Source organism: Canis lupus, chromosome 6, assembly GCF_048164855.1.
Source record: "Canis lupus baileyi chromosome 6, mCanLup2.hap1, whole genome shotgun sequence".
Classification (NCBI taxonomy): Eukaryota; Metazoa; Chordata; class Mammalia; order Carnivora; family Canidae; genus Canis; species Canis lupus.
Genome location: NC_132843.1, coordinates 40,709,075 through 40,766,780, shown reverse-complemented (window position 1 = coordinate 40,766,780; position 57,706 = coordinate 40,709,075). Strand labels below are relative to the sequence as shown.

Genomic DNA, 57,706 nt, shown 5'->3' with positions numbered 1-57,706 from the left:
CACAGCATCGGAGCGTCTGCGGCACACTGGAGTTGGCATGCTAGCGGTGCCTTGGGCTCGTGCTGCCAACCCTGAAAGACTGCCTGTGAGCCCGGATGACGTAATCTGGGGAGGGTAACGGGGTGCACAGGGGCTCTCGGCTTGGGCGCCACGTCACCTGGAGTGGCCTCTGACACGATCACCCTTCTGATCACTGCCTGGGAGTGCTCCAGGGGGTTGCGTAGAGGGCGAATACTGGTCTGGGGGAGCACCCTGCAGTGTGGGATCAGCAGGGATGTTCTTTCCGCTGACCACACCCCTGACCAGTGGCAGGCTTAGTGGCTGAGGGCATGTGGGCCCCACACAAGGTTACGGGAACATTAGAGTTTTCAATAAACATTCCCTGACTCTTCCCTAGTTGAGGTGATGGCCATCAATGCACCATCTTCACGGGGGAAGATTTGCTACGGGGATTTGATCCCCCTCTCTTCCCCTCTCCCTGGTCCCATGCAGGCCTGTATTCAGACATGTGTGTCTTCTCTGAAGACGGAAGCTTTCCCTGGGGTGGGCCATGGCAAGTTCCAGCCTGGACAACTCCCAGCTGGTTGGCCCACCTGGCTTTCACACCTCTACCCTATTAATCGTGCACTAGGGTTTTCCAGAGAAATAGAACCAAGGGGAGACAAGTAAAGACATGTATGGAGAGAGTGACAGAAGAGAAGCTGATCTATTCCAAAGAATCGGCTCGTGTGATTATGGGGACTGAAAAGCCCCAAGATTTGCATTTGGCAAACTAAGGACCGAGAAGAGCCAATGTAGTTTCAGCCCAAATGCCAGCAGGTTCGAGCCTCAGGAAGAGCCAACATTTCAGTCTGAGTCCAAGGCAGGAAGGAGACAGATGTCCCAGCTTGAAGCTGGTCAGGCAGGACAAATTCTTTCTTACTTGGAGGAGGATCAGCCTTTTCTGTTCTATTGAAGCCTTCAACTGATTGTATGAGGCCCACCCACACTGGGGAGAGCAATCTGCTTCACTCCATCCAATTCCAATGTTAATCTCTTTCCCTATCCCGATTCTCTGGGATCACTCCTGGAACCACCCTCACAGACACACCCAGAACAATGTCCACATGTCTGGGCACCCTGTGGCCCAGTAAAACTGACACATAAAACCCACCATCACAGTCATAAAGGTGGTCTCCTGGCTCCATTAAATTTTGGGGATTTTCCCTGTTCTGTTCAGAACTCTGACAGGGAATAGGGGTGTTATTCTGGGGCTCCCCTCCAACAAGAGAGGTACCTGTCTGGCCTCCCTCACGTTTGTGGTTAAGAGCATGTCAACCGTTCCAAGGTCACACTTGCTTTCTTTCTCCACTATATGCCTTTGGTCCCTTCACTGTCCATCTTTCTCTTTGGCAGAGGGCTGACCTGCACCATGTCTCCTGATTTAACTCCTATTTCAACTAGCCAGCCTTGGTGTCGTCCCTGCTCCTCTCCCCTCTGGCTAACACTGCCCACTCAACAGAGACCTGACTCCTGACAGCAGCTACTATGTACTGAAGAAGTGATGAGTGTCAGGTGTCATGGGAGGCATTGTACATAAATCATTCCATTCTCCCAGTAAGCCTGTGCACTGTGTGTCCGTGGGAGTGTCCCTCTTACAGATGGGGAAACTGAGGCCGAGAGAGATGGCATCATTTAGCCAAGGCCATACATCAGGGAGTGGAAGCTACAAGTGCCCAGCCCCAGAGGCCATGCTCTGGGCTACCTGACCGAGTGTCCCTGGTGGGCGTCACGGGTCACTAGTCCTGTGTGGACAGAGGCGTTAGTAGTGAAGCACAAGACACCTGCAGTGGGAAGGCCTGGCTCCTGATGGGCTTCTACTATTCCCCATCTGGCCTCTCCAAGCTCTGGTCGGTGTGGCTGTAGGACAGGGTAGTAACAGCTGCTTGACCGAATCACATGTCAAGATGGTGTTTGTGTAAACACTGGGGAGGTGTTCTCAGAAGCAGGTAGTGAGATGCCCACGTTCTCTACGATGCTTGTGTAGGCTTCTGTTTGTCTTTCTTGTCCCGATCCCATCACTACAGTGAAGCAGCTGTGGGATTGCCAAAAAAGAGATTCCAGAAGGGAATGATGGACAATAATTTGGTATCCTTCTTAAGGTGAGGAGAGCCGGGTAACTAGGTAGGAGGTGTGGAAATACCTATGCTCACCATTTCAGGGACCTACTTTGGTGACTTGGGTGCTATTTAGTCATTTCCCAGAGAAATAAAAGCAAAGGGGTGCTTTCCCCAGATGCATTCTCCTGAGTCTTTTGTAGACAAAAGGGCATGCTTTCCATGCATAGAAGGGCCTCGAGTACGTGCCCAGTCCTTGGCCAGGGGCCTGGCACACCTGCCAGCTGGGGGTTCACGGCACCAGGCAGCAGAAAAGAGAGGAGGTGCCAGGGCTGGGGCTGGTGGGTCTAGTGCACCCCTGCCCCCTGTCCCGCCACTGTCCCCGTTCTCTGGGATCACTCCTGCACTTGGTCACCTCTGAACCCACATGTCCACGCGTGCCTCCCAGGGGAGGCCACAGCGCCAGCCCAATGGCTGGGTCAGTGAGAACAGAGAGGACGATGGGAAAAATGGAAGAAGAGCTGAAAGAGTATGGGGGACAGGCACCCCTCACTCGCCTCCCTTCCTCCTGCCCAGGTCGTCCTCTCTTGGTCTAGGACATACGGGGCACCTGGCCAGGGAGACAAGTTCTGTTGGGGTTAGAAAGGCTCTGTGGCTGTAACTGTGCAGTACTGGAGGTGTGGGGAGGTTCAGGGAATGTCTTGGCTGTGCCCCACCAGGCCCTGGATTCTGGGGCTGGGATGCAGGCTCTGAGGGGAGGGAGAGAGCAGATGAGTTCCAGTCATCTAATCATCAAATCTTATCAAAGGACAACTGTATCACAGTTGAGACTTTTCTCATGCTTGAGGCTCTCCACATGATCCTTGCTCAGACATCCTCCAGCCAGTGCTGGAATACCTCCTAGGCCGGGGAGCTCAGTGCATGGTTTCGAATCACAGAAGGTGGCAGCTGGAGAGATCCTTGGGACCAGCTGGCCCAGTGAAGGCCGGGGATGGCAAATCCTCATGCTTCCTGTTACCCCGCCTGCACTCTGGGAGCCACCTCCCTGTAACTCTCCCATGCCAAGACCTTGCTCACTAGACTTCCTAGCCCAGTTGACTCTTCTGGGCATTACCTTCAGAGAGCTGGACAAGGGGAGCAAGATTGGATGGGAGACCACGGCTCTCCTCATTGCCGTTCTCTCTTCATTCACCAGATATTTACTCAATGCCAATGATCAAGCCAGGCATTGCACAAGGCACTTAGAATGCTTTGGTGGACAAAACTGATGAAAATTCTGTCCTCAGGGAGTGGGCATTATAGCCGGGGAAGCAGCCACTTAGCAGCGAATGTGATAGGTCATTCGGGTAATAATCGAGAGGGTAATACCAGTCATGGAAGAAGTAGAGCAGCATGAGGGGGGCAGGCTACAGTTATCAATAGGCAGTCATGGAGGTCCTCCCTGGGGAGGCGGCATCTGAGCAAAGGCATGAAGCACTCTCTGGTCCTCTGACCAGCCGAGGGCACTGAGGGGAGAGTCCCAGGAAGAGGGCACACCAAAAACTTTGAACAGGAGCAGCAGTGGAGGCAGGGACACCAGTTGTGAGGCCACGGTCGGTCCAGCGGAGGACATGACAGGCTCAGACCAGTGAGGAGACAGGGACAAGGTCAGAAGTGGTGGGATGCTGGGTATATTTGGGACCTAGGGCACACAGGTTCTGATGTTTCCTGATGGATTAGGTGTGGAGAAGGAGAGAAAAAACAATTAATAAGACTCTGAAATAGGGCAGCCCAGTGGCTCAGCGGTTTAGTGCCTGCCTTCGGCCCAGGGCGTGATCCTGGAGACCTGGGATCGAGTCCCGCGTTGGGGTCCCTGCATGGAGCCTGCTTCTCCCTCTGCCTGTGTCTTTGCCTCTCTCTCTCTCTCTCTCTCTCTCTCTCTCTCTGTGTGTGTGTGTCATTAATAAATAAATAAAATCTTTAAAAAAAAAAAAAGACTCTGAAATATCTTCCCTGAGCAGCTAGAAGGACAGCAAGCCCATCCTGAGTAGGAGAGAGCAGTGTGAGGTGGTGGGAGGCAAGCACAGGGAGTGAGGAGTGTCATCTTGAACACGTTACATCTGACATGTGGATGGACACACAGGGTGGATGTCAATGGGACTGTCTGGAATGGAAGTCTGAGCTGGGGAGGGAGTTCCAGAGACCCACATGAGGGAGTATTGGCATCCAAGAGCGCAGGAGATCCCAAGGGACTACAAAATGGCAGAGTGGTCCTTGTGACTCCTTCAGAAATGCACTTTGGCTGCCACACCCGGGATGGCCAGGTGGTCGTAGGAGCACACCAACTGCCTCCTCTTCCTCTCAAATCCACCAAAATAGTAATTGTTATGGCTTCTTGGTCACTCTCCTAACAGTTGTGCATGTATTACTGCAACCCTGTAGTTACCCATAACCAATGTCATCCCCCCTTCACAGAGGAAGAAGCCAATGCCCTGTACACAGACTTGTTCAAGACCAGAGGATTACAAAATGGTGATGCCAGCTTTCCAACTCAGTGGGCCAAGTCTTCCTGCTAGGCTATGCAGGTGGAGGATATGCTCCAGCAAGTCTAAACTTTAGCAATAAAAACAAATCCAGGAAAGAAAATGACCCAAGATCCAAGAAAGTGTAAGGGTTGGGTACACACCAGGAAAAGCCCATGCTGCCAGCCAGGAAGCTGATCAGAAGGCCTTCTGAAGACAGGAGGGGTCTCTGCGAAGATTGTGTGCAGAGAACAAATTACTTGGACAATACACAAATTAGAACTCAAAGGCTCTAAGCTGGTCCTTGTCTATCCCAGATGATGCGGTAGAGACATCTGATCCCCTGGTAGCAGTGGCAATAAATACAACAGCAGCGAGGAAGCCAGGGAGAAACGAGAGAGACAGGGGAGTGGTGGTTCCATCGTGCCGCAGGCTCAGTGGGGGTCACCATGGGCAGATGACAGAGTGGAAGGGAGAGACCGTCACCCATGGACCCTTGCCCTTTGAGTGCCCAAGGTTTACCTACACAGCCTTTCATTTCCTTTCCCTGAGGCCTCATCCCAGCGCTGGCTTCTGCACGAGCAACATTCACAGCATCGTCATGCCTTACTCACTGTGCAAATGCATTTTCAGAATCAACCCAGAGCACGAGACACTTCACGATGGTTGCTTCCGTCTTTATATATGATAAACGCTAGCGTGACAGTGACATCGCTGCTGGCAGCAATCGGAGGCCCGTCTACGTGCACTCTCTCCTCATTTCCTGCAGTTGAGAACCAGCAGATTTTGTTTTGAGGTGATACACTGAGAAATAGATTAAAGTCAGTCTTTTTGAGCATAAATCGAACCAGTGGAAAAACCTGGTAATATTACAAGTCAAAAACAGAAAGTGGAGGGGCAGAAGAAAGGAAGGTCACAAAGCATTTCTTTGAGTTCCCTACAGTGGAGCTAATAGACACTCTCTCAAGTCAATAAATCAAGAATTTACATGTGTTATCATGACACATGTATTTGTGTGCTGATAACCAGATGACTAAAAACAGAAATTGTTAACTGCAGGGGCGAACCTGGAGCAACAAGGATGGAGAAACACCCCTTCCTTTCGTTGTCTACTTTGATCTCCTGTTTGAATTTTTAAACATGAGCATGTGTCCTTTGCTCAGGAATGTGTCTCTGTCGCATGGAGGGGCATCTGAGGGGTTGTTACTACTCATTGAAAACTCAAAGTAGAGCTGACCGCTAGTGACCACTGGGTGCCACTGGACCCCCAGGCTGGTGCCAGGCCTGGAAGAAGAGCACCTGGGAACAACGTTGGGGAGCTGCCTCTGGTCCCCTGGGGGTCTGGGCCAGGCAGGGAGCAGAGGCAGGCAGTGGCTGGAGATTGCCCACTGCCAGCAGCTGCAGAGGCATCCTGCATCCAGACAACAGAGCCCGGACACAACAGCCTCAGGTCGTCCAGTAGTGACCATACTGCCTGGGCAGCCCACAGGACATCACTTTGGGAGAAAATGTGCTGATGGATAAGGTTCCGCAGGAAGGCAGGGCTGAGCCTGAGGGGCAGAGACAGAAAAAGCAGCAGAGGCCACCATGGGATTGGAGAGAGGCCAGCAGGCACAGAAGCAATCGCATCCGGCAAGAGCCCAGACCCCTGAGATGTGCCCTGCCCTGGCTTTGTGCCCTCTGACCTGCTGCCCAACCACAGGCAGCTAGTGCCCTTACCTGGAGAGCGGGGTACAGACAGCACCTACCCCAAGCAGTCGTTTTGGAGACTAAGATTTAAACACTTAGAAAATGTTTTCCCAGTCTGGCACTGTCCCATAAAGCTACACCCACACGTAACTGTACCAGCCCGCAAACCCTCCGCCTGTCTCTGACCCCAAGGAAGTGAAAACCCCCATTTACACCCAAACCTGAGCATGAATGCTTTTAGCAGTTTGAGGACAGCCTCCAAAAACTGGAAACAACGCAAATATTCCCAAACTGGTAAACTGATCAATCAAATGGACAAATCCCCCCGCCCCCTCCGGCGCTAAACAGAAAGACTGAGCTACTGGTCTCTGCGGCCGCGGGGCTGAAGCTCGTGTGTGTGCCACTGCGTGAACGAAGCATCTTCTAAAACTATAGATGGCACATTTCCATTTCTAGGATACTCTTACAAGGAGGAGCCCGGGGACGTCAGTGGTCATGAGCGTCTGGGGCAGAGGTGCAGGCGTCGCCACAGAGGGGCACAGGGGAGCTCTCGGCAGTGATGGGATGTCCTGTCTCGACTGTGCTGCTGGTGGTCATATGAACGCGCACGTTTGCCAAGACTCAGACTACGCGCTATGAAGAATGTCCATGTGTAAGCGGGAGGAGGTTTAAGGCTGGGGAGCCTTTTCTCCTGCTCTGCCCCTGCCAGGTCCTCCCTCCCCCAGAGCTTTGCAAGGCTCTTGCCTGCACCGCGTTCTGTCCAGAAGGCACTTCTGCAGAGAGTTAGCTCCGGCCAGGCTCCCAAACTCCGTGCCCCCAGCCCCGCGCCCTGGCTCGCTGGTCCTTACGCCACCGCACACTGCCCCTTTGCCGGCTTCCAGCTCGCCATGCTCTGATCACAGTGCCACCTCCTGGCACGTCAGCTTCTTTCCTTATCCTCTCTGCCTGGCTAGGCGCTGGCCATGGGGCCCCCAGCCCCCTTGGGTAATGTGTAGACAGGCCTCAGGGGAGTCTCGTTAAGTCTCATTAAGTGTTTTGAGAATAATGAAGGAGTAATGCCTAGAGCAGTCCCTGGGCACATGGACAGAACTCCTGAAGCGGTAGCTCTACCACCACTGCGTGTAATTATATCTGTCACTAGGGCTGCTAGTCATGATGCCAGTCCATGCGTCACCTTTGTTAAAATGACACACGGCCCCGGCAGTAGCATATGTAGGCCACACATGGTCCCAAAGGCTCAGCCCAAGCCAGGCCGTGTTGTCCTGATGTCCAGGCACAGAATGTTGCTACAAAACCTAGAGAGGGCCGAGGGGGGTGGGGGTGGACAGTGTAGGGTGCAGGGCAGACCAGCATGCTTCTGAGGCCAAACCCTCCCACCCCTGGCCACCAGGAGCTCAGCCCGGCCAAGGGGGGTCCTGGGGGCCTCCTCGCACATCTCGCCCCACCCCCGCGTGGGTCGGGACTACCTTTGATGACAAATAAGAGCTCTAGTCCAAGACAGACTGCACTGTAGGCAGCTTTGGTCCCAAGCTGGTGGAGTCTGTGATGGAAGACAGACAATGGGACCCCAGCACTCGAACTCACCACTGGGACGCTCTGTTCTATGTGGGCACACCAAAACTTTGGGCCAAAAACAAATTACACTAGTTAAATAAAGTGTATGTTGAGAAATGATGAGAAAAGCAGAGGGGCCAAATGGTTGTGACTCCGGACATCCAGGGGAAGGCCCGCCACCTTGGCCAGGCTTTTCGGGATGAAGTCAGAGCCCCTGTCCCCACAGTGTGTGTGTAGTGCGTGCCTCCGGCCTGCTGGGAGCCATGATGGTTACCTTCACATGTCAATGTGACCAAGCTAAGAGAAGCCTGGGTGGCTGGAAGAAACATTATTCCCAGGTGTGACCATGAGGGCGTTTCCAGAAGAAATTAGCGCTTGGATCGGGAAACTGTAAAAATCACCCTCACAACCACGGGGCAGCAGCCAACCTGTAGAGGCCCCAATAGAACAAAATGGTAGAGGGAGGGCAAATCCACCTCCTGCCAGAGTGGGGCATCCACCTTCTCCCAGGCAGACAGCAGCAGCCAGCTTCTTGGGTCCTCAGACTGCGACCTGGACTCACCTACTGGCTTCCCTGGCCTGGGATCCGCCCCAGGGGCTCCTTGGCCGCCATGACCCAGCAAGCCAGGCCTCACAACACATCTCTTCCTCTCTGTCAATGTATCTCTCTCACTCATTGGTTCTGCTCCTCTCAAGAACTCCAGCTGACACAGTAGCCCCAGGTGACCAAGAACACTTGTCACCAGGGAAGTTCTTGCCATTAAGATTTAAAGTCTCAGGGCCAAAATCTGTTGTTGCTGTTTGGGTTTGGGTTTAGTCTTGCTCCCACCAAACTCACTGTCCTCAACCTCCTTACCCTCTGAGGGAAGAGAAGACCCTCCCCATCCCCTGAGGCTGGCTAGTTGGTTTTCATGGAAGACACATTAAAACCTTGATGTTTCAATAGTTTAAAGGTTGAAATGTGTAATATCTTCATTTCATAGGAAGACAACTAGTAAGTGTTAGAGCTGATTTGGAAACTTACTCTGGTCGACACAAACAATTGAGAAGCATGCTCCTCCTTTCCAGGGTGTGGTGCTCCAGGACTTCTTTTCAATGCTGGAAAGATCATTGTGTCAAGGGAATGACACCACTGTTCTCTCCCAACAAGACAGACATTTTAAGAAATTTCTGAATTTTTTTTTTATTAAAACCTAAGCCCAACATAGTGCTTTTGTTGTGGTAATTCCTATCTCCAGCATCTGAACAAGCGCTGCCCCCTCCACAGCTCTCATCTGCACTGGAAAGTACACCTGAGGCTTCTGGCCACAACCTCCCCACCCCGTCGTCCCGCTGTCACGTAGGCAGCTCCTCCACAGCCAGCTGCCTGTGAGGTTTTCACAAAGAAACTCAGCGCTTATAACCTCAGATTACACCTACAAGGTTCTTAAATTTTGTAACTTGCTTATTTTGTGCCTCCAGTCTGTATCCCCAGATAGAAAACCAGTAAAATCCTCAAAGAATACCAAGAACAGGCAAACACAGGGAAGCCAGATCTAAAGTCAGTGTCAAAAAAATAAAATAAAATAAAATAAAAAAAAATAAAGTCAGTGTCAAGGGAGGAGGAACCTCACATTTAAGTGGCTAGTGAAAGCTTCTGTGAGGGAAAGGAAAGTAAGCTGGACCCTGTAGGAGGAAGCGGGAGTGCGGAGGCCAGGGTTGCTCATGAGCAAGGCTGGTGGAACCAGCAGACACTCTGCAGACTCTCTGTCCACACTAGGACTGGCGGCCACACTCACAAGGTCACCAGCTTCAAAAGGAAAGAGCTCTCTGGCCTCTGTCCTTCACATAAGGCCCTTGAGAGTCAATAACCCCATGTAGTGAGGACCAATTGCACCGGCCACCAACACCCGGACACAGAAATACAACAGGTGCAAGGCTCAAGTGACCAAGAGCAGGACACATGGCGACTGGGTGTCCCATGAGTGAAGCAGGGCATCAGGACCCCAGAGGCAGCGGGCTTCATTGACAACAAGCTTTTCTAGAAGGGTCAGCAATAATAAGCATATGATGGAGCACCAGAGCAAGAATTTCTGCACAACAAGTGCTAAGTTAAAGAGGGAAAGCTCAAGAAAAATGCACACCAAGTGAATACGTAGGCGTTGAAGCTGCCCATTTCAAAGCCTGGCTCCAGATAACTGAGCCCCTCACGCCAGATAGTGCCCCTCCCAGAGACACCTGTGGCCCGGGGCCCTCGTCACCCCACCCGCCTCTGCCCATTCTGGCAACAGGCTACTTGCAAAAAACAAACCAAAAACCAAAACCAAAGCAGTAAGACCTGACCATCAAATCCCACCATGCAGACTTGGAGACGGCCAGCGCCACAGCCCTTGGCCCCTGGGGGATCTGAGCTGGACGCCACTCAGATCCCCCAGGGCCTGTCCCGGGTAAGCCTGTTTCTCTCATGTGGAGGCAACAACCACTTTCCTGGAGAGACTGTCAACCTTTGGATAGTTTATGACATAGTGTCTGAAGCCTCACAAACTCCCCACTTGGAGGCAGAAGACTTTCACAACGTACTTCTAGAGGAACGCTCCATTCTATTCTTCGTGAAAAGCTGTTTTCACAGGACTGCCAATCTAAGTAATGAATGAGTTCTTTCAAACAAACAAACAAACAAACAAACAAAAATCCTCCAGACAAATGATAGGAAGTGCCCTCGGCCTGACAAATGAATTCAGGGGAGTCTCCGTCCATGGAGAATGGACACCTTCTGTGCCCCACAACCAGACTGCTGCTCCAGTCTGGCCAGCTACCTGTGATCACAGAAGAGCCCTTGGGAACACTAGGAAAAAGTGAGAAGATGCTGGACTGGGACATATTACCATGTATCAGCACCTGCAGGAATGTCAGCTCACCTCAGCACACAGGGAGGAAGCTGTAGCCCCGTCAGGTGGACACTCTACCCATGGGGCTCTTTCCCATCCTTCTGTGAGCACTCAACAAGGGAACACACCCATGTTAGCAGGAAAGGAGGGGTGTAATGGGACTGAGCAGCAAGGACTCACTGTCAAAGCCCAGAAGCATCCAGAAAGAGAGCTACTGGGAAGGATAGAGGCAGGATGGCTCTGCATTCCTCTGCATTCTTGGTCTTCGGGACAACAGTCATGCACATAATGACAAGCTTGCCCTTGTGCCTTGCATGAAGAAGCTAGGTCCAGGACATGTGTGGTTTTCTTCCAGCTAGGTGCAAGAGATGAGCAGAAGGAAAGAGAAGGAAATGATGTCCCTTCATGAAGACACCTGTTTCGTCAGCCATGATGGTGGAAAGGGAACGTGGTTGTAACAGGTTAGAGTTCCCTTAAAGCAGAGGCACACCTCAATTTCTTTACCTCATTTTGGTCAACGTGCTGGTGCTCAGGCTGAAGATCTCATTATAGGCAAGGTCACCAGAGTGTGAGTACAAGTTCCAGACATGTTACCACAGCGCTCTCACATTCTGACATCAATGGGAATCGCCACTCCGTGGTAGACCTCAAGCCCTGTAGTTCACCATAGGGCCAGCTTCTGATGGTGGCTGGGAGCCTGGGCCCATCCCGACCCCCCAGGTCATGGGCACCCTGAGAGTCTGCTTGGATGCTGCTTAAACACTTCCGGGGGCAGGACATGTATTACCCAAAGCATCAGACAACAGAGTGTCTGGCCAGGCTGTATACACGGCAGGACCACTATAATCCTTAGAAATGCCTTCCTGGAAACTTCCCCGAAGAGGCACATGATGCCTACTTGTTTCCTTATAGTTGCTGACAGTAGCAACAGAGCCACAGCGCGATGCATTCTGAACAGGGAATAGGGGAGAAGAAGGGCTGCTGACTCCATCCCAAAAAGGCTGGCTGCTTCCAGGAAGAGGCGAAGGTTTAAAGGGGCCGCTCCGTGAGGCTGCAGTTCAACCTGTCGCCACTGGGTGTCGCTGACGGTACAAGCACAGACACCAGCCAGGCTCTTGGATCCTCTCAAAACTCCCCGTGCCCACCGTGAACTCAGTTTTGATTTATAATAACTTAATTATCACATTACTCAAAGGTGTGCAAATACAAAATCTGTACACCTTATACTCGAATAACAACAAAAATCTAAAGAATAAAATTGGAAACAGCAATACAATTCAAGTTAATGTTCATTTAACGTGGTGAGTGATGTTATCCTGCTGGAAGTAAATTGGTGACTCGGAATTTAATGGGACTAACGTGCATCCACGTTTTTTGGTTCACTGGTTATGATCTTGGGTCCATTTACTATAAACATGTTCAAATATAAATTAAGTCATTTTTTAATTTAAAAGTTGACTCATTTTATGGTGTAACTGGGTGATGGACATTGAGGAGGGCACGAGATGAGATGAACACTGGATGTTATAATACATGTTGGCAAATTGAATTTAAATTTTAAAAAGTTGACTTATTTTAAACCATCAACCCGTTCTTTGATGACCCAATAAATTGAAGAATGTAAACTCGCTAATCCCATTCATTCCTATCCCATTTTTACATACCCTTGCAGTACAGATTCATTATAATGCTGATTAGCTTTGAGATGGTCTCCAAAAAGAGTTATATAAATTCTATTAATACCTTCCTCATACTGCAGCCAATGAGATCTGGTCAGATCTTGTGAGCAGGAACTACCAGGTCCTCTCCATTCTTCCTACACTCTCTTGAGGTAGGCCTGGGCTCAGATGTGCAGCTGCTTTGTGGCCTCAGAGCCCCACCACAGCCACCTCCACCAGCTTTGCACCAGAGACCACTGAACCCAGAGCCATGAGCCACTGCAGCTGGTGTCACCTGTGAGGGAAGTTTCTGGGTTCCCCTCCCAGCTGGGCTCAGCTCAGCTCAGCAAAGCAGCCTCAGCTCTGGACTTCATGATGCAGGGTCTGAAAGGGTCCTTAGCAGGAGACTATCAAATGCTGGATGACAACTGGGAAGCTGGAAATTCATGCCAGTGCCACACCCCCCACCCCAGCCTCTGAAATTAAAAATAGAAAGAAAGGAACCCCTTTGGCTCACTTGACCAATCAATTCCTTCCCACAGTTCTACTGTATATGACAAGACATGTGAGGGTGTGGCTAAGCATCTGCTGAAAGCAATTCTCAAATATCCCATTGTGTTTTCAACATTCCTGCCACTATTCTGCAGTGGTTGTTGCTCAACCCAGACACCAATGAGAGTCTCAAGTGCGGGGGAATTGTTGATTCTAAATGAATAGAACTCAGCCCAATGGCAGCTTAGATGCCCTGCTATGATTTTGTCTCAGTAAAAAATAAATAAGTAAACTCTGTAACTTCTGCAAAGTTCTTCATCCTCACCCAACAATTTCTCCGAGAAGCGTTTTCAAAAAGCTATGTTTGCCAACATGCTGTTTTCTCCAGAACCTGGAGAAACCATATTGATGGTGCTGGTACCCAAGTGCCAGGACAAAATGAAAACACACATACAAGTCAAAGGGGCACTGCTGTCACCATGGGACAGAACCAGCTCATAAGCTCAGGCCACTGACCTGAGGTTCAGGTGTTCCTAGCAAATTTGGAGCAAATAAGTAGAGACTAAGCTCGCATTGTTTCCCATCTAAACCCACCTGTTGCAACGACTGAGTGGCCACATATACCACATCTGGCCCTACCGCATGATTCTAAAAGGAAGATCCAAACAGAAAGGGGAAGCATAGTTTCACTTATAATATCCTGAGGCAAACTGCAGACCATACTGCCCCTACTCCAACTCAAGAAGTAGAAGACCTAAATGATTCTGATGGAGAGTTGTAGGAAAGTTAGATTTTTTTCTTCTGAGAAACACGAGAAAATCTTATTCTACACTTGAAATTGGTGACTTCTACTGCATATATTTTATATCTCAATAAAAAAATCACTGAGGAAAAATGAGCCCTGCTCTCCCCTGCCTCAGTGACCTTTCCATGCCATTCCCTCCGCCGGCTCTTCACAGTTCAATTAGCCTCTGGAGTCCTCTGCTTTGTTTCAGGAGCATTTGCTCTTTGTAATGGAGGATGGGTGCATCTGTTTCTTTAATGTGTGGCTCTTTCTTTAGACACATGCTCCATGAGGGGCTGTCAGCGCATCACTGGGTGAGGCCTCGTGCTACCACGTACCCCATCTCCAGAGGGTGAGAAGCAGGGGACTGAACAAATCCTTGGCTGGCATCTGGATGGGTCCCCACTGTGGTCTGGATGGTCTTTGAGCCTTGGGGCCTCGAAGCCTGTCTCAGGGACACACAAGTTCTGTTTGCCCTGAAGGACAGGTACATTCACACATTTATCCAAATGTACACAGTGAGGCGGCCACCATCACAATCAAGATAGAGAACATTTCCATCACTTCAGAAAGAGTGTCTTTTTCAACCAGTCCCCTTCCCTTTGGATTCCTTTGGATTCAAGCAACACTGATCTGCTTTTTGACACTATAATTGTGTCTTTTCTAGATATTTATGTAGATGAAGTCATTTGGTCTATAGTCCTTTGTATCTGACTCCTTTCACTGAGCACAGTGCCTCAGAGAGCTCTTCATACTCCTGGGTGTGATTGCAGCTCCCTTGTTGTTGCTGGGTAGCATCGCACCATGTGGAGGCACCGCAACGTGATCATCCATTCACCAATGGATAGACATTTTGGTTGTTTCCAGATCTGGGCTATTACAAGTACAGACACTAGGAATACACATGTCTTTGTGTGGGCTTGTTTGCTCAGGGCTGGGACTAGGGTGAGGCAAGGAGAGCACCAGCTACAAAATTTAAGGAGGCTGCAAGAGCAGTCCAGGGAGTGAATTTCCTTCCCTGGGCACCTGTCTCATCTCACATAGTCTCACCCTGGTCTTCACTTCTTTGGGAATGGGACTGTGATGTCAACAACCAAAAGTGGGATGCTGGGTCATACAGTCAATGTACATGACAATGTCCATTTAAAATTATAAGAAACTTCCAGACCAGTCCCCAAAGTCGACGTGCCACTTCCAGGACCTTCCACAATGGAAGTTGCGTTGCTGCCAAGCTCTCCCACACCTGGGGCTTCCTATCTTCCCCATTCTGGACCTTATAGGTTTGTGCAGTGGTATCTCACTGTGACTTTAATTCACATTTCCTTAACGATTAATGATGTTAAACACTCTTCCATATTTCATGTAATTTGTCTACCTCCTCTGATGAAGTGTTTATTCACATCATTTGCTCATTTTTGAGAGGCTATTCATCCTATGACATCTTATTCTAAAAGTTCTATGTAGGTTCTCAGTAGAAATCATGCATCAGATATATGTTTTGCAAATATTTTACCTGGCTCTGTGTCTTCCCTTATTATAATGTCCTTTATCGGTTTGAGTAAGTTATGTTTTATTCATAGCTTCCTGGGAGTTTATATCATAGTGTCGAATTTTGTCAAATGCTTTTTCTGGGTTTACTGAGATGGTCAAGGGTAACATGGTGAGCTACACTGTACAGTTCAGAGTGTTCAGCCAACTCTGAATTCCTGGCATGAACCCCACTTGGTCAGGTTGCAGTATCCTTTTTATATCTTGAAGGACCCAATTTGCTAATATTTTAATAAGGAAGTTTGTGTCTTTGTTCACGGGGAATACTAGTCAGTTACTTTATTTTCTTGTATTGTCGTTGTTTGGTATCTGATTAATGCAAGCCTTATAAAATTAGTTAGAAAATGTTTCCTCTTCTATTTTCTGAAGGCACTTTTGCAGAATTGGTGGTTACTTCTGCTGTTCATGTTGGGTGGACTTCCCCCAAGGACCATAAGAGCCTAGAATTTTCTTTGTTGAAGATTTTTAACCATATATTTAGTTTCTTTAACAGATATAGGGCTACTCAAATTATCGATTTTTTTCCTCAGTGAGCTTTACTAATTCGTGTCTTTCAAGGAACTTGTCTATATCATCAACATCATCAAATTTATTGATAAAATTGATTGTGATATTTTCTTATTGTTACTTTGATGTGTGTTGTATCTGTAGTATGCTCTCTCTTTCGATGTAAGTATTTGTGTCCTCTCTCCATTTTTGCTTTATTATTTAGCTGGATGTTGAACAGTTTTTAGTACATTTTTAAAGAATCAGTGTTTGATTTCATGGATTTTTACTCCGCATTCTATTTCATTGACTTCTGGTCTTTTATGTATGGATTTCTGTATTTTGCTTACTTTGGATGGATCCAGTTTGGTCTTGTTTTTCTAACTTATTAAGATGATAGCTTAGATCATTGAGCACTTTCTTACTTTCTTAAATCAGCATGTAATGTCCTATTGTTTTAGCTACATTCCAAAATTTTTAATTTTAAAATTTAATATATTGTGTTTTTATTGTTACTTACTTCAAAAATATTTTCTAACTCTCTTGGTGATTTCTTCTTTTACCCATATGTCATTTTAAAGTGTGTTGTTTAATTTCCAGATATTTAAAAGATGTTTTGTATTCTTTCACTTCTAACTTAATTTTGTTGTAGTCAAAAAACATTTCTGTAATATTTCAATACTTCAAAAACTATTGCAGTTTGTTTTATGGCTGAGAATATAGTCTATCTTGGTGAGCATTTTATATGTGCCCTTGGAAGGCTATGTGCTCTGTTGCAGTTGGATGTCATGTTCCATAAATGTCAGTTAGGTTAAAGAAGTTGGCTTTAAAAAAAAAAAAAGAAAGAAATTGGCTTTGCCAATTAGATCACCTATATTCTTACTGATTTTTTAGTGTCTAATTGTTCTATTTATTTCTGGGAACGATGTATCAGAGTCTCCAAGATAGTGTTATGATTTTTGCTTTAAATAATCATGTCTTTTTTAAAAAATCTAAGAGAAGAAAACCAAAATTATCTATAGTCTTTTGTATTTATTTATATTTTTATCATTTCCAATGTCTTTGGTTCTTCCTGCTGATCTGAGTCATCCTCTTGAGTCATTTCCCCTCAGACTGAAGGAGTCTCTGTAATTACTTGTGAAGATATGCTAGCATAAAATTTCTCTGTTCTTGCTTATCTGAAAATGTCTTTAGCTCTTTGTTTTTGAAGGAGTTCTTTATTAGATAGCAAATTTATCAGATTTCAATTGACTTTTTTTTCCCTACAGTACCTCAAATAATCATTCCAATGTCTTAATGTGTGTATAATTTCTGATGAAAAGTTAGCCATCATCATTGATTCCCTTGTAGGTAAATGCTATTTTCTCATGGCTGCTAGCCACATCTTCTCTTTACCCTAGTTTTCAGCAGTTCAACTCTAATATAACTAGGGGCTATCTTCTTGGAGCTTCCTGGGTTTGAAAATTAATGTTTTCCATCAAATTTCAGACAAGCTTGAGTCTTTCTTTTTATTTTTTCAAATATATTTACTGCCTTTTTGTCCTTCTTTTTCTGGTATTCCAATTACACATATGTTAAATTTATTCATTTGTGCCATAGGTCTTTGAGGCTCTATTCAGCTATTCAATGTTCATTCTCACTTTCATTCAACATGAGCAATCTTTATTGATATATCTTAGAGTTAATGAATTCTCTCTCTTGTGGTACCTAATATAGTTATGAACAAATCAAACAAATAATTTTAATTTCAGTTATTGTACTTCTGAATTCCAGAATGCCACCTTAATTCTTTTATTTTTACAATTTCTCAATTTATCTATTGAGATACTATGTGTGTTCATTCATTGATAGCATATTTGCCTTCTATTCTTCAAATATATTTATATTACCTCATTTAAATTTTTTCTCTGCCTAATCCAACATCTGAGCCCCTTTGAGAGCAGTTTTTATAGATTGCCTTTTTTCCCTGAATATGTATCACACTTTACTGTTTCTTTACATATGTTGTATTTTGGGGGGAAAAAAACCTAATCATTGTAAATAATATGTCATAGCATTTCTGGATGTTGTCATATTCTTCTGAAGATGATTGCTCTTCTAGTAGGCAATAGATATGCTTAAATTGAAACTGGAAATATGATCTCTGCAGTATGTAGCAGTATGTAGCTGCAGTATGTAGCTGCCCAATATCTGCTCTTATGACTTATCATTGCTACTTTTCTAGCCTATAGGACTTACCTGAGTCTGCAAAATTGGCAGCTAGTCAGGATTTGAACAGAGGTGGCCTCATCCTCTCAACTGTTTCCTTGTTTCTAGGTATTCCCCTATCTTTGCCAGTGGCTCTGCCAGATTTGGACTCTTCTTTAACATTTCAAGCCTGTCTGGCTTCAGCATTTTACCATCAAGCTGCACACCATTAGGGAATTAAATTCAGAAAGGAATAAAAGACACCCAGCTCTGGTTCTGCATGGCCCTATCTGTCCATAATAGGTCTCTCTCTATCATGTACCTGTCTTTTCATCAGGTTGCTAGGGTCTCCCTCTCATGTATATACTTTAGCTGCCAGCCAGAGAGGTTAGAGACTTTACTTTCTGAATTCAGATCTCAATCTCTCCAGATTCTTATGGTTCCAGATTTTCCCTTTAAACTTGGAAGCCCTGAACGCTGGTCTCTGGTATCATTAGGGGGCAAGACCATGGTTTCTCCCAATGCTGTGCTCCACAGCCACAGCTAGGGAAGAGGTGGCAAGGGGGAGAGCCTGGTAGTGCCATTGGTGACAGTCTTCCCTTCCAATCATTCACAACTTCTCCACCCACCAACCCAAACCAAGATCCTGGTCTGGGGCTCTGAAGAGGAGGCAGAAACACGGAGAATCCAAGGTAAATCTGCCAACACACAAGAGGAAACTCCAGTGTTCTTCCTGCTGCTGTGCCTGATGCCCCTATCCTCTGGTGAGTGACCTTGTGAAGTGGTGACTTCCTCTTCTTACCCCAGTTTGGAGCCCTTTGTGTGCCCTGTTCTCAAAGCTGAGCTGAGATGGGGACAGGAAAGGAGCTTCTGGTACCTGTGAAATCTGTCTTTTCTCCCAAACTTGAGCCTTCTATAAACTTAAGCAATGGGCTAGGTGGGATCCTTTTTGGATAGACTCAGGTTTAAGTTTAGATCTGTAGAAAACTAGCTGTAGGATCTTGGCATTACTTAACCTTCTGGCTTCCAATTTTCTCATAATATCTTAGAATAGAATCTTCCTACTTAGAACAGTGTTAAAGATTAAATGGAAGAAAAGCAATCAGCATAGAGTCTGGCACACAGAAATGCTCAAAAAATATCATCTATTACTACAATTATTTTGAAGATAAAGTTGAATGGATTAGATTATGAAGCACTGTCTTACATCAAAGCCAGGATCCATCCTGGTTGGTGAGACTAGCTTGGGCAATCTTCATAACTGCCACAACCTCAGTTTTTCCATTTGAAAATAAGAATGTCATGTACCTCATAGAAGGTGCAAGGATAAAATTACATAATACATATAAAACACTTAAAATGGAGCTTGGTACTTAAAGAGACCTAATAAATGTTACCTATTGTTACCTATTGTTATGGGTGGCCCTCCCAAAACTCTGCAAGACTCTTGTCATTCCCACACTGTCATGGATGGAAGGAAGTCTCAGAGGTTGAGTGACCAGTCCCTGGCCCCCCGGGCAGTCACCACCTTGAGTCAGAGCTTCATCTCTTCCATGAAGAGAAAATACAATCAGTCCAGTCTGCCTTCCTGGGGCCCCAGGTGGACACGCAGCAGTCTGATGCACAGCTCTGTGCTTCCAGGATCTTACCTGGTGCGGTGGGACCTGCCCTGCGGTGACTCCCTCCAGGGCAACTGCCTGTGTCTTACTTACCCATGGGGGAAGCAGTGCCCGACTTCAACCAGCTTCCAGAAGGTGCTGTCACCTGAAATGAAGGTGCCTGGGGTTGCAGCCCCGGAGCAGGACAGGGCTTCGTGTGAACCTGTATCCCAGTGTCAGAGGAGAGTCAGAGACGACTCCACTCCTGGGACCTGGGTCTGGGCGGGGAGGAGGAGGGCAGGGCTGTTGGCACAGAACAGTAAGGTGGGAGAAGCTGACCGGTTGGGTGGAGAGGAAAGTGGGGGGCGGGGAGACACAAAGGTCAGGTTGAGCCAGGTGGTGATGGAGAGACAAGGGCCATTCACTTAGGATTCTGGGCTGTGAAAACCCGCTGATGGCTCCCTACCCTGAGCCTGAGGACTGGCTGGTGACTTGGCCTCAAGGACCCTGCCCTGGAACTGCCCCTACAGGAGAGGCCTGAGACACACCCAGGAAACCACAGTGCTTAGAACACGTGTACAGTCACCTGTCAACGCCCAGAAAAGGAAAGGGAGTCTGGTCACTGTGAGGATGAGGAGCTCTGGCCGGGAAGTGGGGAGGGTCAGTCTAGGAGTCCTTCCTGGAGAAAGAGGCGCAGGAGGAGGAGGAGGAAGGGGAGGAGGATGCTCAGCTTTGGCCAGGAGGGGACAGTGGGCTGCAAAGGAGGAGGAGGGAATCAGGGGGTGATCATCTTTGAGGAAAGATGAGGCTTCCTGCCTGTGGCTGGGGTGCTGGGCATGATCCCCTAGTCCAACTGCAGGAGTTGGGGGGAAGGGACCATCACAGCTGTCCTGAGGGGGCCCAGAACAAGATCTCCAGGGAAACAGGACGAGAATAACCATTGTAATGCACCCTTCCAGCTCAGCTGCCTTCTCTCCCTGCGGGGGCTTTGCTTTCTGCCTGGAGGACACCCCGCGCTCCCACTGCCTCCATCCTCCCTTCCCCGACTCTCCACCTGGCAGACTGTTGGGGAGGAGGGTTGGTCACCTCCCAGTGGGGGGGGGGGGGGGCGGGGGGACGCCAGCTTGCCAGCTGTCTGCGCCTTCCCCTTAGCCCATCCCTTCCTCCCATCTCTTCCTCTGGGGCAAGCAGCACCATCTCTGGGCTCCCACCCGCCCCAGCTCTGACCCTCTCCCCTGAGCCGACCGAGAGCCATGTCCACCTGGTGTCCGAGAAGTGAAGGCCTGGAGGAGGCCACCTCTCTCCCTCCTGGGCTGCTGGCCCTCGCCTGTCCCCGGGTGTCTCCCAGGGTCCTCTCCAGCCTTGCACCTCCACCTCCCTGGTGCACCTCAGCCCCAACCTCTGCCCCAAACCCCTCTGCTCTGCCCTCAGGGGCAGACAGCAGCTCCCTGCCCTGACCAGGTGGCCTGTGAGTCCTGGGGGGCCGGGGCAGTTCTGCTTCTGGGATTTCCCCAGCCCACACCAGCAGGAAGTCTGCATGGACAGGGAAACCTGATTCTTGGCCTCAGGCCGGGGACTCAGCCAGACCAAAGTTCAGGCCAGGACCTGTTTCCCTGGTCAGCAGGGGACTCCCACGGACCTCTACTCTCAGGTCTGGGGGTGAGGCCTCAGAGGCCAGGGAGCAAGGTCGGGTGTAGGGCAGCAGCTAACATGAGGTGCAGGGGCTCTGGCGGGAGAGACCTCATGCTGACCCCACCCCCCTGACCCTGCCCTCGGCTGACCAGTAGGGGGTGGGGGCTCTGTGGGCTGCCTCTGCCCTCCTATCAGGCTCCGGGTGCCAGGCGGGTGTGGCCAGGGCCCAGGGAGCTGATAAGGGGTGTGTGGCAGCCCCACCCTCCACCCTCCTGAGAACCCCCATGTGTCCCTAGAGCAGAGCGGGTAGGAGGGCATTCTGCATCGGGTCCCATCCTGAGACACCCCGGGATGAGGGGCAGAAAAGGAGGGTGACTGACTGGTAGCCGGCCTGAGCTCTGCTGCCTCAGTTTCCCCTCCCTGGGCCGTTGCTGTTGGAGAGGGACAAACCCTGGGGGGGGTGGGGCATGGTCTCCTTTCCCAGTGGCTCTGGTGGGGGGAGGGCGGCCAGTCACCCCCTCTCCTCCCTGCTTGTGCTCTGCCCTCACCCCACCTCCCTGCCCAGTTCGCGCTTCCAAATGAGCCCCCGGGGACCCGGAGCAGCAAACACAGAGGGACAGGCAGGGGCCAGCCCCAGGGAGGGAGGCAGACACGGTGACTGCGCACTGCACCTGCCCAGGCCGCCCTCGGGGCCTTCCTCCCGCCTCCCTGCAGACCCTGCAACCCAGGCTGGCCGCCCTCGGGGCTCTTCCCGGGGCCCAGGCCACAGAGACACCCCGGGACCCGGCAGCGAGGCTGGGAGGGGCCGCGCCCACGGGCGGGGCTGCAGGCAGGGCGCGGGGTCCGGGGCTCCCCGGAGCCACAGCCCCGGGCAGGGGCCGGGCCTGCGGGGGAGGCTGTGCCGGCAACGCCCCCTGGTGGACGGAGCAGCAGCGGCAGCCGCCCGCAGCCAGGGGTCCCAGCCCCGCCTTCCTGCACCTCAGGGAGCAGGTGTTTCCTGGACACTTGGAGGGAGGACAGCACGGCCCGGCCCCGCCCCGGGCCCGCCCGGGACAGCTCTGCTGCGGCCACAGTCAGGCCTGAGAGAGGCTGTTCAGGATCCTGCTTACGTTCCGAGGTCTCAGGGCATATCACACACACCTGTCCCCTGGTTTTTCTCACCTGTCCAGCAAGTTATGGGACAGAGGCTGAGGCCCTTCTGGCTCTGGCAACCTGGGATCTAGGTCAGGATGGACCTGAACTGGCTCCCTGTTACCTCTCTGACCTCAGTCTCCTACCTGTCTTTCCTGGGCTCACATTTGCACCAGCCACAGGACCCCTTGCTCCTGGAACAAGCCAGGCAGGGTACCACCTGAAGGCCATGACAGGGGTTGTCACCTGTGCCTGGAAAGTGAATACTCCAGATGCCCAGGGCTACTCCTGATCTCTTTCCAGTCCATTCTAGAAGTCTACTTCCTGATGAAGCCTGTCCTGACCTCCAGGTGTAACCTGGAAACACACTCCCAGGTCCTGACCCCCCACCCTCTCATCCAGAGCCCTGCTCACCTCACTTACTGTGGTTACCGTGCACCGCCTTTCCCCTCCTAATACAGGGAGAGTTTGCTGGGTGCATTGGTGCATGTATGTAAGCGCCGGGAGCAGGGGCTGGTACAAAGTAGGAGCTCATAGTAGGCCTGCACACAGTAGGGCTGGCACATAGGAGGAGCTCGTGGCCTGTTTGTGGGAGGAATGCATCTACCATCAGGGAGGATCTGGGTTAGAGGCTGAAGGGTCCACCTAAACAGCTCACACTTACTGCATGGATATAGTTGTGCAGCTGTGACCACATAGGGATTCAGGAAAGGAGCCTGTGGCCCATGAACTGCCCTGTGGGGAGAGGGAGAAGGGATCAAGGGCTCCTGGGGAGAACCCAGCCCAGGTCGGCTGCTGTCACTCACCGAGTCCACACTGGCACCTGATTTCCCTGCATCAGTGATTCTCAGTGGGATCCATGGAGCATCTGCTGTGAGAGAAGCTCCTCAATATAGGGGGTGGGGGCAAAGATCAGATAAACATGGAAATGCTACAGAAAAGATCCCTTCTGAGATATTCACAGTCCATACTCTAGGGGGACCATCACTTTAATGCTATACTCTGCTTTTCACAGCTTGTATGACCAGGGGATTCATTTTCCTTCTTTTGTTTTTCAGCGAAAGGCCCTATGGAGCTCCTGCTAACTTAGCATCTGAATCACCCCCCAATCTGGGAAATGCCTACTTAGAAGATGAAGCTGAACTCTGAGCCCGGTTCCCAGGACTGAAGGTCCCTTCCAGCCTGCAGTGGGTCCCAGAACTGGGCATGTTGGGCAGGAGGGAAGCTGGTGCTCACTGGGTTAGGGCAGGGGTGGCAGGAGCAGGAGGCCTTCTCTGGCAGGACATCTGAGAGCTGGACACGGGGAGGCCGAGGAGCAGAGCCCAGCAGGCAGGACCCCTGAGCCAGGCCTGGAGTCTAGAACGCCTGACAGAGAAACGACTGGGCAAAGGCCCTTCATCTCTGGTGATGCCTGTGGAGGAATCCCAGGGTGTTCTGGGTGCGGTGAGGTTCCCACATCTAGCTGAGTGTCCAGAGGAGGATTGTCTCAATCCCACCCCAAAGCTTGTGGAAGCAGAATCGGCCTCACATCCAGCACACTTGTATCTGCACCCCCTGCCTGGAGGCCCATGTGGAGCCTGAAGACACAGGATGGAAAGTCTGTCCTTGGGCTCAGGGGCCTGGATTTCCTGGGGAGGCCCCTGATGTCACCCCCAGGCAGTCAGAGACCCACAGTCTGGGAGGAGGGAGGTCGTGGTCCTGCTGCTGGTGTGTGTGTTCATGATGCCCACGTCCCTCCATTGCCCCCTATTTCTTCTAATGCTCTTGGGCAGCAGGTGCATTCTGACTTCTCCCCCACCCCCACCCATCCTATGGCCTCACAGGGATCATTCACTCCAGGGTTTCATGTCCTTTCTCTCTGGTGGGTGAAGACCCAGGCCCCTGTGGGGAATGATGTTCTGATTCACCCTGACGTCTCCTCCCTGGACGAGGGCTTCAGGCTCCTGTGAGGAAAGGCAGAGGGGAGCTGGCTGAGGGAGGGAGTTTCTACCCTCGGGGCTGCCTGTCCCCAGGTCAGGCCTGTTTCTGAGGGGACAGTAGGAAATGGAGAGGCAGGAGGGGGCTCCTGGGAACCTGGTCTAGTAGCGAAGCCAGCAGGTTCCTGAGGCGGGAGGGCTCTCCTCCAAGGGCACTGTGGGTCAAATAGGAGTCTCCTGGGCCCTGGGATGTGCTGGCCCCGCACATCCGTGACTCCCCCAGCGAGTCCTGAAGCAGCTCCACGTCCCCACTGTGTGGAGAGCTCGGGGGCTCAGGGCCGTGCAGCCATGTGTCCAGGGGACAAGTAGGGAAGGGGTGGGAGGGTGAGACGCAGCCTCACTGTGTCTGGTCCTAGAGCCCGGGCTCCCCTGGGGGCAGACTGTGGCACCTGCTCCTCCAGAGAATTTCTGGTCGTAAACCAGGGTCAGCACAAAAGCCATGCTGCCCAGTGTATGTCTTCTGGATCATGTCCCTCAGCTCTCTGCCACCAGGGAGCTGTATCCAGGCAGGTTAGGAAGCCTCTGGAAGAGCCTAAGTGTGGGAGGAGCAATCCCCACCCTGAGTTGGGGGAAGGTGTGACCCATGTGTGATTCAGCCAGTGCAGGGGACCCCTATGGTCAGCAAAGTGACGCCCTGGACCTCAGAGACTGCAAGATTCACCACAGGCTTGTTTCCTCTGCCTGTGGGTGTGAGAATGAGAGGCTGTCCTGGGTCTGGCCTGGCCTCCTTCCCCTCAGTGTGGCTTCTCAAGGTCTGCAGGGACGTTGGTCAGGAAAGACTAGTTGCCTAAGAGGCCTGACCTGGACCTGGCTCAGGTGTGCCAGCATCCAAAACGTGGGCTCGTCAGATCACCTCAATGGTCCTGACATCCCTCATCTGTGAAAGAAGCCCCGCTGCCCCTCACAGGAAACATGCTTGTGAACCAGAGAGATCTAGACACATGGAGGCCTGGTGACATTAGCCCTCATGCTGCAGGATGGAGGAAGAGACAGGATTAGTATCTGGTTTGTAAGTGTCCCTGTGCTAAGCCAGCATGGAAGGTAGCTGGCTGATTCTCGGGGTCCCTGGCCAGCAGGTCCTCGGGGCTCCCTCAGGGCCCCCCTCCCCACCCCAAGCTGTGGTTTCCACAAGCAAACAGTCCTCACCCAAGAGGGCTTGACCAGGGCTGTGGGGATGGGGACGGGGACGGGGACGGGGGCAGAGCCACTTGCTGCCCCTCCCCCTGAAGTGACCAGGGACTGAACTGCCCAAGTCTGGACTCCATCCCAGGGGTTTGTACCCACAAGGCTCAAGAACGCCCTGGGAAGGGATCTCCCAACAGTGGGTGGGAGTGGGGACAGGGCTGAGGGCTCTCTGGTCTGACGGGGCTCAGAGCGGGTCGGGGGAGCCCAGACTGGATGTGGGGACTTCAGGAAGCCACTCGGTGGGACAGGACAGGGGCTGTAAGGCTGAAGTTTTCAGACTTCCTTGTTAGGAGTCCAGACCCTGACTCTGGATCTACTGTGTGACCTCTGGCAGGTGGGACAAACCCTCAGGGCTCAGGGCTCACATCCGTAAAATGGGTGTTAGTCAACACGCTGACACCAAAAGTGCATGGTCCCCCAAACAGTCCTGGGATCCTCCCTTAGGATGTGAGGGTCTGAGCAGCTAAGGGGAGCCTCGGGGTGGGTTAGTGATGGAGCTGCTCCCCTGAGGTCCACAGAAGACCAGGGTCCTCAGAGGTTGCAGGGAACCCATCTGGGAAGAAGAGGCTGTGCCTGATCCTCAGTAGGCAGCTGGGGTCTGAGGCTGCTGAGCCTGTGACCAAGGAGCCCATCCCTCTGCACCCCTGCCTGTGGCGGAGTGCGGGCCCATAGTGAGCAGAGCCTCCCAGGGAAGTGCTGGCTGGGGTGCTGCTCCTGGGGGGGCTGTGCCCTGTGCGTGGGGACAGGGCGGGCCCTAGGGTGCAGACAGAAGGGACACGGCCATAGGGGCTGCAGGTGGACGGTGGTGGACACTTCTCAGGAGAGCTTGGTTCTCGTGCTCACAGCTTCTTCCTTAGACACCCGGCAGTGATGCTCATAGAAACTCAGAAAGGGGGATCCCTGGGTGGCGCAGCGGTTTGGCGCCTGCCTTTGGCCCAGGGCGCGATCCTGGAGACCCGGGATCGAATCCACGTCGGGCTCCCTGTGCATGGAGCCTGCTTCTCCCTCTGCCTCTGTCTCTGCCTCTTTCTCTCTCTCTCTGTATGACTATCATAAATAAATAAAAAAATTTAAAAATTAAAAAAAAAAAAAAAGAAACTCAGAAAGGAAATCTGACTGGTTAAATGGTGTAAAGACAGGACAGGCCCAAAGCAGGAGAGGCCCCCTGTCCTTGGCTCTAGGATGTGCCTCTGTGCCTGGCCATCGGCTGGTGCTGGCGAGCAGGGCCCGGGGCTGTTAGGGAGCCCAGGGACACAGGTCAGGGGCCCTAGGGGTGCAGGCTGGGGAGGTGAGACCACCAGGCTGCTTGTGAGCACAGAGTTGGGGCCTCCCCTGCACTGGGGCTCCTAGACGGGGCTGTTCCTACATTTGCTCTGCAATGATCTCCTGAGCCCACTGCAGGAGCTGAGGTAACAGGAGAGACCTGAATGGGCTAATCTACTGGACAGTGAGGTCCCAGGGCTAACAGTTGGCCCCGCCCTAGGGGTGCGGAAGAGCTTAAGTTTCTTTGAGTGAAGAAGTTTTCATCCTCTCTTCCTCTGTGTTCTAGATGCTTCCCCAGCCTCACTGTAGAACCAGATGGATCCAGCAGGGAGGCAGCCTGCCATGGGCCCCTGCTCAGGGGACCCCCACCTGGGCGGGGCGTCCTGGCTCCTGGGACTCACCAGCCTCATCCTCCGTGAGTGGCCCGGGCTCCCAGGGAGGGAGGACCGCCGGGGGGCAGGGAGGCAGGAGCTGCGGGGCTGTCTGGTGTCTCTGGGGAGGAGCAGAGGAAGCAGCCCTGTGATATGGAGCACACGCGGTGCGTCTGGTTTCCAGCCACAGGGGGAGCGGAATGAACACAGGAGCTTCTGGCGGAGGCCAGGCTGGGAGCCCTGACCCTGGCTGCCTGGCTGCAGGACGGAACCCCCAGCAGGGGTGAGGCCAGGAGAGCCCATAGCCCCCTGGGGAGAGGGATGGAGGAGACCAAGCAGGGGCTGCGGAGACCCAGGGTGGGGATGGGCACTGCGATGCTCAGGGAACCGGGCAGCCCCTGCAGCTGCTGTGCCCGGGCAGGGACGACCCAGAGCCCAGGGCTGAGCTGGAGAAGAAAGCAGGTGTCCTCTGGCTCCTGGGGCAACATGAGGCCTGACTATGTGACATTCTGTTGGAAAAGGAGGGAAAGGCGGCCTCCAGAATTCAAGGGGTCTGTGCCCCTGCTGCATGTGAGACTGTGCCTGGAACAGGAGACTGAGGACAGCTCCGGGTAGGGGTGCCCCGGGGGGTCAGGAGGGAAGCAGAGGGGGCCCCCGAAAGGAGGCTGAAAGAAGGTCTGTGCTAACCAGAGTGGGATTTTCCAGTTCTTACTTCATCTGATCATCTGCTTCTATGTTACAAAGTACGTAAGAGCAAAGGAGAAAACACTAAGTTATGGAGGATTTCTGAAATCACTGGGCCTCTGTCACAGGGCAATGACTCTTTAGAAAATGAGTTTTGCAGCACATTTAGACCCTTTTAATGAGTCAACTTCATGTCAACAATATGTGGATTTTATCCTCTTTTCCATTTTATTGAACTGGAGACATAAGGGAATTACACAGTTACCACCATAAAGGTCTGGTTTGGAGGATAAAGAAAGTTTAAAAGAAAGAAAGAGAAAGAGAAGAAGGAAGGAAAATGGAAGAAAGGAAGGCGGAAAGAAGAAGGAGAGAAGGAGAAACGGACTAAATTTTAAGCTGATTGTTCAAAGTTAAATTCCATCTTACTGAAATGAACTCTGCCCCTCGAGCGCACAGCCACCCGCCCCCGGCCTCTGTCCTCTCTGGGATCAGCACCTGTTGCAGGTCTGAGAGCTCTGGAGCCTCCTCCCGTCCTGAGTGGGCTTCCAGCATCCTCAAGCTGAGGCTCCCCGTCCAGGTTCTGGGCAGCCCCTCCCCTGAGCCTGAGGGCTGACCTCCTCTCTCCCGGGAGACCCCAGAATTGCTCAGATCCTGCTGACCGGACAGCAGAGGTGGGAGAGAGAAGCCCCTGGGCAAGGCAGGGGAGGGTGCAGGGGTGGAGACGGGTGAAAGGCAGCTCCCTGTGGGGAAGAACAGGGCTGGGGATGGGGAATCCAGCTCCAGGTCTGCTCTGCCCTGTGTGACCTGCACAGGTTCACCCCGACGGAGCCCCTCCTCGGGGAAAGGCCCCCTGGAAGCCCCTCCAGCTCTGATGTCCCGGGACTGGGTGTCTCCTCCTGGTTGGGACTGTCCTGGAGCTTCTCCGAGGCCTCTGCTCTGTGTCGTCCTCCTGTCCTGTCCTAGTCCTGGTCCTGACAGGGGCTGATACCCGGGGATGCTGTTTGGGCCCTTCAGAACCAAGACCCAGGACTTTCTGGGGTCACATCCTCAGTCCTCCAAGGAGGGAGGGGTGATGTCTCCCAGGCCCCCTGACGATCCCCTGGCCCTCTGCTGTCCCTGCCTCTGCTCCTCAGTGGGCTGTGCCGACACCTGCTGAAGGAGTCTGACTGCTCCCCAGTATGGGGACCCAGAGGTACAGGGCATGCTCAAGACGGAGTCACAGGGGAGCCACGATAGGCCCCCAATGAAGATCCTGGCCAGAGCAGGTCAGGCCTTGCCCAGATTCCCTAGTAAACACCAGCTTCTTTCTCCATGCGCCCCTGGACTGACCCCTCTGACCAAAACTGGGGGCTCAGAGAGGGACATTCTGTGCTCAGGAGTCCCTGGGAACTGCCCTGGGGCAGGTGCCAACCTGGAGACTGACCTGCTGCCCCTCAGGAGCCCACTGCTCAGGGCTCTGCAGGAGTGTGACCGAGGAAGGACATTCTAGGCCTCCTGGGGTCCGGCTGGGGACACCCTGTGCTGGTGGCAGGCACAGCAGAGCTCACACAAAGATCACCGGCAACCCCACATTCTCTGGTCCCTGGCAGTTAGCTGGGTCAGGGGACGAGTGCTGGCCAACAAGCAGGAGCAGAGACCCCGCTACTCCTGGACAGATGCAGACACCCCAGGGTGACTCCACTGTCTGCCTTTCCTGCTGGAGCCCCAAGGGTGCAGCTCCCAGGGATGGAGCCTCCCCCAGGGGGACAAATTCCTCCGTCTGTGGGGTGAAACCCCTGGTCCTTAGACCCTGAGCTCCTGGAGTGTGTGTGACAGCAAGGCAGCCCAGCTCAGCCTGACTGTGGGCATGCCCGGTGGTGGGGGGTGGGACTGGGACCAGCTTCGTCAGAGTCTCTGCTCCATTTCTTTTCCTGTCCCCCCTTCTGGTGGCTGTCACCTGCTAGGGTGGGACCAGCCATCCCTTGACCCCTTGATACAGGGCAGATGCAGCTTCCATCTGGTGCAGGTCATAATCTAGGGGGGCTCGGCTGGTCATCAGGTTCAGGGATAGAAGTTCAGGTCCAGGCTGGAGCTTCAGGGGTCAGGGTCACCGGGAGGGGTGTTTCCAGGCTCCCACGAGCATGAGCTGACTGGGTGCACTTCCTATGGTCTCTGGAGAGAGGCCTCACTCCTGCCTCCTGTTACCAGAGGCGGCCCTCACCCCTCCCCATCTGGGCCTCTCTCCAGGGCAGCCCCTAACATGGCAGAGGCCTTCGTCCCAGCGAGCAGGACACAGGGTGACAGCGAGATGGAGTCCACCTCTGTGTGATCCAATATGCCTAAGGGCTGTCCACCCCCTTAGCAGCTCCCAGCTCCCCAGAGGGGGCTCACTGGCTATGGCTCCCACCCCAGGGGAGGGCTCCAGGGCCTGTGGGCAGGAGGGGTCTCTGCAGCCCCGTGAGCAGCTGCCTCCTGCAGAAATGCTCTCGGTAGGGACTGAAAATGTGTCAGACCTGTTGGTCCGAGTCCCAAGCATTTCACTCTCTCCCTGTGAGGCGTCAGGACCCTGCAGGTGAGCAAGTTCATGTGACCTGGTCAAGGGGACGCTGCCCTGGGACAGGCGTGATTCCGGCATCGCTTCAGACTCATGCACTCTCCTGCCTTCCAGGAGTCACGGAGCACATGGGAGGGATTTAATGGCAAGATGGGTTCTGGGCTTTTCTCATTTATTCCTCCCGGAAAACCACCCTCATTTCCTGTGCCCTCTGCCCTAGGCGTCTGCAGCACTGGCACCCAGCGTTCTGCAGCCCATGGTTCTGGAGTTGAGGATTCTGGAAACCCCGTTTCTCTGAAGGGGATGCAAGGAGCTTCTGTGTTGTTTCAAGTGCTCAGAAACCCAGACTTGCCTGCAGGAGTCGAGCTGGAGAACATGACCTGGGGGATCTCCTCCGGGGCAAACTACACAATCCTGCTGCACGTCTCCCCTGGAGCACGCGATCCAGAATGGGTCAACTTCCAGGACAAGTTCCAGAAGAGGGTCCATGTGCTCAACATTACGACCCTGAGGATGAACAACCTGACCCCGGAGGACACTGGGCTGTACCGGGCTCGGGGCTTCTACTCCAGAGGAAGACAATACGACCAGGATTTCCACCTGACTGTGTATGGTGTGTAGGCCCCTCCCCCAGCCCCAGAGCTCACCTCCTTCCTCTGTCCCTGGAGGGTCCCCGCGCCCGGCTCACAGGGCTCCCCCCAGGCCCCAGCCTTCAGACTCTCTCTTCTCCCCTGGAATCAGATGCAGGGTGTTCGCCACAAATGCAGGCAGAGCTGAGAGTCACCCCAGGGATGGAATCACTTTGGTGCTTCAGGAGGGGAACCCCTGTGGGGGGAAGTGGGGATTTTGCCTTAACACTACTGTCCCCACAGGACTCAGGGTCCTCAGGCTGTCCCTTAGCTGTCTGTGCCGCTGGGACAGGTGAGGACACCTCAGGGGCTCACCACACCCCACCTGAGGGTCCTACTGTGCTGTCTGGCAGGAGTCAGACCCCAGAGCCTGTGCCTTGAGGTCTGGGTGTGGGCAGGGCTGTGCTCCTCTCTGGAGGCTCCAGAAGAATCTATTTCTTTTCCTGACCCCCTTCTGGTGGCACCTGCATTCCCTGGGTCATGGCCCTTTCCTCCACCTGCACAGCCAGCACTGCTGGGATGAGTGCCTCTGGCACTGGGTCCCTCGGACCTCCTCTCCTGCCTCTTTCTACTTGGGAGGACCCTGTGATCACATGGGGCCCATCAAGACATCCAGACCATCTCTGGTTTAGGCTCAGCTGGTTAGCAGCCTCAGACCAGCATTGACTTGGAATCTAAGACACCTTCAGGTTCTGAGGGTCAGCACGTCAGCATAGCTGGGGTCACTCGTCACGAAGTAGGATCCAGACCCCCACGTGTGGTTCTCCACCCTTTCCCCCGATCCCCTTTTAGCCTCAGCCCGAGCAGCTCACTCACAGACTCCACTGGTCCAGCTCTAACCTCCACAGATATAGGAGTGCACATGGCAGTCCTTTCTCAGGATCTCAGGGAGCATCCTGCTCTCTCCCTGCACCCCCCTCTGCCCAGGGAGCTGTCTGCTCCAGAGAGAGTGGGAGCCTCAGGTCCCACAGATTCTAAAGATCTGTGTCAGCCTGTTAGCCTGTCCCTTGGCTTCACGGGTGGAACCAAAATTCAGTGCATATTCCAACCACACAGAGGGTGGTCTTTCCTAGGGGGCACCAAGGTGCCCCCCATAACAGTCTTTCATGGTGGGAACATGGGGCCAATTTCAGGGCTTGGGCATCATTTATCCTGATAAATCAGGCCCTAGACTTCTCTTTCTTCTAGGGGACACCTCACTTTCTTTAACTAATTAGTTGTGGGTCAGTGGGCTCCAGCATTTATTTTTTCACGTGATAGTTTTAGTCTTTCTCAATCTACAGAAGTCCCATAGAGCTGAACTCACTGGCTCCATCCTTATGCACCTGCTGTATATTTGGTCACTTCTGTGTCATCTATAAAATGCTTTCACCATCCTGAGGGGGAGGAGGCCAGAGCTTCAGGGAGATTCCACAGGACAAAGACTGAGGTGTGATATTTTCCACTCACATGACCCTCTGTCCTCTTGTCCTTCCTGCCGCAGAGCCCCTGCCCCTTCCCCAGATCAGGACCACGAATCTGTCCATCACCCCAGGCTGGTGCAACGTCACTGTGCAGTGTGATGCCCCAGGAACCAGGGAGGACCTGACCATGTCCTGGGAGAGCAGGGGTCTCCCCAGGGAGCTGGAACAACGAGAGGCCACAGGACCAGCCCCCAACCCCTGGACCCTGGCTCTGAGCCTGCCCCTGAGCCAGCCCAGCGCCAGCCTCACCTGTGTGCTCAGGAACCAGGTGGACCAGACAACTGCCACCTTGGACCTTGGGGACATCTGTGGCCACGGTGAGTTCGTCCTGCAGAGGGGAAGGGCTCCTGATGCTCAGGCAGCCCTGGGTGTGGGTTTTTGGGTCTGTCCCCTTGTTTATGGCACCACCTGCCACCTGGTCACCCCATATAGAATCTGGCAGGTACTTCCACCTGCTCTGTCCTTTGGTGTCCCTCTCAGGCTACTCTCCTCCCGTCCTCACCCCTCCTGGTCCAGGCAGCACCACCCAGCACGGACCTCTGCCCACCCTCATCCATCATTCCCTGTGTCCAGGGTAGTTTTCGGGAAGGGAGTTGGGGGGTGTCAGGGGTCTGTGCCACCAGACGGGGTATGAGCCAGCGACTCCTTCAGGATTGAGGGCTGGGGGCTCCTCTGCCCGATTGTGGGCTCACGGACACAGGTCACCCTACCTGCTGGCCTGGGTCCCGGATGGGCCCTGCTGTCCTCAGCCCCCAGCCTCTGGTCAGGCTCCTCCCTCTGCCCTCAGCCCTTCCAGGTCAGGATCCTCGCTCCCCCTACTCTGGTCGAGGGACCCCTTGGCTCCAGCTGGCTCTGGGCCCTGATACCTGAGCAATCCCCAGGGCCACCGCTGGGAGCAGGTCCAGCATGAAGAGTGTTTGACCCGGCATCTGGGCCTCAGGGGCTCAGGCCTAGGGGTACCTGCTGCCGTCCTGCCCTCACACCTGCCTCTTATCAGGAGCCGCCAGGGGCCCCCACACTGAGAGTGAGGCTCTGGGCCAGGATGAGCCTCCTCTGCAGCCCCAAGCCCTGGATGGCAGCAGCCACGTCTGCTTTTCCTGTGAATTCCTGTCCCAGCTCAGCCCCAGGCTGTTTGCTCACAGTCCGTGTTTCCCTGAGTGAATGAGAGACCCGGTGCCCCGTCGCCCCCTCGGCCCTCCCACCTCCTCCACCAGCAGCTGGAGCCCTGCTGCCTCAGTATCCCCGATCCCAGGGGAGCTCATCACTCAGGGACCCAGTGGACCCTCTGGAAAGAGGCCCCTGCCTCCCTCTCACCCTCCTAACTGGCTCCTCCCTGCTTGGTCCCCCTCCCACCTGCCCCAGTGGGTGCTGGAGCTCCAGGGCTGGCAGGTGCCCCCCTCCCTGTTCATGGCCCTCCTTCCTGGAAGGCCACACCCACCTGCCTGTCTGCTCCCTGCACTCCTCCCTCAGGACGAGGTTACTCATCTTCTCCTCCAGGAGGCCCTCCCTGACCACGTGTGTATAGGCTGGGAGCTCCTGTGCCCTGGGATGGCTCTGGCTAGCTCCTTCTGGCACCTTCTCACCCTCCTCCCACTGAGGTGTCCTCAGAGATGGGCACCGTGTCCTGTTCCTCTCAGCACCTGGGCTTCAAGCAGGAGCTCGGGAAGTGTTGAGTGAAAGCACCTGCCATGCTGCTCCCTCCTCAGCTTCTGAGCAGGTGCCTTCAGACGTGTCCACGTGCTGGGCAATGGGTATCTGTCCTCTCGGTGCTTAACCTGCTCCATCTCTCTGTGCGAGGGAAGCAGATCCACAGGGACAGGCTGATGCCTCCCAACTACCCAGCATCCTGGGGACTGTTGTGGTCCTGCTGCTGATCCTGGGAGCTGGACTGTTCCTCCGGAGGACACGAGTGAAGAAGAGCCTGGAGCCTGGGAGAGGCAGGTTGCACTTCTCCTCCCCGGGCCCACACACCTCCCTCCCCTGGACCCTGGGCTCCCTTCCTCCTGCCTTTACTGCTCAGGGGATGTCCCTGCAAGAGGGGGGTGGGGACAGCAATGGCCTTGGGGTCATGGAGGGGAGGGTACAGGTTTCCGGGCTCAGACTCCAGCTCCTTCTGTGTATGAACAGGTGTAGGGTCACTGGAGGAGCACAGGGACCCTGATGGTGGCATCCACTATGCAGAGCTCAGACAGCAGGAGTCTGGATACAGCAGGGACCAGGTGAGGCTGGGAGAGGGGGCAACGGAGTCTTCCCCTTTCCCTCCGTGCCCGGGTGTGTGCTTGTCAATCCCCATCATCCACAGGGTCTGACCACTGTACCCCTGGAACTCTTTCCGGACAACACAGTATTAGCTACGAAATTCAACTCGGGGCCCATGCAGTGCTGAGTGATTAGGGGAGGTCATCTCAGTAGCACTGGGTCTGGGGGGGGGGTCCCTCTGAGCCTCTCTGTCCCTCTGCTGTTACAGGAAACACTGTCTGCATTCCAGGGTAGGGGTGCAGCTCGTCTAGAAGGGGAGACGCCCCTCACTACTGTCTACAGTGAGGTCCGCAGGCCAGGCATGGCCCTGATGAGGATTTAATTGGAAGAAGCAGGAGAATCCAGCCCCCCGGGGACACCTGTCTTGGGACCATGATGCCTGCAGCCTTGGTCTCACCTCTTCCTCCTCTGACTCCTCTGACGAGGGACTGGCTGGTCCAAGCATCAGCTAGTGTCTATGCTAAGTGGTTCTGCACACGTTCACCATGAGACACACACAGTGGTAGAGCAAGCGGGAAACTGAGTCCATGAATTGGTACCAACATGTTCCAGGTCGGCTCAGCCTCAGCCCGGACACCCCTGGATGGACTCTGTTCTCCTCCTCATCTATAGGACAGCAAACTACCTTCAGACCCTCGCCCCCTGGACGCACCACTGTGACTCACAGCCTCCCACCGGGACAGTCTGAAGAGCAGCCCGCGGTCAGGCTGGGCCGAGAGCTATTCAGGGACGCGATGCCTCCGTGGCGGTCAGCGCCGGCTGCGTGCTGCTCTGTGGCCCGCACTGCTCTGACCTCGTGCAGGCTGGGACCTCCCGGGCCTCGTGCACACGCCGTGACGTGGGGGTCTTGTGCGCAGGGTCGGGTCAGTAGAAGGAGGCCTTGGGGGCTGACTCTGGAGGCCGCGCAGCTGGGAGCGCTGGGCCGGGACCCCGCCCGGGGATCGGGGCTCCAGGGCGCGGCTCCTCAGCCCTCGGCTGTCTGTCCCGAGTCCTGGCAAAGCTCCCTTCTGTCCTGTCCTGCTGCAAATGGCAGAGCCTCCTACTGTTCAGGAAGAAATGGAAGTTTCTGGGTCCTACCAGTTAGCTTTTAACAGGCTGTGTTGATTGACACCTGCCTCCCTCCTTCTCCTGCCTCCGGGAAGGATGTCCTGGGGTCTCAGTAGGACTTTCCCCTGCACTCTAGAGACCTTCCCTGGGGACGAGCCACCCGTGCGCTCTTCCTCAGAGCAGAGTAACTTTTTGGTTTTTTTTAATGCCGTTTACAATAGCAAAACAGCCAGAGGTGAAAGAGGAAAACGGATGACAGACAGGGACACACGTGTGCCCTGGAGCCGGGGCCCAGTCACAGCCTGGCTCTTCACTTGCCCCACACCCAGAGGCAGGGGACGGAGGCTTGAGGACACGAGAGGAGCCGAGTCCCCGGGAAGGCCAGAGCCGTGGTCCCCGAGAGCTGCGGCCCTGACCGTCCACCTTAGAGGCTGCAGGAAGGGAACCTCAATGCTCCACGATGCAGACAAACCCAGGGGATGAGACCTGAGGCTCCATAAATCTCTCAGTGGATCAGTCCTTCCACTGCGCCCCCATCCAGGTGCAGTGGGGGGACCCAGGAGCCTCGGGCACCTCCACTCCCTCTGCCACGTGGCTCCCTTCTGAACCTCCACGTTCGAGGGCATCAGTGGGACGGACCGACGCTGGGTCCTGGTCGACTCTCCTCCCGCAGAGACTCTCTGAGCCTGTAAAGTTCCTGCTTCCTGACTTGGTTTGCGAAAGCGAACGGATGGAGCGTGTGTGAGGATGCATCTGTCCTCTGCTTGCTCCCCCTTCTCAGCTGCCGCCCCCCGGTGCTGCTCACCAATGCTGCTCGCGCTCAGGGCGGCCCTAGTCCCAGGGCTGTTTCTCCCTCAGAGCCTGCGGCAGCCTGAGGGCGGAGGGCGGCCCGGAGCCCCGAGCTGGGGGCGGCACAGGCGTGCCTGGGCCCGCTGGCCCTGGGCTCGATGGCCTTTCTGTCCTTCAACACTGACCACGAGACTCTTTCCGGAACACGACTTGGTGTCAAGCAGAATATGGCAGTGCTGGCTTCATCATGGACTCATTTTGTAAAGATTTTATTTATTTGAGGGAGAGAGAGAACAAGCATGTGGGGGTGAGGAAGAGGGAGAAGCCGACTTCCCCTGAGGGGAGAGCCCAACACAGGGGGCTGCATCCCAGGACCCTGGGATCACGACCTGAGCTGTAAGCAGATGCTTAACCGACTGAGCCACCCAAGCGTCCCCACGATGACTCACTTTTATTAAAAATCAAAGTTGACTGAATTGAGGTACTGTGGTTTATTTCAAAGGATAAATTCTAGGACTTTCAGTTGGCTCAGTTTGTAGAGCACCTCACCCTTGATCTCAGGGTTGGGGTTCAAGTCCATGTTTGGTCTGGAGGCTATCATAATTAATTAAGCAATTAAAGGATTAGGCGCCCAGTGGTTCATTAGGTTAAGCAACTGACATCGTCTCCTGTCATCATCTCAGGAATCTGGAATTGAGCCCCGCACTGGGCTCCCCACACAGGGAGAGTCTGCTTGTCCCTTCCCTCCCCCCTCCCCCTATTGTGCTCTCTCTCCCACTCCCTGAAATAAATAAATAAATATTTTTAAAAATATGAAAAGATGCTTTTTAAAACAATCGAACTTTATTACATTACATCATTGTATTAAAGTGTAGGTCCTGGAGGTCTGTGAGGAAGCAGCCCTGGACATATGTGTGCTCCTGTCCGCCAGGCAGGACCCAGGATTGCTGGCAGAAGACTCCAGAATGCAAGCTCTCCCCCAGCCTTTCATGGGATTGGACTGGGTCCTCCTCCTGTATGTTTCGTGTGTCCAGAAGTGCTCGTGGAACATGAACACCAGGAGCCTGGATCCCACAAGGACTGTGGCCCCACCTTCCCTCTAGTGGCTGTTCTCAGTTTTCCTGAGAGCTGGAACTCATCCCTGTTCAGAGCAAAGAATCTCTTCTGTAGTCTGTGTGTCCTCGCCTCATAAATTACTTCATATGAGAGAGACAGACAGACACAGACAGACCCACAGGTGCACCTGTCACCTGCCTGCTGGGGGAGCTCCGGCCTGTGCCTTCACTACCTTGTTGGTCTCTGGAAATTCCCTCAGTCCCATCTTGTCCTGCCCCCCGGCCACCTGCCTCTTCTTTGATCATGCAGTTCCCTGCTCAGCACCCAACATCGCTGTGGGGATCCTACTGTCTCCTGCATCAGGGGGTTTTGTCTGGAGGATGAAACCCTGCCTCGGTGGCACCTGGGCAAGTGCAGGTTCTGTCTCTGCAATCTTTCATCCCTCAGCCCCGAAATCGTAAGTGCCCGAAAAATGAAATTAAAACTGAGGAAATAACCACAAATACAAAAGAGCAGTAACAACAATGATTTTGCTATACTTTTTACAATGTGTCCTGCAACCTTGCTACCATCACTCATCAGATCTAGGACTCCTTCTCACACTCTTCTTCCTCCTTTTTCTTTTCCTCCTGGTCCTTCTCCTCCTTCTTCTTCTTCCTCCCTCTTTTTGTCAGTTTCTCATGGATTTTCTAAGTTGAAAACCATGTCACCTGAGCATAAAGATAGATTTAATTAATCCTCCAAATCTGTATGCTTCTAACTGAATTGCCTAGTCTTCCATATTAGCTGAGATTTCCAGTCCAACCCTGAAAAGGATGGTGATAGGGGTCATCGGGCTTCATTTCTCTTCTTTGAAGGAGAGGTTTCCATATCTCACCACTAAGTATGCTGTCCGCAGTGGTATTTCTGGGGATGATCTTTATCAAGGAGCTAAAGTTGATAAACAATTCCTAGTTTAACTTGAGTTTATTATCACGAGTTGGTGTTTGGGCTCAGTCACTTTTGGAGTCAAGGAAACCAATGAAGAGATGAATTTTGTAGAGAACACCAATTAGGCAACTAATACTCATCTACACAGGTGGGCTGGTCCTCCTGGCGTCCTAGAGCACAGAGTAGAGACCACACTCTATCCTACCCACACAAATACCATGTATACCATCCAAGCAACCAAGAACAATTTAAACCAACTAGTTTACAGCCAATGGATTCGTATCTCTTTTCTACACATATGGGAGGCAGAGCAGACCCAGTGTAGTCCACGTCTCATAGTCCAGGCAAAGGAATGGCTCCCAAAAGGACAAGCCACAGAGTTTCAGGAGGAAACCACTAGGCTCGAATATGGTGCTGCCACCTCCTGGTTCCATGGCTCTGGAGTGTTTAGCAACAAATGCTCCAGCTTCTTCATGGGTAGAATGGAGACACGTGGAAGTGATAGGAAGGGGGACTCCACAAATACTTTGGAGTCAACAGGACACACAGACGGGCAGATGTGGGGTACTCAAGGAGGAAAGGTCTGATGTGGCCCCTCAGGATCGGAGCCTAAACATAGTTTATGCTATGAGGGCATTCTGGGGATCAATAGGAGTCTCCCGAAGCCCTGGGGGTCACTGGCCCCATATTGGCCCCGTGACTCCCCAGCAAGTTCTGAGCAGTTCCACATCCCCACTGTGCTGACAGCTCGAGCGCAGGGCCATCCAGCCCTGTGTCCAGGGGACACACAGGGATGGGTGGGGACAATGACATTCAGCCTCTGGTCCTCGAGCATCTGGTCCTAGAGCCCACGCTCCCTGGCAGCAGACTGTGGCACCTGCTCCTCCAGGGGGGTTTCCAGCCCGAAGCCAGTCAGCACAGAAGTCATGCTGCCCAGTGTGTGTCTTCGGAATCAGGGCCCTGAGTTCTCGGCACACCAGAGACCACACTCCGGGCCAGTCGCGTGGTTCCGGAAGCGTCTGAGTGTGGGAGAAGCAAGCTCCACTGTGAGCTGGCCTGGAGATGCAGGCCTATGTGCGACATAGCCAGTGCAGGGGAGGCTGTGGTCGGCAGACAGCTGCTGTGGACCTCACAGGCTGCACACATGCAACCACAGGCCTTGTATCCTCAGCCTGGGGGTGTGAGAGAGACTGAGCTGGGTCAGGCCTGGCCTCCTTCCCACTCTATGTGGCTTCTCAAGGTCTGGGAGGAACTTGGGTCTAGAAAGAGCAGTGGTCTAGGAGGCCTGAGATGTGAGCCTGGCTGTGCCCCATGCTGGGGCAGTTCAAACTGTGGGCTCTTCAGATAACGTCAATGGTCTTGACTTCTTCATCTGTAAAACAGGTAGTATTTCAGAGCACCGCCGCCCCTCACAGTAAACAGGCTTGTTAACCAGAGGGACCAAGACACATGGAGGCCAGGTGACATTAGCCCTCATACTGTACAGGACATAGGAAGAGACAGGATTAGTATCTGGAGTCATCAGAGTCCCTGTGCTGGGCCAGCATGGAAGGTCGCTGGCTGGCCCTTGGGGTCCAAAGCCAGCGGGTCCTCGGAGCTCCCTCCTGGGCCTCCCACCCAAGCCCTAGCTGTGGTTTCCACAAGCAAATAGTCCTTATCCAGGAGGGCTTGCCCAGGGTTGTGGGGACGGGGAAGTGGGCAGAGCCACTTGCTCCCATCCCCCTGAAGTGACCAGGGGCTGAGATGCCCAGATCTGGACTCCACCCCAGGAGTTCCTTCCCACAAGGCTCAGGCATGTCCTGGGAAGGGATCTCCCATCAGTGGGTGGGAGCAGGCAGGACAGTGCTGAGGGCTCTCTGGTCGAGGGGCACGGAGAGGATGAGGAGAACCGAGAATGGATGTGGGGACTTGCAGGAGGCCACACTGTGGGACAGGACAGGGGCTATGAGGCTGGATTTTTCAGATTCCTCGTTAGGAGTCCAGACCCTGGTTCAGGATCTGTTGTGTTTGCACACAAACCCTCAGGGCTCAGGGCTCACACCCATACACTGGATTGAAGAGCCAATAAGCTGACACCAAATGTGCATGGCTCCCAGCCAGGCCTGGGGATCCTGTCTTAGGATGTGAGGGTCTGAGCAGCCAAGGGGAGCCTCCATGGGTGGGTTAGTGATGGAGCTGCTCCCCTGGGGTCCACGTGAGGGCAAGGTCCTCACAGGTTGTGGAGAACACTTCTTCGAAGAATAGGCTGGGCCCGATACTCAGTAGGCGGCTGGGGCCTGAGGCTGCTGAACTGTGGCCAGAGGAGCCCATCCCTCTGCACCCCTGCCTGGGTCAGAGCGGGGGCCCATGTCGGGAAGAGAGGGAGGTGCTGGCTGGGGTGCTGCTCCTGGGGAGCTATGCCCTGTGTATGGGGGCAGGGCGGGCCCTAGGTGCAGACAGAGCCCTTGGGTGCCAGCAGGAGGGACAGCAGGTCCAGAGCCTGAAGGGGAACACGGAGACACAGGTCAGGGGCCCTAGGGGTGCAGGCTGGGGAGGTGAGACCACCAGGCTGCTTGTGAGCACAGAGTTGGGGCCTCCCCTGCACTGGGGCTCCTAGAGGGGGCTGTTCCTACATTTGCTCTGCAATGATCTCCTGAGCCCACTGCAGGAGCTGAGGTAACAGGAGAGACCTGAATGGGCTAATCTACTGGACAGTGAGGTCTCAGGGCTAACAGTTAGCCCCGCCCTAGGGGTGCGGAAGAGCTTAAGTTTCTTTGAGTGAAGAAGTTTTCATCCTCTCTTCCTCTGTGTTCTAGGTGCTTCCCCAGCCTCACTGTAGAACCAGATGGATCCAGCAGGGAGGCAGCCTGCCATGGGCCCCTGCACAGGGGACCCCCACCTGGGCGGGGCCTCCTGGCTCCTGGGACTCACCAGCCTCCTCCTCAGTGAGTGGCCTGGGCTCCCGGGGAGGGAGGACCCCCGGGAGGGCAGGGAGGCAGGAGCTGCGGGGCTGTCTGGTGTCTCTGGGGAGGAGCAGAGGAAGCAGCCCTGTGATATGGAGCACACGCGGTGCGTCTGGTTTCCAGCCCCGGGGGCAGCGGAATGAACACAGGAGCTTCTGGCGGAGGCCAGGCTGGGAGCCCTGACCCTGGCTGCCTGGCTGCAGGACGGAACCCCCAGCAGGGGTGAGGCCAGGAGAGCCCGCGGGGGATGCGGGGACCCAGGGTGGGGACAGGCACCCCCTGGCCTGCGATGCTCAGGGGACCGGGCAGCCCCTGCAGCTGCTGTGCCCGGACGGGGCCGACCCAGAGCCCAGGGCTGAGCTGGAGAAGAAAGCAGGTGTCCTCTGGCTCCTGGGGCGACATGAGGCCTGACTATGGTGACATTCTCTTGGAAAAGGAAGGAAAGGCGGCCTCCAGAATTCAAGGGGTCTGTGCCCCTGCTGCATGTGAGACTGTGCCTGGAACAGGAGACTGAGGACAGGGGCTCCAGGTGGGGGTGCCCTGGGGGGTCAGGAGGGAAGCAGAGGGGGCCCTGAACTGGTCTGACGGAACACTAGTGCTAACCAGAGTGGGATTTTCCAGTTCTTACGTCATCAGACCACCTGCTTCTATGCAACAAAGGAAATAAGAACAAACAACAAAAAACTAAGATCTGGAGAATTGTGAATTCTCAGACAGTTTGGATGATTTTATTGCCTGTAATGTTTGTTTGAGTGTACGAGCCCCGCTGTGAGCTGCTCAGGTTCTTGGGAAATTCTGGAATCACGGGGCATCTGTAAACATCTGTAAACCCCATGTTTACGCATTACAAACTTAGCTTTTCAGAACATTGAGATCCTTTACGTAAATAACTTTCTGTCAGTAACTCTGGGCTTTCTCTCTTTTCTGTTCATTTAACTGGAGACATATGAAAAATGACATTGAATTCTGTTTTAATCCTCTGGGTTGTAAATTTGATAAAGAGAAAGAAGAAAGAAAGAGAAAGAGAAAGAGGGAAAGAGAGAGAAAGGAAGAAAGAAGGAAGGAGGATGGAAGCAAGGAAGAAGGGAAGAAAATGGACACATTTTTATTTTGAGGCTGAAAATTAATTTCCAGCTTACTGAAATGAACTCTGCCCCTCGAGCGCACAGCCACCCGCCCCCGGCCTCTGTCCTCTCTGGGATCAGCACCTGTTGCAGGTCTGAGAGCTCTGGAGCCTCCTCCCGTCCTGAGTGGGCTTCCAGCGTCCTCAGGCTGAGGCTCCCCGTCCAGGTTCTGGGCAGCCCCTCCCCTGAGCCTGAGGGCTGACCTCCTCTCTCCCGGGAGACCCCAGAATTGCTCAGATCCTGCTGACCAGACAGCAGAGGTGGGAGAGAAAAGCCCCTGGACAGGGCAGGGGAGGGTGCAGGGGAGGAGACGGGTGAAAGGCAGCTCCCTGTGGGGAAGAACAGGGCTGGGGGTGGGGAATCCAGCTCCAGGTCTGCTCTGCCCTGTGTGACCTGCACAGGTTCACCCCGACGGAGCCCCTCCTCGGGGAAAGGCCCCCTGGAAGCCCCTCCAGCTCTGATGTCCCGGGACTGGGTGTCTCCTCCTGGTTGGGACTGTCCTGGAGCTTCTCCGAGGCCTCTGCTCTGTGTCGTCCTCCTGTCCTGTCCTAGTCCTGGTCCTGACAGGGGCTGATACCCGGGGATGCTGTTTGGGGCCCTTCAGAACCAAGACCCAGGACTTTCTGGGGTCACATCCTCAGTCCTCCAGGGAGGGAGGGGTGATGTCTCCCAGGCCCCCTGACGATCCCCTGGCCCTCTGCTGTCCCTGCCTCTGCTCCTCAGTGGGCTGTGCTGACACCTGCTGAAGGAGTCTGACTGCTCCCCAGTATGGGGACCCAGAGGTACAGGGCATGCTCAAGACGGAGTCACAGGGGAGCCACGATAGGCCCCCAATGAAGATCCTGGCCAGAGCAGGTCAGGCCTTGCCCAGATTCCCTAGTAAACACCAGCTTCTTTCTCCATGCACCCCTGGACTGACCCCTCTGACCAACACTGGGGGCTCAGAGAGGGACATTCTGTGCTCAGGAGTCCCTGGGAACTGCCCTGGGGCAGGTGCCAACCTGGAGACTGACCTGCTGCCCCTCAGGAGCCCACTGCTCAGGGCTCTGCAGGAGTGTGACCGAGGAAGGACATTCTAGGCCTCCTGGGGTCCGGCTGGGGACACCCTGTGCTGGTGACAGGCACAGCAGAGCTCACCCAAAGATCACCGGCAACCCCACATTCTCTGGTCCCTGGCAGTTAGCTGGGTCAGGGGACGAGTGCTGGCCAACAAGCAGGAGCAGAGACCCCGCTACTCCTGGACAGATGCAGACACCCCAGGGTGACTCCACTGTCTGCCTTTCCTGCTGGAGCCCCAAGGGTGCAGCTCCCAGGGGTAGAGCCTCCCCCAGGGGGACAGATTCCTCCGTCTGTGGGGTGAAACCCCTGGTCCTTAGACCCTGAGCTCCTGGAGTGTGTGTGACAGCAAGGCAGCCCAGCTCAGCCTGACTGTGGGCATGCCCGGTGGTGGGGGGTGGGACTGGGACCAGCTTCGTCAGAGTCTCTGCTCCATTTCTTTTCCTGTCCCCCCTTCTGGTGGCTGTCACCTGCTAGGGTGGGACCAGCCCTCCCTTGACCCCTTGATACAGGGCAGATGCAGCTTCCATCTGGTGCAGGTCATAATCTAGGGGGGCTCGGCTGGTCATCAGGTTCAGGGATAGAAGTTCAGGTCCAGGCTGGAGCTTCAGGGGTCAGGGTCACCGGGAGGGGTGTTTCCAGGCTCCCATGAGCATGAGCTGACTGGGTGCACTTCCTATGGTCTCTGGAGAGAGGCCTCACTCCTGCCTCCTGTTACCAGAGGCGGCCCTCACCCCTCCCCATCTGGGCCTCTCTCCAGGGCAGCCCCTAACATGGCAGAGGCCTTCATCCCAGCGAGCAGGACACAGGGTGACAGCGAGATGGAGTCCACCTCTGTGTGATCCAATATGCCTAAGGGCTGTCCACCCCCTTAGCAGCTCCCAGCTCCCCAGAGGGGGCTCACTGGCTATGGCTCCCACCCCAGGGGAGGGCTCCAGGGCCTGTGGGCAGGAGGGGTCTCTGCAGCCCCGTGAGCAGCTGCCTCCTGCAGAAATGCTCTCGGTAGGGACTGAAAATGTGTCAGACCTGTTGGTCCGAGTCCCAAGCATTTCACTCTCTCCCTGTGAGGCGTCAGGACCCTGCAGGTGAGCAAGTTCATGTGACCTGGTCAAGGGGACGCTGCCCTGGGACAGGCGTGATTCCGGCATCGCTTCAGACTCATGCACTCTCCTGCCTTCCAGGAGTCACGGAGCACATGGGAGGGATTTAATGGCAAGATGGGTTCTGGGCTTTTCTCCTTCATTCCTCCTGGAAACCACCCTCACTTCCTGTGCCCTCTGCCCTAGGCGTCTGCAGCACTGGCACCCAGGGTTCTGAAGCCCATGGTTCTGGAGTTGAGGATTCTGGAAACCCCATTTCCCTGAAGGGGATGCAAGGAGCTTCTGTGTTGTTTCAAGTGCTCAGAAACCCAGACTTGCCTGCAGGAGTCGAGCTGGAGAACATGACCTGGGGGATCCTCTCCGGGGCAAACTACACAATCCTGCTGCAGGTCTCCCCTGGGGCACGCGATCCAGAATGGGTCAACTTCCAGGAAAAGTTCCAGAAGAGGGTCCGTGTGCTCAACATTACGACCCTGAGGATGAACAACCTGACCCCGGAGGACACTGGGCTGTACCGGGCTCGGGGCTTCTACTCCAGAGGAAGACAATACGACCAGGATTTCCACCTGACTGTGTATGGTGTGTAGGCCCCTCCCCCAGCCCCAGAGCTCACCTCCTTCCTCTGTCCCTGGAGGGTCCCCGCGCCCGGCTCACAGGGCTCCCCCCAGACCCCAGCCTTCAGACTCTCTCTTCTCCCCTGGAATCAGATGCAGGGTGTTCGCCACAAATGCAGGCAGAGCTGAGAGTCACCCCAGGGATGGAATCACTTTGGTGCTTCGGGAGGGGAACCCCTGTGGGGGGAAGTGGGGATTTTGCCTTAACACTACTGTCCCCACAGGACTCAGGGTTCTCAGGCTGTCCCTTAGCTGTCTGTGCCGCTGGGACAGGTGAGGACACCTCAGGGGCTCACCACACCCCACCTGAGGGTCCTACTGTGCTGTCTGGCAGGAGTCAGACCCCAGAGCCTGTGCCTTGAGGTCTGGGTGTGGGCAGGGCTGTGCTCCTCTCTGGAGGCTCCAGAAGAATCTATTTCTTTTCCTGACCCCCTTCTGGTGGCACCTGCATTCCCTGGGTCATGGCCCTTTCCTCCACCTGCACAGCCAGCACTGCTGGGATGAGTGCCTCTGGCACTGGGTCCCTCGGACCTCCTCTCCTGCCTCCTTCTACTTGGGAGGACCCTGTGATCACATGGGGCCCATCAAGACATCCAGACCATCTCTGGTTTAGGCTCAGCTGGTTAGCAGCCTCAGACCAGCATTGACTTGGAATCTAAGACACCTTCAGGTTCTGAGGGTCAGCACGTCAGCATAGCTGGGGTCACTCGTCACGAAGTAGGATCCAGACTCCCACGTGTGGTTCTCCACCCTTTCCCCCCGATCCCCTTTTAGCCTCAGCCCGAGCAGCTCACTCACAGACTCCACTGGTCCAGCTCTAAACCTCCACAGATATAGGAGTGCACATGGCAGTCCTTTCTCAGGATCTCAGGGAGCATCCTGCTCTCTCCCTGCACCCCCCTCTGCCCAGGGAGCTGTCTGCTCCAGAGAGAGTGGGAGCCTCAGGTCCCACAGATTCTAAGGATCTGTGTCAGCCTGTTAGCCTGTCCCTTGGCTTCACGGGTGGAACCAAAATTCAGTGCATATTCCAACCACACAGAGGGTGGTCTTTCCTAGGGGGCACCAAGGTGCCCCCCATAACAGTCTTTCATGGTGGGAACATGGGGCCAATTTCAGGGCTTGGGCATCATTTATCCTGATAAATCAGGCCCTAGACTTCTCTTTCTTCTAGGGGACACCTCACTTTCTTTAACTAATTAGTTGTGGGTCAGTGGGCTCCAGCATTTATTTTTTCACGTGATAGTTTTAGTCTTTCTCAATCTACAGAAGTCCCATAGAGCTGAACTCACTGGCTCCATCCTTATGCACCTGCTGTATATTTGGTCACTTCTGTGTCATCTATAAAATGCTTTCACCATCCTGAGGGGGAGGAGGCCAGAGCTTCAGGGAGATTCCACAGGACAAAGACTGAGGTGTGATATTTTCCACTCACATGACCCTCTGTCCTCTTGTCCTTCCTGCCGCAGAGCCCCTGCCCCTTCCCCAGATCAGGACCACGAATCTGTCCATCACCCCAGGCTGGTGCAATGTCACTGTGCAGTGTGATGCCCCGGGAACCAGGGAGGACCTGACCATGTCCTGGGAGAGCAGGGGTCTCCCCAGGGAGCTGGAACAACGAGAGGCCACAGGACCAGCCCCCAACCCCTGGACCCTGGCTCTGAGCCTGCCCCTGAGCCAGCCCAGCGCCAGCCTCACCTGTGTGCTCAGGAACCAGGTGGACCAGACAACTGCCACCTTGGACCTTGGGGACATCTGTGGCCACGGTGAGTTCGTCCTGCAGAGGGGAAGGGCTCCTGATGCTCAGGCAGCCCTGGGTGTGGGTTTTTGGGTCTGTCCCCTTGTTTATGGCACCACCTGCCACCTGGTCACCCCATATAGAATCTGGCAGGTACTTCCACCTGCTCTGTCCTTGGGAGTCCCTCTCGGGCTACTCTGCCCCCACCCACACCCCTGCTGGTCCAGGCAGCACCACCCAGCACGGACCTCTGCCCACCCTCATCCACATTCCCTGTGTCCAGGGTAGTTTTCAGGAGGGGAGTTGGGGGGTGTCAGGGGTCTGTGCCACCAGACGGGGTATGAACTAGCGACTCCCTCAGGATTGAGGGCTGGGGGCTACTCTGCCTGTTTCTGGGCTCTTGGACACAGGTCACCCCACCTGTTGGCCTGGGTCCCAGATATGTCCTGTTGTCCTCAGCCCCCAGCCTCTGTTCAGGCTCCTCACTCAGACCTCAGCCCTTCCAGGTCAGGATTCTCACTCCACCTACTCCCGTCCAAGGACCCCTTGGCTCCAGCTGGCTCTGGGCCCTGACCCCCGAGCAATCCCCAGGGGCCACCGCTGGGGGCAGGTCCAGCATGAAGAGTGCTTGACCCGGGGTTTTGGGCCTCAGGGGCTCCGGCCCCACAGGAGCTGCTGCCGTCCTGCCCTAACACCTGCCTCCTCTCAGGAGCCACCAGGGGCCCCCACACTGCTTGGTCCCCCTCCCACCTGCCCCAGTGGGTGCTGGAGCTCCAGGGCTGGGGGGTCCCTATTCATTGTCCTTCTTCCTGGAAGGCGGCACCCACCCTGCCTGTCTGCTCTCTGCACTCCTCCCTCAGGTCGAGGTTTCCCATCACCTCCTCCAGGAGGCCCTCCCTGACCACGTGTGTATAGGCTGGGAGCTCCTGTGCCCTGGGATGCTCTGGCTGGCTCCTTCTGGCACCTTCTCACCCTCCTCCCACTGAGGTGTCCTCAGAGGTGGGCACCGTGTCCTGTTCCTCTCAGCACCCGGGCCTCAAGCAGGAGCTCGGGAAGTGTTGAGTGATAGCACCTGCCATGCTGCTCCCTCCTCAGCCTCTGAGCAGGTGCCTTCAGATGTGTCCACGTACGTGCTGGGCAATGGGCGTCTGTCCTTCTCTTGGTCCTTAACCTTCTCCATCTCTCTGTGGAGGGAAGCAGATCCACAGGGACAGAGTTATGCCCCCCAACTACCCACCATCCTGCGGGTTGTTGTGGTCCTGCTGCTGATCCTGGGAGCTGGACTGTTCCTCTGGAGGACACGAGTGAAGAAGAGCCTGGAGCCTGGGAGAGGCAGGTTGCACTTCTCCTCCCCGGGCCCACACACCTCCCTCCCCTGGACCCTGGGCTCCCTTCCTCCTGCCTTTACTGCTCAGGGGATGTCCCTGCAGGAGGCTGGTGGGGGCGGCCATGGCCTTGGGGTCATAGAGGGGAAGGTACAGGTCCAGGGCTCAGACTTCAGCTGCTTCTGTGTATGACCCGGTGCAGGGTCGCAGGAGCATCATAGGGAACTGATATTGGCATCCACTCTGGAGAGCTAGCCACCAGGGGTCTGGAGACAGCAGGAACCAGGTGAGGCTGGGAGAGGACGCAGCCTGAGTCCTTCCACATCCCTCCTTGCCGGGTGTGTGCTTGTCAATCCCCGTCATCCACAGGGTCTCACCTCGATGCCCCTGGAACCCTTTCAGGACAACACAGTATTAGCTATGAAATACACCTCAGGGCCCATGCAGTGCTGCGTGATTAGGGGAGGTCATGTCAGCAGCACTGGGTCTGGGGGGGGTCCCTCTGAGCCTCTCTGTCCCTCTGCTGTTACAGGACCCTCTGTCTGCATTCCAGGGTAGGGGTGCAGCTCGTCTAGAAGGGGAGACGCCCCTCACTACTGTCTACAGTGAGGTCCGCAGGCCAGGCAGGGCCCTGATGAGGATTTAATTGGAAGAAGCAGGAGAATCCGGCCCCCTGAGGACACCTGTCTTGGGACCATGATGCCTGCAGCCTTGGTCTCACCTCTTCCTCCTCTGACTCCTCTGACGAGGGACTGGCTGGTCCAAGCATCAGCTAGTGTCTATGCTAAGTGGTTCTGCACACGTTCACCATGAGACACACACAGTGGTAGAGCAAGCGGGAAACTGAGTCCATGAATTGGTACCAACATGTTCCAGGTCGGCTCAGCCTCAGCCCGGACACCCCTGGATGGACTCTGTTCTCCTCCTCATCTATAGGACAGCAAACTACCTTCGGACCCTCGCCCCCTGGACGCACCACTGTGACTCACAGCCTCCCACCGGGACAGTCTGAAGAGCAGCCCGCGGTCAGGCTGGGCCGAGAGCTATTCAGGGACGCGATGCCTCCGTGGCGGTCAGCGCCGGCTGCGTGCTGCTCTGTGGCCCGCACTGCTCTGACCTCGTGCAGGCTGGGACCTCCCGGGCCTCGTGCACACGCCGTGACGTGGGGGTCTTGTGCACAGGGTCGGGTCAGTAGAAGGAGGCCTTGGGGGCTGACTCTGGAGGCCGCGCAGCTGGGAGCGCTGGGCCGGGACCCAGCCCGGGGATCGGGGCTCCAGGGCGCGGCTCCCCAGCCCTCGGCTGTCTGTCCCGAGTCCTGGCAAAGCTCCCTTCTGTCCTGTCCTGCCGCAAATGGCAGAGCCTCCTACTGTTCAGGAAGAAATGGAAGTTTCTGGGTCCTACCAGTTAGCTTTTAACAGGCTGTGTTGATTGACACCTGCCTCCCTCCTTCTCCTGCCTCCGGGAAGGATGTCCTGGGGTCTCAGTAGGACTTTCCCCTGCACTCTAGAGACCTTCCCTGGGGACGAGCCACCCGTGCACTCTTCCTCAGAGCAGAGTAACTTTTTGGTTTTTTTTAATGCCGTTTACAATAGTAAAACAGCCAGAGGCGAAAGAGGAAAACGGATGACAGACAGGGACACACGTGTGCCCTGGAGCCGGGGCCCAGCCACAGCCTGGCTCTTCACTTGCCCCACACCCAGAGGCAGGGGACGGAGGCTTGAGGACACGAGAGGAGCCGAGTCCCCGGGAAGGCCAGAGCCGTGGTCCCCGAGAGCTGCGGCCCTGACCGTCCCCCTTAGAGGCTGCAGGAAGGGAACCTCAATGCTCCACGATGCAGACAAACCCAGGGGATGAGACCTGAGGCTCCATAAATCTCTCAGTGGATCAGTCCTTCCACTGCGCCCCCATCCAGGTGCAGTGGGGGGACCCAGGAGCCTCGGGCACCTCCACTCCCTCTGCCACGTGGCTCCCTTCTGAACCTCCACGTTCGAGGGCATCAGTGGGACGGACCGACGCTGGGTCCTGGTCGACTCTCCTCCCGCAGAGACTCTCTGAGCCTGTAAAGTTCCTGCTTCCTGACTTGGTTTGCGAAAGCGAACGGATGGAGCGTGTGTGAGGATGCATCTGTCCTCTGCTTGCTCCCCCTTCTCAGCTGCCGCCCCCCGGTGCTGCTCACCAATGCTGCTCGCGCTCAGGGCGGCCCTAGTCCCAGGGCTGTTTCTCCCTCAGAGCCTGCGGCAGCCTGAGGGCGGAGGGCGGCCCGGAGCCCCGAGCTGGGGGCGGCACAGGCGTGCCTGGGCCCGCTGGCCCTGGGCTCGATGGCCTTTCTGTCCTTCAACACTGACCACGAGACTCTTTCCGGAACACGACTTGGTGTCAAGCAGAATATGGCAGTGCTGGCTTCATCATGGACTCATTTTGTAAAGATTTTATTTATTTGAGGGAGAGAGAGAACAAGCATGTGGGGTGAGGAAGAGGGAGAAGCCGACTTCCCCTGAGGGGAGAGCCCAACACAGGGGGCTGCATCCCAGGACCCTGGGATCACGACCTGAGCTGTAAGCAGATGCTTAACCGACTGAGCCACCCAAGCGTCCCCACGATGACTCACTTTTATTAAAAATCAAAGTTGACTGAATTGAGGTACTGTGGTTTATTTCAAAGGATAAATTCTAGGACTTTCAGTTGGCTCAGTTTGTAGAGCACCTCACCCTTGATCTCAGGGTTGGGGTTCAAGTCCATGTTTGGTCTGGAGGCTATCATAATTAATTAAGCAATTAAAGGATTAGGCGCCCAGTGGTTCATTAGGTTAAGCAACTGACATCGTCTCCTGTCATCATCTCAGGAATCTGGAATTGAGCCCCGCACTGGGCTCCCCACACAGGGAGAGTCTGCTTGTCCCTTCCCTCCCCCCTCCCCCTATTGTGCTCTCTCTCCCACTCCCTGAAATAAATAAATAAATATTTTTAAAAATAGAAAAGATGCTTTTTAAAACAATCGAACTTTATTACATTACATCATTGTATTAAAGTGTAGGTCCTTGAGGTTTATGAGGAAGCAGCCCTGGACATATGTGTGCTCCTGTCCGCCAGGCAGGACCCAGGATTGCTGGCAGAAGCCTCCAGAATGCAAGCTCTCCCCCAGCCTTTCATGGGATTGGACTGCGTCCTCCTCCTGTATGTTTCGTGTGTCCAGACGTGCTCGTGGAGCATGAACACCAGGAGCCTGGATCCCACAAGGACTGTGGCCCCACCTTCCCTCTAGTGGCTGTTCTCAGTTTTCCTGAGAGCTGGAACTCATCCCTGTTCAGAGCAAAGAGTCTCTTCTGTAGTCTGTGTGTCCTCGCCTCATAAATTACTTCATATGAGAGAGACAGACAGACACAGACAGACCCGTAGGTGCACCTGTCACCTGCCTGCTGGGGGAGCTCCTGCCTGCGCCTTCACTACCTTGTTGGTCTCTGGGAATTCCCTCAGTCCCACCTTTTCCTGTCCCCAGGCCCCCTGCCTCTTCTTTGATCATGCAGGTGCCTGCTCAGCACCCAACATCGCTGTGGGGGACCCTACTGTCTCCTGCGTCAGGGGGTTTTGCCTCGAGGATGAAACCCTGCCTCGGTGGCACCTGGGCAAGTGTAGGTTCTGGTCTCTGCAATCTTTCATCCCTCAGCCCCGAAATCGTAAGTGCCCGAAAAATGAAATTAAATCTGAGGTAATAACCACAAATACAAAAGAGCAGAAACACAAATGATTTTGCTATATTTTTTACAACCTATTGAAAATTCAGATAAAATGGGTAAATATCAAGGAAGTGTGATTTAGCGATAGGACTGCAGAGGAGGAAGAGCATCAGGGCAGGTAAGGTGCCTACTGGGTGAACAAGCACTGTCGAATTTCCCCGTCGCCCACAGAACCCCCACCACACCTCAGCTGACCCTAGATGGGGTTGTTCCCCCACACTGAGCCCCTTGGTGATTTTTGGGTCCCCAGCTGGGCGTCCTAGGATCTGAGGCAGTCCTGACACTCTCTACCTGCAGGTCAGGTCAGACCCCACAGGGGAGGGTGCAGGCCACCGCACCTGTGCCTCCACTCGGACCCAGGCAGCTCTGGTCTGTGCCTCTGAGCACCCGGCTGTGCCTCGCAGGTTCCCATGAGCGGCCTGTCAGGCTGCTGATTTCCTGGGGCAGCTCACCCGGCAATGGGACCCCGAGTCCTTCCTAGCTTACGGGTCGGTTATACAGGGTATAAGTCACGAGCAGCCGGGGGCAGAGGGGCCGGGGACAAGGCATGTGGGGAGGGGTGTGGAGCTGCCATCCCTCTAGGTGAGCCCTCCCCAACACCTGTGGGTGCTCCCACCCCGAAGCCCTCCTAACCCTGTCCTTTTGGGGTTTAGAGTTCTCATTACATGAACACCCTGATAAACCCATAACCACTGGGGTCGGGGGATCTCACGCTCCAAGCCTTCTCCCTCCTTGTCTGATGTGCGTGTTAAAGCTGAAATATACACTCATGACCTGAGAGACCTTCTGCCTTTTTCTACACTGGAACACTGTCTGTAACACAGGAATGTTATTTTCCTTGGCCAGTTGGCAGTGCTCACCCCACAACTGTGTGCCCCTCACGCCCTTAATGACGACAGATCTTTGGCCACCTCCCTGATTTCTTCCAAGTATATCCATGTTTCCTACCTCTTTTATGAGAAGCTTGATCATTTTCCAGAAGGGCATTGTTTCGCCGACATTTTGTAAATGTATTAATGTGTATTCATATGTACTATTTTCTTATAATTTGTCCTCACATTAATTTTTTAAATTTAAATTTGATTTAAAAACACCTTATATACTATTGGTTTCAGAGGTAGAGGTCAGTGATCCGTCTTATAGAACACCCAGTGCTCATCACTCACGTGCTCTCTTTAAGGTCCATCACCCAGTGACCCCATCCCCCCACTACCCTCCCCTCTGGAAACCTACAGTTTGTTCCTTTAATTAAAGGTCTCTTATGCTATGTCTCCTTCTTTGATTTAACTTCTTTTCTTTTTTTCTCTCTTCCTCTGTGATTTTCTGTTTTGTTTCTTAACTTCCACATAAGAGTGAGATCACATGACAATTGTTCTCTGATGGACTTATTTCACTGAGTAATACCCTCTAGTTCCATCCTCGTAATTGCAAATGACAAGTATTAATTTTTATGCCAGAGTCATATTCATATATATGTGTATATCTATATCTATATCTATATCTATATATCCACCTCTTCTTTATCCATTCACCCTCTCATGGACATCTGGGCTCTTTCCATCATTTGACTACTGTGGACATTGCTGCTATAAACACTGGGGTGTAGAAGCCCTTTCAGGTCAATATCTTTGTTTCCTTGGAGTAAATAAATACCTAGTAGTGCAATTTCTGGGTCATAGGGAGAGGTTGATGTGTCTGTTGCCAATTTGTATGTCTTCTTTGGAGAAATGGCTGTTCACATGTTCTGCCCTTTTCTTGATTAGATTTTTTATGCTTTGTGTGTTGAGCTTGATAACTTCTTTATAGATGTTTGATACTAGCCTTATATCATATATCATTTGCATATATCTTCTACTTTCTGTCAGTTGTCTTTTGCTTCTGCAGACTCTTTCCTCTGCTGTTCAAAAGCAGTTTATCTTGATGAAGTCGCAATAGTTCATTTTTGCCTTTGTTTCCTTCTCATTCAAGACGCGTCTAGCAAGAAGTTGCTGCGGCCAGTTTGCAGAGGTGCTGCCTGTGTTCTTCTCTAGGATTCTGACAGATTCCGTTCTGACATTTAGGTCTTTCATCCATCTGATCTATTTTTGTGTATGGTGTGAAGAAATGGTCCAGTGTCATTCTTCTGCATGTGGCTGTCCAATTTTCAGCACTGTTGTTGAAGAGACTGTCTTTTATCCATTGTGTGGTCCTTCTTGCTTTGTTGAGGATTTAGTTGATCATAGAGTTGGGAGTCCATTTCTGGGTTCTCTATTCTGTTCCATTGATGTGCATGTCTGTTTTTGTGCCTGCGCCATACTCTCTTGGTGATTACAACTTTGTCATAGAGCTTGAAGTCTGGAATTGAGATGCCACCAGATTTGGCTTACTTTTTCAACACTCCTTTGGCTATTCTGGACCTTTTTTGGTTCCACACAAATTTTAGGATTATTTGTTCCAAGTCTGTGAAATAAGTTGATGGTATTTTGATCGAGATTGCATTAAATGTGTAGATTGCTTTGGGTAGCATGGACATTTCAACAATGTTTGTTCTTCCGATCCATGAGCATGGAATGCTTTTCCATTTCTTTGTGGCTTCCTCAATTCTTCTCATGAGTGTTCTGTAGTTTTCTTGAGTACAGAAAAGTTTGCCTCTTTGGTTCATTTATTCCTAGGTATCTTATGGTTTGGGGTACAACTGTAAATGGGAAAGACTCTTTCATTTCTTTTTCTCCTGTCTCATTGTTAATGTACAGAAATGCAATGCATTTCTTGCGTTGATTATATATCCTGCAAATTTGCTGAATTCTTGTATGAGTTCTAGCAATGTGAGGTGGAGTCTTTTGGCTTTTCCATATAAAGTATCATGTCATCTACAAAGCTGGAGAATATGACTTCTTTGCCAATTCAAATGCCTTTTATTTCTTTGTGTTGTTTGATTGCTGAGGTTAGGACTTCTAGTACTGGTCAAACAGCAGTGATGACAGTGGACATACCACAGTGCTCAGGGCCACAGGAGGAAAGATTTCTGTTTCTTTCAGTGGAGAATGATGTTCACTATGTCCTTTTCATATACGGCTTTTATGAAATTGAGGTATGTTCCCTCTCCCCCTGCACTGTGAAAAGGTTTAATCAAAAAAGGATGCTGTACTTTGTCAAATGCTTTTTCCGCATCTATGGAGAGCATCATATGGTTCTTGTCCTTTCTTCTATTAATGTAGTGTATCCTATTGATTGCTTCACAGCTGATGAACCACCCTTGCAGCCCAGGAATAAATCCCACTTAGCTGTGGTGAATAAATCTTTTAATGTATTGTGGAATCCTATTGAGTAATATTTTGGGGAGAATTTTGGCATCCGTTTTCATCATGAATATTGGTCTGTATTTCTCGTTTTTGGTGGGGTCATTGTCTGATTTGGGGATCAAGGTGAAGCTGGCCTCATGAAAGGTTTTGGAAATTTTCCTTCCATTTCTGTTCTTTGAAACAGCTTCAGAAGAATAAATATTAATTCTTCTTCCAACATTTGGTAGAATTCTCCTGGGAAGCCATCCATCCCTGGACTCTTGTTTGTTGGGAGATTTTTGATGACTGCTTCAATTTCCTTGCTGGCGATAGGTCTGTTCAGGTTCTCTCTTTCTTCCTGTTACAGTTTTGGTATTTTATACATCTCTAGGAGTGCATCCATTTCTTCCAGGTTGCCTAATGTGTTGGCACATAGTTGCTCATAATATATTCTTAAACTTGTTTCTATTGCTTTGGTGTTGGTGGTGATCTCTCCTCTTTCATTCATAATTGTATTTATGTGAGTCTTTCCCTATTCTTTTAGAGAAGCCTGCCTAGGGGTTTACCAATCTTACTAATACTTTCAAAGAACCAGCTCCTAGTACATTGATCTATTTTGCTGTTTGTTTGTTTGTTTGTCTCTATTTCATTGATTTCTGCTCTAATATATACCATTTCTCTTCTCCTGCTGGTTTAGGCTTCATTTAGGGTTCTTTCTGCAGCATCTTTAGATGCAAGGTTAGGTTGTGTATTTGAGACTTTCTTGTTTTTGAGAAGGGTTTGTAGTACTACCCACTGCCCTCTTAGGACTGCCTTTGCTGCATCTCACAGGTTTTTTAACAGTTGTGTTTTCATCTTCATTTGTAGATACGAATTTTGTAATTCTTTCCTAATTCTGTGGTGACCCATTCATTCTTTAGAAGGTTGCTCTTTAGTCTCCATATATTTGAATTCTTCCAAATGTCCTCTTGTGGTTGAGTTCCAGTTTCAAAGCATTGTGGTCTGAAAATTTGCTGGGAAAGATCCCAAACTTTTGGTTCTGATTGAGACCTAATTTGTCATCTATTCTGGAGAATGTTCCATGTGCATCAGAGAAGAATGTGTACTCTGTTGCTTTAGGGTGAAATGTTCTGAATATGTCTTTGAAGTCCATGTGGCCCAGTGTGTCATCAGAGCCCTTATCTCCTTGTTGATCTTCTGCTTAGATACTCTATCCATTGCAGTGAGTGGGGCTCACTTATTGTATTATTATGGATTTATTTCTTTAATTTTGGTTTTAATTGGTTGCTCCCATGTGAGAGGTAAAAATATTTACAAAGTTTAGATCCTCTTGTAGGGTATCCTTTAATTATGATATAGTCCTTCCTCATCTCTTATTACAGTCTTCAGTTTAAAATATAATTTATCTGGTATGAGGATCTCCACCCCTGCTTTCTTCTGACATCCATTAGCATGATAAATGGTTTTCCACCCCTCACTATCAATCTGGAGGTGTCCTTGGGTCTAAAATGAGTCTCTTGCAGACAGCTTATGGATGGGTCTTGCTTTTTGTTAATGCAGTCTGATACCCAGTGTCTTTTGGGGGGGCATTTAAAACATTTATATTCAGAAGAACTATGGAAAGACAGGAATTTAGTGCCATTGTATCACCTGTAAAGTCACTGTTTCTGTATATCATCTCTATTCCTTTCTGGTCTATGTTACTTCTGGACTCTCTTTTTGCTTAAAGGATTCATTTGCATATTCCTTGTAGGGCTGGTTTGGTGATCATAAATTCTTATAATTTGTTTGTCCTGGAAACTCTTTGTCTCTCCTTCAATTTTGAATCACATGCTAGCTTCATAAAGGATTCTTGGCTGCATGCTTTTCTGGTTTAGCACCCAGAATATATCAGGTGGCTTTTGTTCTCTGAAAGTTTTCCAGGTCCCTTTGAGGATGAGAGTGAAAATGGTGGCCTTCCTGTCCTCAGGCCCAGAGCCTAAAGCTCAGATACCCGCTCCTCAGTGCGTCCTCAGGGAAAAGCAGTCCATCACTCCTGTCTGCCTGGTCCCTCTCTGCACCACATGCTCCTCCAGCATTTCTATGTCATGAATGTGACCCCATTTGGAGCCCCAAACCCTGCAGAACCCTGAGGTGCACCGGGTGCCTGTGCTGTTCTTCCAGAGGGGGGAAGGAGGCTCTCGCAGGTTTGCTGCATGCTGGGCCCCTGCTCAGAGCAAGGTCATGCTGACTGTGCCCCAGTTCAGGGTTCATGACCACCCCAAGCTGAGAGCCCAGTCCTGGGCTCAGTGATTGCAGCCAGCTTCCTGGCTCCAATGCCTGGGAACTCTGCTGCACTCAGGCACCTCTGTCTTCCTGTGACCCTGGGGATCCTGAGACCACATGTCCCACCCAGGATTCACCCACCCG

General features: G+C 53.3%; 2 protein-coding genes across 3 annotated transcripts; both read left to right on the top strand.

Annotated features, from left to right (window-relative positions):
* Positions 1-26,922: 26,922 nt before the first annotated feature.
* Positions 26,923-34,713, top strand: LOC140636049 (SLAM family member 9-like). The gene is made up of 6 exons (XM_072831528.1): positions 26,923-27,062; positions 30,456-30,848; positions 32,348-32,644; positions 34,133-34,369; positions 34,455-34,546; positions 34,630-34,713. Exons 1-6 carry the CDS (start codon positions 26,963-26,965, stop codon positions 34,711-34,713), a joined length of 1,203 nt encoding a protein of 400 aa, XP_072687629.1. The 5' UTR covers positions 26,923-26,962.
* A 6,479-nt stretch (positions 34,714-41,192) lies between these two features.
* Positions 41,193-48,445, top strand: LOC140635424 (SLAM family member 8-like). 2 transcript variants are annotated; one of them, XM_072830088.1, is made up of 4 exons: positions 41,193-41,332; positions 44,817-45,209; positions 46,711-47,007; positions 48,172-48,445. In XM_072830088.1, exons 1-4 carry the CDS (start codon positions 41,233-41,235, stop codon positions 48,246-48,248), a joined length of 867 nt encoding a protein of 288 aa, XP_072686189.1. In that variant the 5' UTR covers positions 41,193-41,232; the 3' UTR covers positions 48,249-48,445. The 2 variants fall into 2 exon arrangements, with proteins under 2 accessions (XP_072686189.1, XP_072686190.1); XM_072830089.1 differs by lacking the exon at positions 41,193-41,332 and adding an exon at positions 41,350-41,572 and having other exon boundaries at positions 48,172-48,443.
* The last annotated feature ends 9,261 nt before the right edge of the window (positions 48,446-57,706 follow it).

Bases quoted from the DNA above. Each gene is read 5' to 3' on its own strand.
- LOC140636049 (XM_072831528.1), top strand. From the start codon at position 26,963: ATGGATCCAGCAGGGAGGCAGCCTGCCATGGGCCCCTGCTCAGGGGAC. The intron at 32,645-34,132 runs GTGAGTTCGTCC...CGAGGGAAGCAG, and splicing joins TGGGGACATCTGTGGCCACG to ATCCACAGGGACAGGCTGAT. The intron at 34,370-34,454 runs GTGGGGACAGCA...GTGTATGAACAG, and splicing joins GATGTCCCTGCAAGAGGGGG to GTGTAGGGTCACTGGAGGAG.
- LOC140635424 (XM_072830088.1), top strand. From the start codon at position 41,233: ATGGATCCAGCAGGGAGGCAGCCTGCCATGGGCCCCTGCACAGGGGAC. The intron at 41,333-44,816 runs GTGAGTGGCCTG...CCTCTGCCCTAG, and splicing joins ACTCACCAGCCTCCTCCTCA to GCGTCTGCAGCACTGGCACC. The intron at 45,210-46,710 runs GTGTGTAGGCCC...TTCCTGCCGCAG, and splicing joins TTTCCACCTGACTGTGTATG to AGCCCCTGCCCCTTCCCCAG.